This window comes from Pomacea canaliculata, linkage group LG11 (genome assembly GCF_003073045.1).
Source record: "Pomacea canaliculata isolate SZHN2017 linkage group LG11, ASM307304v1, whole genome shotgun sequence".
Classification (NCBI taxonomy): Eukaryota; Metazoa; Mollusca; class Gastropoda; order Architaenioglossa; family Ampullariidae; genus Pomacea; species Pomacea canaliculata.
In genome coordinates this window covers 1,736,070-1,794,477 of record NC_037600.1, presented here as the reverse complement: position 1 = coordinate 1,794,477, position 58,408 = coordinate 1,736,070, and the positions used below count along the sequence as shown (strand labels likewise).

Here is a 58,408-nt window from a genome sequence, read left to right as displayed (position 1 = left end):
AGTGAGTGGTCAGCAGTGCCAAACAGGTTAACAGTGTCAGTGAAGTAGACACAAGTAATACAAATGATGAACACGTCTAACACATGGCAAGATGACGCAGATGTTACAGTTGAATACAAATGTTCTAGAAAACTGAGACAGGTTGTGGAGATACAGAAACAAATGCAGAATCCAAAATAATGATGTCACACTTCCAGAGATGACCAGTCCACACAAACCCTGGCGCCGATAAAAGGATGAAGACAAAATATGATAAAGAGCTGTTAGGCAAACGGACATGTCACACTAATATTTAGAAGACGATTTCTAACCTCTTTGCTATTTATCACACCGTTAACTGTTCACCTGTCAACAGACGTTACACTACACAATACCCACACCTACCTGTAACACCAACACGAAGACTGTGTAGGAAGCTGGCCACGTCACGACCGCACGTCACACACCTAGCTGGAGTGAAATCTGAGTGACCTTCACCTCGGTGATCTACTCGTTTGACTGGCGGGCCGTCTGTGTGGTTGGCCACACCTCGCTCACTGTACGGCAGGACATTACGGTACTCAGTGATCACCTCGTCCTGCTCGACTTCCCTGACGACGGCCGGTGGAGAGCGGAGGGGTCTGGTTAAATATTCCACTGGCCAGCTGGCGAATCCAGGTCTATGGTTACAACTTGCCGCCCACAGATGAAGATGAGGAACTTGTGTCAGCAGCTTGTCACACACAGTGGGGAAGTCTACCCTGTGACAGACATGAGTGTTACCATAGTTACCGTCACACACAAACATCACAAGTGTTCAATTCCTGTCAAAGTATTTTATGAAGTATCAGCAACACAAATATCACTGTAAATCACAATAAACAACAACTGTTTGTCACGTGTTCAGAGTATGTCTGTGTTGTGTGTGACTAGACAGTAATTGTGTAACACGTTGATGTCAAGGGGAGGCTACTTGTATACTAAGCTCACTGACACTGTACATAATAATGTGTGTGAATAGCGGTGAATGCTGTGGTTGTGTGTGTGTAGATGTGTATACATGCAGGAGGGAGGGAGGCAAGAGAGAGTAGATGTCTGTTGTCTGAAGCACAATGTGTAAATATACACATACATGTATCTTGTACAAATAAAATTAAGGAATTAACAAGCATTACCGTTTGTTACTGACAAGAATTGTGTACAGATGTACAGAACTGATGTGTAAGGACTACAGCTCGTCTCATCTTGTTCAACACGTACATGGCCGGCAGATGATAAACAAATTGTAGTGTACATTGAAAAAAAAAATATGTGTATATATCTTACTTTCTGTGTTTATGATATCTATGGGAGAAAGAGGATAGGAGGGTGAATATGATTACCAAGATAAGCAGTAAATATAGTCGTAATAAATATGTCACTTATGAAAGAAATTCTACTTGAAAATATATTCAACATGCAAAGTTCTTAAACAGCCAGATTTGTTTGCCAACTTTAAATAATAAAGTCTTAAATGCACATTCAGTAATATTATCAATGTCTTGGCTATTGACTAAATATTCAATCCATGAACTGGTGTAGTCTTCTGTTCCACATCTTTCCTCACCTTCGTTGTCTTCAACTCAGTGCTAACTGTCGCAATATCTTCAGGACAAATCACAACTTTGTCATCTAATTTTACCAGCTGTCTTGAAGCATATCCATCTCGACATTTCTTACTTTTATACCTAGTGTTTCTTTCAGATGGTCGAGGACAAGGTTTATCACCTTGGTAACCACGTATGGAAGGTCGCGCATGCGTAGAACGTGTCAGTGCAAAAATCGTGCGCGAAAAATTTATAGGCGTACCTGAGCGAAACTTGCGTGAGCAGGGCAGGTGTCCCTTTCAGTAAGAAATCATCACCTGTTAAACACCTTGTGGTGATTTTAAGATCACAGCGAGTGGCATCTACCTGTGTATCATTCATACACACGATGTTCTACTCACCCGCTCACTTCATCAGCGATGACGTACAACGACCCTCCTCTTGCTGCCTGCGACAAGTTGTTGGCGGCTTTCTCCGCGTCGTTATCGTTGAAATTATGATAATACTGCAGGAGGTGTGGCTGACCTGTTGATACACCTGCTGACTGTTGTGTCTTTACTGTCTGCAGCAACAGGTGATACATCATGGTGCTCGCTGCAAGACTTTTAGGACAACTACTAATAATGTAGACAGGGTGACCATCAAGCAGCCATTTTATACCCATCATCAGCAGCACCACAGTTTTACCTGTACCGGGCGGTCCGGTGACAAAGAGTGTGGGAGGCGCCGTGTGTAGCAGGTGAACTTGCTCCGGGAAGAGTGTGATGACAGCAGTATAGCACTCTCCTGTCCACCACACGGCCTGACCCAGGGTCTTGACACTCACACGTGGAGGACTTGTACATGGCACAGTCACTGTTGTCGCCGGACCACAGAACCTGGTACAGTCACATCAATTGAGGTCTTTTACAAACACAATTACTGATTATTTTATAATTAATAATAAGTTAATTGTTAACTGTATTTAATGTTTCCAAAATCAAAATATCTAATGTCTATAAAAACTAAAGAGAAACGTTTTTTCACTCTTTAAGCTATGTTCTGTAAAGAAATCTTCTAAAGCTTACTTCTACAATGGACACAATAATCTGCTCGAAATTAAAGTACTCCAGCACGAAGCAAAGCAGAGTAACAAAAATTTGTAAGGGGAAATATGTTTATCGTTCAATATGTTCACAGCAGGCAGTTAGTGAGCTGGGAGAAAAAAAAAGTACTCAGATAAAACAAGAGAATAATTATAACACTGTGACAATGGTTCGCCTCTTGAAGATTGGACTGCTTACAATATCTTTATTTTATTTATTTATTTATTTATTTTTGTTGTTGTTGAACCTGAAGCTACATCAGTGGATGAATACTGCTTTCATGAGCTACATATCCGCTTCAAACGCGATAGAGTCCTTCTGTGTCGGGGAGGAAGGATTGCAAAGTTCTGTTTGTGTGAATTTGTGAAAACCTTCGAGGAAAAAAAATTAGCCGGTCTTATGTGGGTCACTTTTGACATATATTCTATTAACACTATGAAAATACAAACATTTGAAATGCACTAAAATTTTAATCTAACGAATTTCTACAAGGGCTTTCCAAAAAGTGTTTGTCAACAAATTCCTGTAAATAATGCAATCAGACGGTCATTTTTATTTTAGAGTTACAAGTGACTGCTGATAATGACATGTGTACAATGTAAATGTAATACAACGTGTGTCACTGGGGTCACAGTCGTGAGTCGTGTTTTCGTGACGTCAGCAGGTGCGGCTGTTAGTGTGGTTACAGCGCGTGTCGCCGATTTACAGCGTGTCTGCACGTGAGGATTGTGACTACACATTATTGTCATATTTACCTGGCTACCAGTGTCTTGTACACCCCAGGTGTCATGTGACTGACAGGTCCAGCCCCAGCCACACGTCGCTGCCACCAGTGTCCGAGTTCCCTCAGCACGTGACTACTGACGTCATACGGGGTCTTGGGGTCAGACAGCTGATCACAGCACAGACACAGACCTGGGATGTTGAAGGGATCTGTTGTTCCCAGACACCGACATAGGTCCTGTATAAAAAACTTCTCTTAATTAAAGAGAAATGAGCTAAATATGTCGAGGTTTTTAACTAACAGATATAAAGCACAGTAACATGAAAGTAATTACAACGTTATTATACACTATTTAAAATTTGTAAAATTAAAATAAATAGAGTAGCACACTAATGGCTTGTGAGACACATTTTCAAAGCTATCCGAAATACTTGTAAGTTGGCGAAAACTTAAAATTAAAAATTAAAATTAAATTAAAATTAAAACAAATAAGTCAAAACATCAATCAACTCTTTCTAGCATCAAACATTTCAAAAAAATGTAATTTATTCTTATACAATGTTGACAAATTCAAATTCTTAATTTTTGATAGAAACGTGTTTGTAAACGTGATGATTATAATGTACAAAGAAGAGAGCTGAGACCTGAGTCAGCTGGGGGTCGCCGGATATGGCCTGTTGAACCTCGTCAGCCGTGAGGTTGGGGAAGGCGATGACCTTAGTGACGGGCAGACCGGGAGCGATGTCGGACACCAGGTGAGACAACATGGCCTCCGCCTTGTCCAGCTGTGACACGGCCTCTGTCAGCTTCTTTCTGATGTTTTTGTCTTTATCGTCCTTCGACATATTCAGAGCCTGTGTGTTGTCACCAAAGGCCTTCACCTCGCACGTGACTAAACCGAAATGTCGGTGAATGAGAAGCACATCAAAGTCGCCACGTTTATACTTCCATGGCAGAGCAGAAGGGAGGTTGGCCGCTAGGGGGAGCTGTGCAGCTGCAGCAGCATAACAAGGTTCCCCCAGGTACTCGCCGAACTGAAGCTGAGTCAGTCCAACCAGGATTTCTTTGTTGTCTTCACACAGTTTCTGGAGACACAAGAGCACCCTTTGCATGGCCGCATCGTCTCTGAGGTCACTGTCCTGAACGCGAGGTGGCTGAGGAATGGAAGCAGCAGCTGATGGAATCATCGCCGTCTGACCTGACTGACCCGACTGACCTGACTGACCTGGCTGACTTGACTGACCTGTCTGACCTGTCTGACTTGACTGACCTGACTGACCTGACTGACCTGACTGGCTGACTTGACTGACTTGACTGACCTGACTGACCTGTCTGACTTGACTGACCTGACTGACCTGACTGACCTGTCTGACCTGACTGACCTGACTGACCTGTCTGACCTGACTGACCTGACTGACATGACTGACCTGTCTCTAGCATGAGAACCTCCTGACCAGCAGCTGTCTGTCTAGTCATGGGCACGCGGTTGACGTAGACAGGAGGCAGGAAGTAGGCGCGAGAGTCGAGATCAGGGAACGCGGCCTCAACCCACTGTAGCCAGAATGTCTGGGCCTGGTCTGGTAATGGGTCCTGTGTCAAAATCATTTTGGTAAATATAAATATACATGAACTGTTGTGTTAAGACGTTTTGCATGTTTTACGTTTTGTTCAAACCTGTATCAGACACTGGTTATCGACATCCAATAAGGCTGATGTCCTGTGTTTTTTTGTGTTACACAATATCGTAATATGTTCTTAAAAAACAAACAAACAAACAAACAAACAAACAAACAAACCTTTGAGCCTGTCTTCTGATTGATGAGACTAACTGCTGCTTTGATCTGAGAAGCATTACCGCGGATGGTGAGAAACTTCACACCTGGTACAGGTGAGTGGTTGGGGTCAAAGTCTATGTCAGCACCTGACTTCTTCTTCACCTCTTCCAGGGGACGTGTGTTGGCTAAAATAATATTATCATCTGTAGGTCCTTTGTCATTCACATGGAGTTAGTGATTATGAATGTTATCTACTTTACTCCTGTTTGCTGTTTATCCTACTTACAGCTGTTGTCTTTAGAGAATGAAGTGACTGTAAACATTCCACTCACCTGTGTCAGTCAGTAGCTCAGCCTGTTGGTCAGTCACGGTGTGTAGGTAGACTTCCACCCGGCCACGACCTCTACAATGTTGTTTGCCTCCTCTTCCTTTAGGGCGCTGTCCCTGTGAGAGTTGTTACAGTGAGAAAACATCACGAGGCTAAACACCGCAAACATCACTGATGATGATGATGATGATGATGATGATGACGACGACGACGACGACGACGACGACGACGACGACGATGATGATATTTTAAAAGTGCTCAGATCGAAATTCATCAAACCTTTCAGTGTCTTACCTGTTGTGGAGCAGACGGCTGATGACCAGACATTGTTGACAGTTGTCCAATGTGACGTCACGCTGGAGATCAGTAAACAGGTCTGTAATCATGTCACAGTGGAGTTTAGTATTTAATTCTTGAGGATGTCAGTGTATTTCAGTAAACAGTAATGACTCTATAATGTTAGTGGAGTTCAGTCATTACTGTGTGATGTCGCTATAGACATCAGTAAGCAGACTTGTAATCATTATGTAATGTCGCTGTGATGCTTTGTCAACAATGATTATAATGGATGGTTACTTAAATCAGGGAGGATCATTTGAGAGTTCATAAACTGTATAAGATCATTACTTAGAACTTAACACATCCACATGTAAATCTTGATATGACTGACTTTAGTTCTAGACAAGATCGCCTTTGTCAAATATAGTAACATGCTTGACAAAATATGTAAAAAATGTAAATATGTCTTCACTCTGAAGTTTCCTCAAAGAATAATCCATCAAATTAGTCGGAAACTATACACCACTCACCTTAAGCACAACATGAATTTCTGTCTTGTGACATGACAGTGATCAGACAGTGTCAGTGTGTCTGTCGCTGACACTCACCTCAGTGTGTGAAGTATCAGAGCATGGTGACAGGACACGGAAGGCTGAAGGTAGAGAGAAATGACAGGATTCTGTGGTAGAAACCAGCGCACGACTGTCAATAAAATAGAAGACTATGGATGACGAGGACTGCGAGGACTGAGTCACGTGATATGAGGGCGGCAGACGACTTTAGTCTCAGCCAGCATCGCACATCGTCACCACTGCAGCTCTCGTCAGGATGCTGACATCGTCTGTCCCACTCGGATGTAGGTTCTCCAGCTCTCTAAACTTGTGACAATGTCGCCCTTGTGTCATGTCAGACACGACAACCTTCAGTAGACTCCATACATGGTATCATGTCAGATATGTTCAGACTGTCATCGCACCAGGCAGAAATTGACAGAACATCCCAGAAACAGACTGCTACAGGTATCTTGTGTCAACAAGGATGGTGGAGCGGATGATGGCATCAACAAGGCGAGCATTCTTTCAACAGCCTACATCCCATCTGAACTCCCGAGCATTATCCTTCCGCAGTAAGATCCACATCTTCAACACCAATGTGAAGGCAGTCCTGCTGCATGGTTCTGACACCTGGAGAGTGACAAACATCATCAACAACAAGCTCCAGACCTTTACCAACCGATGCCTACGCCATATTCTGAGAATAAGATGGCCTGACGATCTCCAACAGCACCCTGTGGACAAGAACCAACCAGAATGCCACTAGCCAGGACATCATAAAGCGCATATGGGGCTGGGTAGGACACACCCTGCGCAAACCAGCTGACACCATTGCCAGGCAGGCACGTGACTGGAACCCTCAGGGGAAGAGGGCGACCAAAGCAAACTTGGAAAAGAACAGTAGAGGAGGCAAAGGACATTGGAACCTCACAGGCCCAACTGAGGGGGCTGCGCTATAGCGGGTCCGCTGGCGAAGTGTTGTTGTGGCCCTATGCTCCCCGAGGAGTAACAAGCAATAAACAAAAATAAACTAAGGACCTTGTGTATTGTATTAGCAGCAAAAAGCTAAATACAATTGTGTGTAAAGCAAACAGCTCAGTACAATGTACCCGTAATAAAACGACGAGAACAAGACAAGGACTGTGATGTACACGGATTATTCTTAGCTGTGTAGCCGAGTCTTCAAACATTGTGTGTAGGCGACCACCTCGACATACAGAGAGAAAGATAAACGTGAACAGTAACTGATTGTGTTCTGTAGTTCCTGTAGCCTAATATCCGGTTTCTAAATAAGTTACAGACATTAGTGAGGACGAGTGGTTACGGGCCAGTGATCACGTGACTGTCATGCTAGTGTCTGTGAAGATGTTGGTCCGGTTGTAGTTTCCTCACCACTCGTCCTGTAGACAAAGTGTCGTTGTATCCCACAAGTCTGTAGGGTGAGGGCACGTGCAGCCTTCACACAACGTCCCTGTTGTGGTCATCACTTGTCTCTCCACACTCTAGACGATTCCTGTAGATATTCTCCTGGCTTCTGGTAGAAATAGTTACGGGAGATAAAGTTAGTTGACCAAAGGAACGCTTTTTGTAAACAAGACATTACACAGTACACTCATCACACACAGTACTCACATCACACGCTGTACACACGGTACTCAAAGAACAGCGACAACAATTACACATGATGTGACACAATGAAGTGACCTTATCACTGGTCAACAAGATGGCAGATGACTCCTTGATTAATTGAAGCCCTTAAGTCACTTCTTCTGTGAGCCCTTGCTTCTTATTCGCTCCTCTCTCTCTCATCCAGAGATGTCACAGACTGAGTATCAAAGCTTCAAACTGTCCATGTACTAAGCTGGATGCAAGTGGTCCAGTCGCTGACAAGGCTGCTAGAGCTGGTGCTACAGTTTGATGTTGATGTAGAAGACAAATACTTTAGACGTGTGTTAGGTGAGGTGAGATAAGTCTAGTGTAAAAATATTGACGAGGGGTAAAGAAAAGGTTCGTTTTCTGTGAATGGTGAAAATAAACTGACTTTTCGAGTTTACACTCCGCTTTGTATATAATAATAGTAAAGATTGAGTGAGGTATTTTTATTAGTTGCTCTAGTATAAATTTTTTTCATATATATATATAATTATAAATTTATATATATATATGTATGCAGGCCTACAACAGAGCCAGAGTTATTGTCTGAAGAAAGAAGGCGCAGATGTCCAGGCGTCTACGTGGACAGGAGTGTCGCTGACATCTTTAACTAGAAACTTAGTTAAACTTACTCCCCATGATTATCTCACTTTATAAGGTTTATGACATTGAACAACTACCTTCCCGTGGATAAATGTTGCCAAAATTAGGCTTTGTAAACTTTGTAACACTAATGATGTAAGATATCAATTTAATGACCACTTAATTGTAAAAAATATTGCTGAACAATGTAAAAATAATTGATCACTTTACTATCTCTATATGTGTATATGTAATACCTCAATACGTTTTAGATAGTGACATTAATATAGAATCTTGAATCTGAGTTATCTACCTCGTGTTGTGTTATTTGTTTGACTTACATGACTTCTGTACAAAATATATTCCCGCTGTTCACCTCTGTAATATTGTAAACAATGATCCATTGTGTTATTATTAGCAGCTTACCTGTGTACAATTCATAAAACCGGACTCACACATCTTCCTGTCATTAAGAGATGTCTGTTGGTTATTTGCCGCTGATTGTTCCACTTTGTGACTAAGTATTGAATAGTTTCGGGATTTTCTAATTGTTCCCAATACAATGCAGTAAACAACACAGTGAGTCCATCTCACTAATAACACCATGTGTTGTATCCAACATATTGTACTGACAGTAACGACTCCAGTAAAGTCAGTAACACATTTGGTCTTTTGTCAGTCTAACCTTTATGGTGTCCGGTCACTTAATCCCCAGACACTTCATCCCCGACACTTCATCCCCTAGACTTTTAATCCCCAGACACTTCATCCCCGACACTTCATCCCCTAGACTTTTAATCCCCAGACACTTAATCCCCGACACTTCATCCCCGACACTTAATCCCCAGGCACTTAATCCTTTATAAAGCATTATGTAATGCTTCTGTAAAAGCATTGAATTAGAATACGTCATCCCCACACACTTATTCCTGACAACATTGTAGAGAGATAAGAGTGAATGGATCGTCTTCTGTACCTCCGATCATTAGCTTACCTTTCATATTGATTAACAGCAATTACTTCGCGAACACTCAAGAACAATTTTCATATCATATTATTGAAGAACATTAAATTTACTAACTTATCTGAACTTTAACTAATGTTGTAGATGTTCAAATGACGTTGAAGTTAAAAGCATGATTTGAATTTAAATTATTTGAATTTCAATTAAATTTTTCGCTGACTTCATAATTTTTATAGTTAAGGATTTAGTTTAGGGATTAAGTGTCTGGGGATGAAGTGCTTAGGGATTAAAAGTCTAGGGGATGAAGTGTCTGGGATGAAGTGTCTGGGGATTAAGTGACTGGGAACCAACCTTTATATAGCAATGACACTATACATATAACACACTCCATCTAAAATGTAACACCTGCTACAGTGAGGATTAGCTGCACTGGGTTCAGATGTCGAGTAAGGCACGCTGTCCTTTCTCTGCCAGAGTGTATTGCTGCCTTTAAACAGATGATGTTTTACATCTCTACTTTTAAACAAACTAGATATATATGTTGTAGATCACTATCTAAAGGATTTTTGAAAATCGTGATTATTTGTAAATTCTCACTAAATGTTGTGAATAACAAGATAAACATTCCAGCATTATTTTGACTTTTCATTGCTTGTACCCTTGCTTATTTTACATGTTTCAATGGTGTTACACGTTTGTTTGTATTTGCATTATACAGATACACAAACACAAAGACACACTGTCCTGACTACTTTGAATACTTCAATCCTTACAAAAGTATAATTGTTCTTTATTACTTCACATCCAGTCGTACGGAGGTTAGTTATATTTTCTAGATACACTTCCATTTGCTGTTCCCGTCATCATAGTTTTGTTTTATTAGACGGCGCCCCTGTTCTCTCCCTCTTGCTGCTTCACATTCAACATCACGACATGGGGTCACATGGCAGCTAGGTGAATGGGAAAAGCATCGCTAGTGACTTTGCCTGCTGCATTCAGTCCTCACCCTTGCTATTTCACCACACTGCCTTTAAACGGGTGAAAGCCGTTACTTAGCTCTCACGACTTAAAATATCTTTCAAGCTTTCCCTAGCCCCTGGACCTGTTTTCATGGGATCAGTGCACTTGACATAGTGAACATGTTGACAGAACTTAAACAGTTCCAGAATCACCAGGAATTATTATCCATCGACATCGAGTTTCAATGCTTTGATGAAAATAGAGATTACGATGTTTGCACTTGTTCCTGAAGAAGATCAGTAGAGAGCGAGGCAAAGGCTGCCGGAACCACATGGGCCCAACTGAGGGAGGGTGCCCAAAACCGGGTTCGCTGGCGAGGTGTTGTTGCGGCCCTATGCTCCTCGAGGAGTAGCAAGGAATGATGATGATGATGACTTGTTCCTGAAATAGCAGCAAAACACGTGACAGCATGGGCAGAGCAGGACAGCGAAGAGGATGCTCCTAATGAGTTGTTGCCAGGGACAACAGGAGGCCAGGAGATGACAGAAACTTTGAGCCGCTAGTTCATGCAGGAGGGCAATGGAGGTCCCATGCCTGCCTGAGATGTTTGTGGTGATTGTGTTGTAGTGAAGTCCGTCAACAGAGCGCATCATATCCACTGGATAAGTTCACTAGACTTTGTTAATTTTTTTAATTATGTTGGTCGAAGAATTTGTTGGTACATTTATTTTTCAATGAACAAAGTTCGTAAGCAGCAATAGTTCTTGTTCGTTTGTTTTCCTCATGATCATGATGACATTTTAACATGTTACTTTCTGGGGTCTATAGTGTGTCGGTTGACTCCAGGTTGCACGGTTGACTGAGTAACATATAGAGACAGGTTACGACAAACTGATAGTGTTGTGTTACTTCAATAAGCTATGCTCCGACACACATCTACATCTGCTACATTTCAACAGCAACAACAACAGTGCAGGATGTCAACAATCAAACGCTTCAGTGTTGACATGTTATTTCTAACAAACACTCATTCTAAGGATGTTGATTATTTTTGTTGCTAAACAATCTTGATTCGATATATTCAAGCCGACATTTTAGATGTAACAGTTTACTGGTCAGTCTTGTGGTAACAGGAGGTCATCAACTTCACCCTCTAACCCTGACCTTAAGGTAAAGCAAACAAGACTCAGTGTGTCTGCAGAGTGATAATGATGTCAACACTAGTTGTGTAAACAACACCCATTGTATAGGGTTGATGTTTACACTAGTGTTGTCTGAAGAGAGATACCGACTGCACCTCCTGTTGTAAGTAAATGTGTAGTACACAACATGTGAATGACGTCACAAGGTGATTACGTCACATACTTTTCGGTTTGTTTTAAGAGCAGACAATCACAAGTTGTGACGTACACCGGGACATGGAGTGCAGCCGGACTGCATCATGATACTGCAGACAGACGACGACTTTTCTCTCCAGACCACAAACATGAAATCCACTCGTCACCCACACCACGTCACTGCGGGCCGTGGCCACGTCCTCCATGTCATCGTCCTTCATCACCCGCACTGGGATACCCGCTTCTGTAAGTCCCTTCATCATACCCGAGTCGTCTCTAATGTTTAACAAGTCTAACAACATCATCACGTCTCTCCACTGTAGGCAGGGCGGTGTAGTGGCGCCGTTGGTGGAGGTGACGGTCGTGGCTGTTGTCGTGACATTCTCTGTTAACATTCAAAGTCAGTTTCTACTGTTAGTTAATTGTCGGAGATACAGCGTACACACTGACAGACACATCGATATAAACACGACATAAAATAACAGACTCACGTGGCTGACACAGTGTCTTGATAATGATGAAGAAGAAGAAAAAGGAGATGATGATGATGATGATGATGATGATGATGATGATGATGATGATGATAATAATGGCATCTTGATAGCACACTTTCCAGCTATGATCTTTGAAATCAAACGCACATGGAGCAGGACGACAGACAACCACCAATCCCTGATATCCCACTCATCGTCAGTCACATCGTTGAGAAGAAGAGGACACAAACATCTACTGTACAGACAGTGCAGCCATGAGGCACAGGTCCGCACATCACACAATGGAGAAGTGAGTGGTCAGCAGTGCCAAACAGGTTAAAAGTGTCAGTGAAGTAGACACAAGTAATACAAGTGATGAACAGGTCTAACACATGGCAAGATGGCGCAGATGTTACAGATGAATAAAAATGTTTTAGAAAACTGAGACACGTTGTGACGATACAGAAACCTGATGTCACAGACTCACAGATGACTAATACACGCAAACCCTGGAGATGATAAAATGGCAAATACGAAAAATGTGATGAAGAGCTGTCACCCTGTAGCGAGTTAAGTGAAGAGACATCACATCACTCTCAGAAGACTTTTTCTCATCTGCCTCTTATTTATCACACCGATATCTGTTTGTCTGTCAACAGACGTTACACTACACAATACCCACACCTACCTGTAACACCAACACGGAGACTGTGTAGGAAGCTGGCCACGTCACGACCGCACGTCACACAGTCAGCTGGCCTGTCACCTGAGTGACCTTGACCTCGATGATAAACTCGTCTGACTGGCGGGCCGTCTGTGTGGTCGGGCACACCTCGCTCACTGTACGGCTGAACATGACCGCCATCAAAATGCCTGTCCTTATGCTCGACTTCCCTGACGACGGCCGGTGGAGAGCGGAGGGGTCTGGTTAAATATTCCACTTGCCAGCCAGTGGGTGCGTCTCCATGGAAACAACTTGCCGCCCAAAGATGGAGATGAGGAACTTGTGTCAGCAGCTTGTCCCACACAGTGTCGAAGTATTTTGACCTGTGACAGACATGAGTGTTACCATAGTTACCGTCACACACAAACATCACAAGTTTTCAATTCCTGTCAAAGTATTTTATGAAGTATCAGCAACACAAATATCACTTTAAATCACAATAAACAACAACTGTTTGTCACGTGTTCAGAGTATGTCTGTGTTGTGTGTGACTAGACAGTAATTGTGTAACACGTGGATGTCAAGGGGAGGCTACTTGTATACTAAGCTCACTGACACTGTACATAATAATGTGTGTGAATAGCGGTGAATGCTGTGGTTGTGTGTGTGTAGATGTGTATACATGCAGGAGGGAGGGAGACAAGAGAGAATAGATGTCTGTTGTCTGAAGCACAATGTGTAAATATACACATAAATGTAAAATTATGTAATTAACAAGCATTACCGTTTGTTACTGACAACAATTGTGTACAGATGTACAGAACTGATGTGTAAGGACTACAGCTAGTCTCATCTTGTTCATCATCATACCTTCTGTAATGCGTCATCAATGGGAGAAAGAGGATAGGATGGCGAAGCTGATTTCCAAGATAATAAGTAAATATTGTTGTCATAAATATTCAATATATAAAATAAATTCTACCTGAAAATTCTGCAGTTAAAGCTCTTAACAAGAAACGATTTTTTTTTTTGCCTTCTTTGAAGAAAAAAGTCTTAAATGCACGTTCAGTATTATTATCTGGTGCTTAAAGTAGGACCCATCCGTTGTGGCATCCAGTACAATGTCTTTGCTGCCACCTGCCCTGATTATTTCTCTCAACTGCTCTTCCCTTACATCCCAGCTACACAACTCCGCTCCTCGTCTGATGATCGTCTCCTGACTCTTCCTGTCACCACAACAGCAACATGTGGCCACAGGATGTTTAGTTATTGTGCAGCCAAACAATGGAACTCTCTCCCTTTCCATATCAGCCATCTACCCCTCACTCAGTGCTAGCTGTCGCAATGTGTTCATCAGGACAACTCACAAGTTTCTCATTTAGTTTTACCAGCAGTAAGCACATTCAAGCACATTCATCTCCGCAGGTCTTACTTTTATACCCTTTGTTTGAATGAAAGCTACGGTCAGGCAAGCTCCCGTTTCTTTTCGAAGGTTGAAGTTAGGGTTTGATAACTACGTATGGCAATTTGCGCATGCGTACAAGTCAGTGCAAAAAGCATGTGCGAAAAAAAAAAAGTGGCGCACCAGAGTGAAACTAGGGTGAGCGGGGCAGGTGTCCCTTTCATTGAGGAATTGTCACCTGTTAAACACCTGGTGTATTCTAAGATCAGGTGAGCAGCATCTACCTGTGTGTCTATCATCACATCACACAATGTACTACTCACCCGCTCACTTCATCAGCGATGACGTACAACGACCCTCCTCTTGCTGCTTGTGACAAATCGTTGACGGCCTTCTCCACGTCATAACGGTCATGATGATCAAACCCAAGATCATACAGCAGGAGGTGAGGCTGACCACGTGACACACCTGCTGACTGTTGTGTCTTTACTGTCTGCAGCAACAGGTGATACAGCATCATGCACGCTGCACGACTATATCTCCAAGTACTCACAACGTAGACGTGGTGACCACCAAGCAGCCACTGTATGGCCATCAGCAGCAGCACCACAGTTTTACCTGTACCGGGCGGTCCGGTGACAAAGAGTGTGGGAGGCGCCGTGTGTAGCAGGTGAAGTTGCTCCGGGAAGAGTGTGATGACAGCAGTATAGCACTGTCCTGTCCACCACACGGCCTGACCCAGGGTCTTGACACTCACACGTGGAGGACATGTACATGGCACAGTCACTGTTGTCGCCGGACCACAGAACCTGGCACAGTCACATCAACTGATGTCTTTTACAAAACTAATTACTAGTATTTTACAATTAAAAGCAAGTCAATTGTTTACTGTATTTCATTTTCTCAAATTAAAATATACAATTTCTATTAAAACTAAAGAGACCCTTTTTTCACTCTCTAACATATGTAAACTGAAAAAAACTTTCTAAAGCTTACTTCTATAATGGACACAATGATCTGCTCCAAATTAAAAATTGAAGTACTCCAGTACCATTCAAAATAGCGTAATAAAAATTTTAAGGTAAGATATGTTCATTGTTCAACTTATTTACGCAAGGCAGTTGGTCAGCTGGGAAAAAAAGTATTCAGAAAAACAAGAGAATAATTTTAACACTGTGATCATGGTTCAGCTCTTGCAGTCTGACTTAGACTGCTTAGAACATTTTTATTTGTTTGTTGAACCTGAAACTACATCAATGGATCAATACAGGTTTATGAGCTACATATGCGCTGTAAACATCACACCTAACACCCTTTCCCACCATGCTAGTCCTTTTGTCACACCTACCCTGCTCGTCTTCACTTTGCAATATCATGTGACTCCCATTTCTTGTTATTTGGTTTCTCTGCATTTTCTTTATTCGATTGTATTCATCATTAGTACAGTTGTTTAGTGCGTGTGTTATGCGGTTTTTTTCCTGTCCCCTCGTATACTCTCCATGTTTTGTTCTTGTTCTTAGACGCTAAGAGCTTCGTCTTTAAGAGTGTGAGTATGTGCTTCACAAATTTTGCATTATTATTATTATTATTATTATTATTATTATTATTATTATTATTATGTCAACAGCCTCTTTCTGTGCGTGGGGAGCAGTGTTTGCATATTTTGTTTGTGTAAATGTCGGAAAACGTATGAGGAAAAAATTGGCCGGGCTAAGGAGGGTTTTACAAATATTTATTCACACTACGAAGATTCGAACATTTCATATGCACTAAAACTTTTAATCTGACGAACTTCTACAAGGTCCACACAAATTGTCTATCTCATCATATTCCTGTAAAGAAAAAGTTCTGACGGATATTTTTATTTTAGAGTTACAACTGACTGCTGATAATGACATTTTTACTATTGTAATATATAATATAATGTGTGTCGCCGATTTGCCAGCGTGTCTGCAAGTGAAGACTGTCGTATATACTGTGAATAAAGTGTAGTTGGAAATCTATTTTACTGCAAAAACTCAGTTCCTTGGAGTGGTTCGCACCGAAGATTGAGGAACAGTGGACAAGCCATTGACTAAGACATCGGCGTTAGAGACTTGTGCTTCGTCGCCCATGAACATCATCACATTTCCATATTTTCCCTGTAACATCTGGTAACAGTTACCCACCTCTGTTCAAGATGAAAATCTTACTTTTGAAACATAGTTGACGATTTCTCTGTGTTGTGACTACACATTATTGTCATATTTACCTGGCTACCAGTGTCTTGTACAACTCAGGTGTCATGTGACTGTCAGGTCCAGCCCCAGCCACACGTCGCTGCCACCAGTGTCCGAGTTCCTTCAGCACGTGACTACTGACGTCACACGGGGTCTTGGGGTCAGACAACTGATCACAGCACAGACACAGACCTGGGATGTTGGAGGGATCTGCTGTTCCCAGACACCGACACAGGTCCTGTAAAGGATCCACATCATGGCATGCGATATGAGTTAAATATAGAGATGACAGATGTCAGTAAAATTAGCAAACTCTTCATATTAAAGTATTAAGTACAAATTAAATACCAATTAGTAGCTTAGAATGGCTCTAACAGGATAATAATACTGTTAAAATAGATGGAACAACTGTGTACATCCAATGACTTTGTTGACACAAATCGTGCTGAAGTGGCGTGAAGACATCAATGTGCACCAAACAAGAAAAAAAGAAGTAACACTACACTGTGAATTTGATTTGATAACAACCGCCACTTACACACACACGTGTGGACGCCGCTACTCGCACTGATATTTATACACATACCTTCCTCCAAAAAAATTACTTGCACTTTATAAACAAACATATACACACTAGCACTTCAGTTAATTCACATTCACTCACACGGTACACATTATCGGATCGTCTTCTATTGAGAAACAATAAATTTTACACATCTAAGTACTCTGTAACGTATACTATAGCAGACATGTAAGAGAACAGAAAGGTACTAAAACCTGAATGAGGAGGTTGTCACCGGAGATGGCCTGTTGAAGTTGACGAGCCGTGAGGTTGGGGAAGGCGATGACCTTAGTGACTGGCAGACCGGGAGCGATGTCGGACACCAGGTGAGACAACATGCCTCCGCCTTGTCCAGCTGTGACACGGCGTTACTCAGTTTCTGTCTAATGTTGTTGTCTACATCCCTGCTGTGACATGTTTACAGCTTTTATTGTCACCCACTGCTTCACCTCACAACTACCAGTCCGTACTGTCGATGAATGAGAAGCACATCAAGTCTCCCTGTTTCCAGTTGTGTGGTCAGAGAAGGAGGAAGGTTGGAGGTCGGGTAGGTGGGTAGCGGCGGCAGCGTAACAAGGTCACCCAGGTACTGTCCGAACTGAAGCTGAGTCAGTCCAACCATCACATCTCTGTTCTCTTCACACATTTTCTGAAGACAGACAAAAAATCCGCTGCATGGCCGCATCGTCTCTGACATCACTGTCTGAAGGCGAGGAGGCTGAGGAATGGACAGATGAGCAGCAGAAGATGAACTCGTCGGCACTTGGTTAGACTGACCAGCCTGTCCAGGTGCTGACTGTAGGACGAGAACCTCCTGACCAGCAGCTGACTGTCTAGTCATGGGCACGCGGTTGACGTAGACAGGAGGCAGGAAGTAGGCGCGAGAGTCGAGATCAGGGAACGCGGCCTCCACCCACTGTAGCCAGAATGTCTGGGCCTGGTCTGGTAATGGGTCCTGTGTGAAGAACAGTCTGATCTATTTAATAATAACTGCCTTTTATCCTTAAGGCATTTGAGCATTTCTGTTTAAACTTTACTTGTATTTGCTACTGCTATTTAATACTGGAGATTGCCCTGTCATCCAGTAAGGTATTTTTTTTATCTGCATTATAGTCTTTTATACTCTGTTCTAATACACATTTGATTGTCAACAAACAAACCTTTAAACCAGTCTTCTTGCTGATGAGCCTGACTGCCGCCTCGATTTGAGAAGGAAGACCTCGGATGATAAGAATCTTCATGCCTGATACAGGTGAGGGATTGGGGCCAAACTCTACATCAGCGCCTGTAGTTTTCTTTACTTCTTCCAGGGGGCGTGTCGTCAATGCGCATACACATTTCTCTAAATTATAACAGACAATTGTTTTGGAATTCATCATTTATCATTACGAAAACCTTAATAGCTTAATGCGCTAAAGGTTGTTGTTTTTTTTTTTTTTTTTTTTGTTAAATCTTCACATCGAACACAGAATCATCATTACTGTACTCGTGATCGCAAAGCTGCTCATTATGATTATCATCATTATGATATTATTTCTCTTTCGGTTGTGAGCCTTTTTCAAGACTTTGCTGATTATGATGTTTATATGCAAATTCTATCTCACTACTTCTTCAAGCACTTTTTATCCTACTTTCATCTGTTATCAGTTTTGAAAATGTAAAGCATATTAAAACATACAACCTACCTGTATCTGTAAGTAGTGCCGCCTGTTCATCAGTCACAGCGTGTAGGTAAACTTTAGCCCCGCCACCGCCTCTACAACTTTGTCTACCACCTCCTCCCTTAGGTGGCTGTCCCTGTGATAGTCATTACAGTGAGAGGAGAACATCGTGAGACTGCACACCGGGTACATCACTGAGATGATCATGTACAGGATGACATTCAATATCTACACCAGCATTATACATGCTTAAAAGTGGTTTTACACAACAAAAGTAGGACTATAAAAATAGCTTACGTACTCTAAGATTGAAGTAAAGGAGAGTGGTTCACCTGAGCAGACGACATTGTTGACAGTGGTCTCCCCTGTACAGGACCAAGTTTGTCGGAGGCAGCGTCTGCACAACGAGGTATATATGTAACTTGGTGGTCTTTACTCTCTGTGAGAAACCAGCAAACTGTCATGTGTGTAGGGTCGTAGGGTAATATAGTGTCAGAGGTAGAATGTCAGTGCCATAGTGTCAATCATTAGTGGTGTCATGTTGATATCATAGTGTCAGTGCCATAGTGTAGTTAGCATAGTGTGAGTGGCGTAGTATCGGTAAAATAGTGTTATTTGCATAGTCTAAATGTCATATTGTTAGATGTAACGTGGGAACATTTGACCAATTAAGTTGAGCAAGTTAGTCTTACAAGGCGTAAGAACACCTTCGCGATGTCAACACCATGAAATCAGCCACTTTCAGCACGACAGACCCTACCGTACAAATATTTCCACACCTGACATGTCAGTCCCAGGTGGCCAGCTGAATCAATTCAAAATAAAAGTTTACCTGTCCAGAATACTGAGTGATATGTTCACACTGCTTTCGGTTTTTTTGTCCACAGGTCGTCATCACACGGTCATTCAATCTTTTATACCCGCACAAGTTCTCCGTCTGTTGCGTTCTCTAGACAAGCCGCCATTACGTGCCCCGGGACAGGATGTGTGACAGGACATTTCGCAATGCGGAAGTTCATCGTTGCCCACAGACTCGTCTTATCGCCCTGATAAAGCCTGAGGCCGTCATGATATACACAAGGAACTTTTCTGTCCGGACAGAGTTGAAGGTAGGAGAGCACGCCGTGCAGAGTGGTAGCGGTCAGTCATCTCCCATTACTACTCGGACAATAGGCGGGGTAGATATGACAGTGACTGCCGACTAGTCTCCGTAACCAGCAACTACCACAAAAATGGCGCTTGATAAACTAAAACTTGCTTACTTTCAAACATAGCAAAGTATCTGATTGGTTGACCCCCCCCCAGGCTGTTAAAGGGAAGTAATTCATACTAGAACAAATTCTGGATGTCCCAATAGTTTTCTCTCTTTTGTATTCATACATTTACGCACAGCACAACACTAAACTAGTTGAGGACAGCTTCACACCAAGTGATGTGTAGCGTTCAGTGGGTGAGGTCCTGACTCACTCATCTTGTGGTCACTAAACAGCGGCCATCGTCTTCTTGACAGTGTGACGTAGCGTGATGTGAAGGAAAGCGATGATGAGAGGCAGCATGAAGCGATCTCTCTTTTTTTTTGTTACTCAGGAATGATGGTGGTCTTCATGAAAGTGTAATAATCTCCAGGAAAGCTAAAAAGGAAAGCATTCTCAAAATCAATAAAACTAAATAAGACTAATTATTAGCACTGGTAAAGTAGTCTGTATACATAGCTGTTAATATTGATAAGAAAGTTTGTGATTTTTTTTTAACCAACGGAAAAAAAGAATTTTCGGTTTTTGCACTAAAGACTCCAAAAGCCAGTCGCTGTTGTTTACCAATGACGTCAGCAGCTGCTGGTCATTAGTGTATGACGTCAGCGGGGGAGTCGGAGATTTGTAGAGCGAGAGACGCCTGGGGCTGGTTGCACAACGTGTGCACTTTAATTTCGTTGGCATTAATAAGTGTATAGACAGCATGGCGAATGGGTTTGGACTAGATTTTCTGACCTAGTAGACTATGTCCGCACACAATCTCTCACACACACAAACATTACCAGTGTGTCAAGATGACATGACACTTGACTAGACCCATGAAGACATTTTATTTGAGACTGTTACATACTGAGACGTCAACAAGTGACGCGTCTACAGCTAACCATGAGAGTAAGTAAACAAGACCAATGTATATGATGTTGATGTTGACACTAGTTCTGAGCCAAACTGCACCTCGTGTTATGAAACAATATAATTACGTGACGTGCATTACGTCATGAGGTGATGACGTTAGATGACCATCAGTTTGTCGTCCGCCAGAGACAATTACAACTTGTGACGTACACCGGGACATGAGGTGAAGACGGAAAAAATCATAATCATCATCGAGACAGACGGCGACTTTTCTCTCCAGACCACGGACATGACATCAGTACATCTCTCCACTGCAGGCAGGCTGATGGAGGTGACAGACACTTTCGAGATAAAAGTCATCAGAGTGCCGTGACTGTCAGCTGGAGTAGTGGTCTCCTCCAAACCACCATCGTGGATCCACGAATATGAGAACAGCTTTTAAAACAGAGATAAGTTGCTGCGCGTGTGAGAATGAATGGTCGACTTAGAGAGAGGTAACAGGACTGAATAGTGGAAGTACGCTAAGCACGGATAGCACTGGGACTCCCCTAGATGAGTCTTTTTTAAATTCTATTTGTATGTTTTTATGTCAAATATATTATTTTTATACACCACACGTCGAGTTTTGTGTTCGGAGAAGAGCAGGGGTTGGGGCTCGTGAGCCGCGTGGTAGAAACTGACTGATGGACGTGTGAGTATTGTACGTGTCCCCCTGCAACTCATCTTGTAGCAAGAGTTAAGGTTCACTATCGCTCACGTGCCCGTATCCCCGGGACAAGCATTCACGTTTTGCCTAAAATCTAGAAATACTGCAACAATGACATGAGACTGAACTACACCCATGAAAAATTTTTACTTCAGAATATTATACACTGTGGCGTCGTCAACTCCAGCCTCTAACCCTAAAAAAGACCCACTGTGAATGCCGTATGATATTGATGTTAACACTATGATTGTTGTTGTGTAAACAAGACCCAGTGTGTAGAGTGTTGATGTTGACACTAGTTGTTGTGTAAAGAGAGACACCGACTGCACCTCCTGTTGTGAGCAAATGTGTATAAATGTGTCATGCACAACATGTTTAGATAAATGTGTCATGCACAACATGTTTAGATAAATGTGTCATACACAAAATGTGTATACGTCATGAGGCGAAGACGTCAGAGACATCAGTTTGTTCTAGGCAGGAGACAATAACAAGTTGTGACGTACACCGGGACATGGACTTGAAGTCGGGCTAAATTAACATCCTGACAGACGACGACTTTTCTCTCTATACCCTGAACACGATCTCCATTTGTCACCCACACCACGTCACTGCGGCCGTGGCCACGTCGTGAATGTCATCTTCCTTCATCAACCGCACTGGGATACCCGCTTCTTTAAGCGCTGTCACCATACACGAGTCGTCACTAATGTCATTCCAGCCCAGCATCAGCAAGTCTCTCCACTGCAGGCAGGGCGGTGTTGTGCAGGTGGAGGTGACGGTCGTGGTTGTAGTCGCGACATTCTCTGTAACATTCAAAGTGAGCTTCTACTGTTAGTCACTTGTTGGAGGTACAGCGTACACACTGACAGACACATGGATATAAACAGTGAAGAAGACGTGACACACTGTCTTAATAATAGTAATACAGTGAACCTCGGATAGCGAATATTTCGGATAACGAACAAAAATTTCGCTAAAAATTTGTCTCGGATAGCGAAACAAAATTTTGCGATAAACGAACAGCCACATGAACCACACGTGACCGACCAGCATGTCATCATTCGCCCTAACGACACAGTTACGTTGCTTATCTGTAGGCATCCTTCTTACTTAGTGATTTTTGCGCTTTATTTTAATAAGATAATCCTCAATCATGGCTCCAAAGAAGATTAAGAGCAATTAATAGTACTGACGAAATGACAGTGCGATAGTGCGATAGGCAATAGCAGCTTAAACATGTTCAATGATAATGTGATGTATTACCGAAGAGTTTTACGAAAAAGGCATAAGGAACTGTCACGTGCACAAATCCAAACAGTCATTCCCTCCTTCCTCCCCACACCCTTCATCCGAAAGCGTTTGACGTTAATGAAAATGGAAGTCTCATTAAAACCCCCACATAAGAGTTTTACAATGTCTCTTATGGGAAAAATTGGGATAACGAATTTATAACGGCAGAATTGTTTCGTTAACCGAGGTTCCACTGTAGTAACACTTGGATAGTTCACTTCCCAGCTGGCTGCAAGCTCAATGAGCTATTGACATACAGAATCAGTCAGCAGTAACCATGTAGATTATCAAACACCACAGCACAATTGCACTACAGGCAAACTCTGTAAGACGTACACAAAGTAAACAAGTAAGACAACGCAGTTATGCACAGCAACATTACCGGTCTCAGTTATCGGGGAAACAACATTCGGTATGTCACATATTCGGAGATACACATAGATATACACAGTGACGTTATCAGGTGATGACGTAAAATACAAGACACACGTGACTAACACTGTATTCTTCGCAAGACTGGTTGTCACCTGCTTGTTATTTATCACACCGTGAACTATTCAACTCTTATCAGACGTTACACTACACAACACCCACACCTACCTGCAACACCAACACGGAGACTAAGTAGGAAGCTGGCCACGTCACGACCGCACGTCACACAGTTAGCTGGCTTGTCCCCTGAGTGATCTTGACCGTGATACAGTCGTCTGACTGGCGGGCCGTCTGTGTGGTCGGCCACACCTCGCTCTCTGTACGGCTGGACAGCAAGGTGCTCAGTGATCATCTCGTCCTGCTCGACTTCCCTGACGACGGCCGGTGGAGAGCGGAGTGGTCTGGTTAAATATTCCACTTGCCAGTCGGCGGGTGCGTACCCATGGTAACAACTTGCAGCCCAAAGATGGAGATGAGGAACTTGTGTCAGCAGCTTGTCACATAAAGTCTGGAAGTATTCTCCGCTGTGACAGACATGATTGTTACAGTAATTACAGGCACTCACGCTGGTGGAAAGTCGTTGAGCGCACAGAAATCGCTCGTTTCCACTTGAAACTTTTTTATTAGATATCAGGAACAGAAATATCACTTTTAAATCACAAAAAGAACAACTGTTAGTCAGGTGTTCAGAGTATGTCTTTGGTTTGTGTGACGGGAAGAATAATGTGTATTTTGTGATGATAAATGGTACCCAGCACGACAGTCTGCATTCACGTATTGCTCCACAATCTATCATGACTTAAACAATGGCCTAAACGTATCCACTTTTGTAAAGTTTTTATTTTTCGTAGTTGATACGAGTTCTAACTGGGGTATTTTCTCTTGCACAGTGAAAACCCAATCTCAGAAATGCAATGTGTGTATTTTTAACATCAGTGTGCACATTGTCATCACTTGTGCTGCAACAAACTGACAAGAAACATCGGTGAATGACTAATAACAGCATTTAAAAAAATATAAAGTAGGTAGACTAGACTTGTCAACTGGCAAGGTTTAGCGACATAACTTCTTGCACAGTCACAACTAAAACCAAGAGATGTAAAGTCTCCACCTATGAAAGTATTGTGCGTTTCTTCAAAAGGCGTTGTCCGCTACTAATAATCTTTGAATTTTGATATAAAAAAGGGATAATGCAAAACATTGCACAAGTATGGTCACACTGCAGTTATACCTATGTTGCCACATCTGTAATTTAATAGCAGAAGCTATACTATGGAAATTAGTTGCATTCACTTGCACTACAGTTATATGCAAAATAACAAATGAGTGCAACGGTGTAAATTAAATATAGAGATGAATAAATAGAAGTTAAAAAGTAAATTTCTAAAATAATGAAAATTAAAAACTATACTAAAGTAGTAAATAATGCAATTTCGATAATAAATAGTAATAATGACTAAATATAAATGTGCGTAATACTTCTCCAATATAAACTTAAAGTATACACTTATGGATCATTACTAACATTTTTTTACACTGTTGAGCACATGAAACGAAGGCAGTCTAGGCAGTGAAGAGCCGTAGACGACTGAGAAAGTTCCATATGAAATATTAAATCATATGAAAGAAATTATAAAATCCAAACGAAAATAAACAATTAAATGGTGTGTACAAAGAAGACAAATACGTACCTCCCGGAGAACTTTTAACTTCTTTCAGTATGTAAAAACTATTAAAGAAAGTGCCGTCTGCGATTCTGACCCGTACGGTCATGGCAGCCATCTGCGCACAGGCCGTACCCGAGTGAAACTTGCGCGAGCGCTAGCGTTACGGTGAGCAGGGCAGGTGTCACTTTTATTTAGGAATTATCACCTGCTCAACACCTGGTGGTGATTCTAAGATCACAGCGAGCGGCATCTACCTGTGTGTCTATCATCACATCACAAAATGTACTACTCACCCACCAACTTCATCAGCGATGACGTACAACGACCTTCCGCTCGGCGCCTGTGACAAGTCGTTGACGGCCTTCTCCACGTCTTTACCGCCAAAAAGATTATATTGCAGGAGGTGAGGCTGACCAGGTGATACACCTGCTGACTGTTGTCTCTTTACTGTCTGCAGCAACAGGTGATACAGCATGATGCACGATGCACGACTATCATCACAGGTACTGACAACGTAGACGGGGTGACCATCAAGCAGCCATTTTATACCCATCATCAGCAGCACCACAGTTTTACCTGTACCGGGCGGTCCGGAGACAAAGAGTGTGGGAGGCGCCGTGTGTAGCAGGTGAAGTTGCTCCGGGAAGAGTGTGATGACAGCAGTATAGCACTCTCCTGTCCACCACACGGCCTGACCCAGTGTCTTGACACTCACACGAGGAGGACTTGTACATGGCACAGTCACTGTTGTCGCCGGACCACAGAACCTGTACAGTCATATCTATAATATATTTAATTGATATGTTTTACAAAGGCAATAAGAACTACAGTAGAGAGTGAATTAAAAGTTGTCAGCTAGTTTGCATCTCATAGTAAATATCTCGTTTTTCCTTAATATATACTATTTCAGTTAAAACTAAAGAGAAAATATTTTTCACTTACTGAGGAATTTTAAGGGAAAACATGTTATAGTTCAACAAGTTTATAGCATGCAATGAGTGAGCTAGGGGAGAACAAAAACAAAATACTCAAAAAGATAAAAGGAGACTGACAATCCACGAACGACACAGTACCGGTGTTGCTGTTGTTTGAAATCTCTTCTACTGCAAAGAGTCAGTTTCTTGGAGAGGTGGACATCGTAAATTTAAGACCCACAACAACTTCGTTCGTCGCCAGTTTACATCACATTGCCACATTTTCACAATAACATCTCCTCAAGATGAAAATCTTAGTTTTGAAATACAGTAACGACGATTTCTCTGATGAGAACAATGGGGTGAGCACTGATCTAACATCTAAATAGAGACTTTGTCGAACACGACAGGGCTTAGAATGTGACAGTGTTGTGACTACACATTATTTATATTTACCTGGCTACCAGTGTCTTGTACACCCCAGGTGTCATGTGACTGACATGTCCAGCCCCAGCCACACGTCGCTGCCACCAGTGTCCGAGTTCACTCAGCACGTGACTACTGACGTCACACGGGGTCTTGGGGTCAGACAACTGATCACAGCACAGACACAGACCTGGGATGTTGGAGGGATCTACTTGTTCCCAGACACCGACACAGGTCCTGTAAAAAATCCAGATCAGGTCATGCGAAATGACATAAATATAGAGATGACAGATGTAAAAGTCCAATGAACAAAATGCGCTGAACATTAAAGTATTAAGTACAATTTAAATACGAATCAGTAGCTTAGACTAGGCTATTACAGGACAGAAATGAGGATAAAAGGGAGAAAGCAATAGTCTACTTGCAATGACTTTATTAAAACAAATCATTTATCTCGCACAAGCCTTGCTGAGATGGCGTGAGGACAATAATGTGCACTAAAAAAGAAAAAGAAGAATGAGTTCACTTGCCAAGTGACATGACACTAGGAATTTGATTTGACGATGGCTGCTACTTATTTGACAAAACACACAAGCATACACACACTTGCAGACGCCACCCCTCGCACTGCTATATATACACCAACCTCGATTAAAAGAAAAAAATATTTCTCCATATACAAACGCAGATACACACTGTCACTACCTTTCTTTCACACAAATATAGACTGCCCAGTGACTAGATACATTATCCACATATGCACTGCCCACAGTGGCTAGACATTACCCACACATACACTTCCCACAATGATGAGACATTTTTCACACATGCACTGTCCGCATTCACTAAACATTACCCACGCATACACTGCCATATTGACTAGAGTCACTAGACATTACACATTTCACAGTCCCCACAACGAAACACATATGCAAGCAGCACACGTGGATACTATTTCCCACTTACAGTATACATGAGCCTCACAGGCTGCAAAAAGATACATTCAATTTTCAGCAAAGAAGCTGTTTGTGAAAAAGGAAGTTTTAGCCTGGACAAATCTATAGCTGACCCCAAAAGGCATGATACAGATCAGGCCATTGGCAGGGTAGTAGACATCTGCCACAATCTTGCGTACCCTGCACAGACTGTGTTGGCGGTAGATTGTGCCCACAGGGATTCACAGCCATTACATCGGTTAGCTGCACGTACCACTCGGTAGAGTAGGACTTTCTCTTTCTGAGTGCCATTCCAGTGACAATGTCTGTGCACTCTCGACCATCTACCCGTAAAATTGCACAAGAATAACCTGTCTTACAACTAGTTTTTCAGCTGGCGTAAAATGAAAAAGCGTTGTCGTGCCTTCTTGATAATCGACATCACATTGTTGTCCCATCTCAGATAATTTGAGACATTGGATCCCAGAAACATAAAACAGCTGACCTACTCAATGGCCTCACCGTTGATAACGAGAGGTTCAAGAGGTCTTTTTTCTGCGGAACTCAACTATCATCTCTTTGGTTTTAGTAACATTGAGCAGCAGACCATTATCACTGCACAAAGCCATCAGATGATCCATTTCATTGTGGTACGCAGAATTATTGTTGTTCCTATGGTGTCATCGGCAAACTTAATCATCCAGTGAGCTGAAACACAGTGGTTGGTGAAAAGGCAAAACAGGAATGGAGAAACGGTGCAACCTTGTGGTGTGCCTGTGCTGAGCGCTATGACTTTGGAAGGCGATCGTTGACTCTTGCCTCTAGGGTCGGTGCAAGAGAAAGTCAAAGATCCAACATTAAAAGCAGAATGGCTTGGAGAGACTAAACTCTGACAGCTTATCAAAGAATTTCTGCGGAATGATCAGTACTGGTGTTGGTGGATGAAATGAAGAAGTAACATCGTCCACCACCTGACTGACCTGAATTGACATGCGAGCTGGAGTGGCCAGATCTCTCGTGACCACTTGAAGGCCTGCACATGGGCTTCTAATCTAAATAAGAAAGAATCCATATCATCCATTTCTTCCTGGAACATAGGAAGTTTATGAATAAGTTCTCTTGCCGGTGAATCTCCACTAGTCCTTTCAGTAATTAAACCATTTCCTTTCTCATGGCTTAATTTCTCTAGTTGATAGGTTCACGTTGCTTCTTTTTCACTTTCTCTTTATAACCTCTCATCATATCTGCTCTGTCTTTTCAATGCACTGTAACACGTACTTTGAAAAGGGCTTCATCCTTCACTTCAATCAGTTGTCTCTCTTACATTGGCTACATCCTATAGTGGATTTAGCCATACCTAATACTTATTCAAAAAACAATTGGACCCCTGAGTTCACAAATGTCAACAACTCTACTATGCAAAATTTGCAAAAAAAACAAAAAGTGCACTACTAAAACTGCAAAAGATATTTTCCAGAAAGGAAATCTGGTTACAAAATAAGATCAGTAATAAAATTAACTTTCCCTAAACCACTCACTCAAGATTACTATTTATTATCATTTCAAAAGTATAGCATACACCACATAACAAGAGCTATCAACTTATTCAAACACCAGAAGACTTCATATAAAAGTAAATGTTATGCATGCAAAGCCTAAATATACAAGAAGCTTTAAGCCATTCTTTACCACCACAATTTCTTGTCACAAACAATAAAACAAAGGGATACTTATATTAAAGAGTGAAACCCATTTTCTTAATAAAATAATTTAAAAAACCAAGACACATAACTATAGCATAGACAACATCCACTCTTTCTTACCATTACTGCCTTACTATTGCATAGCCTTTCACATGCAGAATAATGAGCTGAGAAATAAAGTTGAGACAAAAAGTTGAACCGAGGTTAATTCCTTACTACAGGTAGAACGTTCCACACCTGTAGACCTGGGAAGCTCGAGACAGGGATTACACAATATTCACAGATAAATACAATGTAAATATACTAATCAATGAATCACACTCCTATAAAACAATCTCTAAAATACCTAAACACAAAGTACTTAAGTAATACCAATGCAAGAAACCTACAGTTTAAAGTCTATTAACACAATAATAAGTATAAGATAGTATACCCAAGACCAAGATAATGTTTTGCAACAATCCACAAATAGGACAGACCCACAAAAGTTCACATCTGGGGTCACCAAATTGTCAGGACTCAGCACACTGCGTCAACGTACACAGACTTAGATACAGGCACTGTCACCTATTCTTTCATTCCATAGATAATATTTGCCAATGGGTATTCCATAGATATATTGAAGTTGTGGTAGTCTAATACTGATTTAATACTTTTTTTAGTTTCCTTATTCCCTTTATTGCTTATTAAATTGTTACTGCAAATGTTCCAAACAAGAAGATGCTTTTAACCACATATAACATTGATATATATATGTACAAACTGTCCCACAAGTGTACAAATAGTATTTAAACACAAATATTCTCACTAAAATTCAAACTTTTTATGTCTCAGGCTCTTGGCCCAGACCAAAGTCTCAACCAAATTGTCCTTTTCACTTAACGTTCCTACAACCTTGTCCTATTTTGCAGTCAGAACTTGGTCCGTAGGTTATTGCATTTGGTAAAGTGATTCAGATTCTGTTGTTCAACGTGCGGAGGAAAATCAACAAACAAGGGTTACGTCCCCTCACGTCGGGTTTGCATCCGCGGAGTATCCTTCCGCCCTAACTCTCGGTCTCTCTATCGCCGAAGGTAGTCCGCTGGGAAAACATCCTTGGCTACTGATACTTAGAGATTCCACATGAATCTTCCGATGAGACTACGACTGACCACTTGTGTCGTCTCCGCTGACGGCAGCTGGGGGCCGGCTGATTGACTGACCGAGGAGAAAATCTTTGTGATGTCTTGATCCACCGTTAACCAGAATACAGTTCCTCTCGCCAACGTCCTGCAGGCCTGGGTTTGCAGCAACTCCTCATTTGTTCCCCTAAATATTTCTAAGAAATTTATCTATATTAATTTCTCTATACATACTATTTCCTTCTCGTTCGCGCTACACTCAACTGCATCGATCTCACGCACCAGTTAACCAACCACCTCTGATCGCTTCACAGATTTCTTCACACATGAAATCGTTACCAAAGCCAAAAATAATCCTTGGAGTAGAATAAAATAAATAACGAACAGGTTCACGAATGTTACCTGAACTAGGCAAGGAATTACTGACCTCTGAATCACTGACTTCTGAACTTCATCACACACGCCAGCCTCCTTCAGTTGTCATGTCAGCCAGTGTCGTCTGCTTTTTTAAATTTTGCTAGAGTGAACTCCCCTTGATGATTATTTCTACAGCGATTTTTCCCACTATTACAGGGGACCCAAAGCGCTCTACTAAAATGATAAAAGCAAAAAACACACACAAGCATAATAAGAATCGTCTCTTGTTTACTGAGTGGTGGGTAGGGTATGGGTGACTTGCTGGTGGACAATGAGACAGTTGACATTTGGAATGTCAATGCTTTGTTAACAATGCTTTGTTACTGATTTGTCTGACATGACTTTTGTCTGTCTTTAGCCTCTTGTCACTCTTGAATCTATGAACTTTACCATCTACTAGTTTTAAGAAAGACATTAGTACAACAGTGAGGTCAAAGGCCTCAAAAACCAGTTGGACTTGTTCAGTGTCAACATCAGTCCGATTATTGTGAGCGGCATATTTCACTGAGGTCCCTGGAGATACATGATGTCAATCACTGCAGACTGGCCTGTACTCCACACACAGCTTGCCGTGACAGCTCGACATTGTGAAGCAGGTAGAGGAAGGCCATCAGTTTGAAGTCGACACTGCCATGTGTAGATCTAACATCTAAGTAATGACAAGATGGCGAAGATGTGACTGTAGAAATAAAATGGCTCAGGAAAAGATGAAAAGTGGCACAGATACAGAAATCCATTCCCCAATGTTCATTTCTACTTTCACTTAAGCTGAGTTCCTGACGCCATCGAGGTCCATCTGCTGCTGTCCTGCAGCTGTGTCGCCGCAGTGGCTTCTGCACCTCGTGATCGCTTGTAGTCAAAGAAGCTGGTAGTTGGGCTGCAGAGGCTGCGGTTGTCACTGGTGTGGTGTTGTGTACTTGTAACAACTGATGCAACGTCTTACCGTCCGAACTGCTTTACTCACAACATTCATCTTTCAAAAACAGTATTATAACCGAAAAATGGACATGCCGTTTCGTCTTATATTGATTACAAATAAATTGTTACTATGTGACGTACAGTATAGAAAACATAAAAGGTAAAACAAAGGTAATGAAACCTGAATGAGGAGGCTGTCACCGGAGATGGCCTGTTGAAGTTGACGAACAGTGAGGTTGGGGAAGGCGATGACCTTAGTGACGGGCAGACCGGGAGCGATGTCGGACACCAGGTGAGACAACATGGCCTCCGCCTTGTCCAGCTGTGACACGGCGTCCTTCAGTTTCTGTCTAATGTTCTTGTCTATAACCTGCTGTGACATGTTTACATCTTTTACGTTGTCACCAAATGCCTTCACCTCACAGACTACCAGTCCGTACTGTCGATGAATCAGAAGCACATCAAAGTCTCCATCTTTCAAGTTGTGTGGTAGAGAAGGAGGAAGGTTGGAGGGTCGAGGTAGGTGGGTAGCGGCGGCAGCGTAACAAGGTTCACCCAGGTACTGTCCGAACTGAAGCTGAGTCAGTCCAACCATCACATCTCTGTTCTCCTCACACATTTTCTGAAGACAGACAAAAATCCGCTGCATGGCAGCATCGTCTCTGACGTCACTATTTAAAACGCAGGGAGGCTGAGGAATGGACGGAGGAACAGGAGAAGATGAACTCTTCGGCAGTTGGTTAGACTGACCGGCCTTTCCAGGTGCTGACTGTAGGACGAGAACCTCCTGACCAGCAGCTGCCTGTCTAGTCATGGGCACGCGGTTGACGTAGACAGGAGGCAGGAAGTAGGCGCGAGAGTCGAGATCAGGGAACGCGGCCTCCACCCACTGTAGCCAGAATGTCTGGGCCTGGTCTGGTAATGGGTCCTGTGTGAAGACCAGTCTGGTCTATTTAATAATAACTGCCTATTATCCTTAAGGCATTTGGTTTATTTTAGACTTTATAGTATTTTTGTTTAAACATTACTTGTATTAGCTCCTGCTATTTAATACTAAAGATTGCCTTTGTATAGTTTTATCATCCAGTAAGGTAATTATCTGACCTCATGAGCTATATTCTGTAACACACTGTTGTAGTGTAATTTGATTGTCAACAAACAAACCTCTGAACCAGTCTTTTGGCTGATGAGCCTGACTGCCTCCTCGATCTGAGATGGAAGACCACTGATGTTGAGAATCTTCATACCTGGTACAGGTGAGGGGCTGGGATCAAACTCTACATCAGCGCCTGTCTTTTTCTCTACTTCTTCCAGCGGACATGTGTTCACTATAAAAAAAATTATTAGAGATTGTTAATGTGGAGACAAACGATTGCTTTCGAATTGATCATTTATCATTATGAAGAACTGTAATGGCTTATTGTGCTAACGGTAATTTTTTTTTTAATCTTCACATCCTACACAGATTATCATTAGTAAACTCGTGATATTAAATCTAAATTAATTAATTAGATATCACGTTACTATCAACAGTATTACTATTGTTTCTCTTTTGGACATACGCTATTCTCATGGATTTACTGATTATGATGTTTTCATCTGAATGCTATCTCGCTACTTTACTCTTGTCTGCTTTTTATCCTGATTTGACCTGTTGTTCTCCTAAGAAAATCTTTAAAAATACAAACCAGCTGTAACTGTAAGTAGTGACGCCTGTTCATCAGTCACGGCGTGTAGGTAAACTTTGACCTGTTCACCTCTTGTAGAGCTAGGTCTTCCACCTCCTCCCTTAGGTCGCTGTCCCTGTGATAGTTATTACAGTGAGAGGAGAACAACAGATAAATCCCTCAGATGATAATACACAGGATATGACATTAAATATGTGCACCAGCATTATACTAAACTAGGGGAAACTGAGTTGTAATGTGATTTTTTATTCTTGTAAAGCTAAGTGTTTTAACCGTAAATGATTCTCCACTGTATCAAAAGTTTAACACATACACGCATGTACGCACACTCACACAGATATAGTAGAATTAGGGGTTTTTTTTTTCTTTTGCAGAAAACATAAGTTACCAGCTGTTTCTGTTTTGTTAGGTAATGTGTTTTCCTGTAGTATCGCTACTCTATCGTAATCAAAAGTGTTTTCATACAGCAAAAGTAAGGTTACAAAAACAGTTTATGACTGGTTTAAATCTGTTGCTGTTATCACTAATGCATTCCCCTCAACAGTGCGAGTACAATAAGCGTGCAGGGAGTGAGTGGCTCACCTGAGCAGAGGACGAATGACCAGACATTGTTGACAGTTGTCTCCCCTGTACAGGACCAAGTGTGTCGGAGGCAGCGTCTGCACCACGGAGGTATGTATGTTACTTGGTGGTCTGCACTCTTTGTTAGAAACCAGCAAACTGTCATGTGTGTAGGTTCGTAGGGTAATATAGTGTCAGTGGCATAGTATCGTGGGTATTACCGCGGATAACCAGGAGCTTGAAACATGGACTAAATAATAAAAAAAACATTTATTTCACCGGGGATGACTTGGCACAAAGATCTGCTGATAGAGAGGTAAAGGACGCGATCAAAAGAGCAAAAATGGAAAATAAAGACAAGATAGAGTCACGTGACTGTGGCGGCGACCTTTGCATGCCTGGCAGGGGATCATATGTATGGTGTCATATGTATGTGTTATACTGTTTTTCGTGGTTAGTTTATATTCCCTTTGTATATTGTTGTACATATTTACCAAGCACAACAGCGTTAAAAATCGCAGTCTATAAGATTGTAACACAAAGTACAAAGATAACAAGTCACAACTGACATGTCTGATGGAGTCGTTAGAGACCATCGGGTGCGGCTGCTTGAAAGGAAATGCTTGTTTTAAAGTTTTATTGTGAGCGAATTCACACAGCTTCCCTTCACACAATAAAGTTGGTCAGTGAAAGCCTTTATGTACTCATTTGTTGTCCATTCCATTATCGCTAGTTTTTTTATTAGTATTTTACAAAAGGTTTACAAAGTATTTTAAAGTATTTTACAACCAAGACATTCAGTATGGCGAGGCTGTTCAGTTTTGTAAAAATGCAATCTCCTTTAACTCGTTTCACGCATGTACATCCCGCGCCTTGTTCACAAGAGTTTAATCAGTCGCTTTCAGCACGAAAGACCCTGACATGCAAATACTTTGACAGCTGACTACTCGCGATGTCGAAGAACTAAGTGACTAGATGAATCAATCAAAAATAAAAGATTACCTGTCCAGAAGACTCAAAGTAAGATGTTCACACCGCTCGGAGACTGAATCATTAACAAGAAACAATGGCGTATGTAGAACTTGTGTCTTAACTCAATCATTTAATGTTTCATATCCACACAGGTCGAACAAACTAGCGATAAAAACATGTTCTCCATCTAGTGATATGTTTATCGCCCTGATAAAGACTGAGGACTGTCATGGATGTACACAGATATCTGCCTCTTCTCCTATAGTCATACATCTCATGTAGGTCGTGTTTGGAGCGAAGCTAAAGATGTGGTATGTATATCTACAATGGTAAATCAACACACAACACGTGTGGTTCCATATTTTAGCGTGAAGTTTAATATAGGAGTACATCTTCTCAGCAGGACTTTACAGAAAACCATTTAGGTGAAGAAAAATGTGTTTTTACAGCCAAAACACCACCAATGCAGGGCAACTCTGTCTACTCTTTGCGTTCCCAGAATCTTTGGCACAGAGCAGTGAGACCATTTGTCATTTCTTTCCCACAGTGCTTGGGAAGCTAACGGTTTTCAGTTGAGTCCTTGTTGGCTATCTAGAGGCTAAGGCCCCAATGAGTCGATTGAAACACTTTATGAGTCGTCTGTAAGTGTCCTGTGTGTCTTAGCAAAGTAATGTAGATTAGGATGTGCAAAATCGGATAACAACCTGTCGTCTGTAGTCAGCCTTGGGGGTCCCAACATCTCGACCCTTTCTCTACTAGAGACCACGGAACTACCACTGTTTGAATTTATATTTAAAGCACGAGGCTCGTAAGGTTTGATGTCAGCGAGAGTGCCTTGCCCTTACTTACATTAAACAAAGACAATTGAGACTAAGCTACTCAGTGTGAGGCAGTATCGTATTCTTGAGAATTTAAAAGCTGTTTTCACAAGATTTGTTCGGTTAAAATACATAGTCCATATTCTGTGGAACAATTAACATCAACTGACGGAGTTTTGCAGGCAAATAAATGGACAAAACATACTGAGAGTCACTATACTGTTATGATTACATTGTGCTTGCATCTCAGTAGTAATACTGATTGGCAATTGTTCTTACTCAAAGAATACAGTCTCAATGACTTCAAGACTTTCTCTTTATATGTATGTTAGTCCAAATATTGCACATACATCAGCTGTATGTGTCTGTCATATATTAGCAACAACAGCTGAATACAAAAATCTCACTCCATGAACATTTTAATTAATGGAAATCTTTTAATTTGTCTAGTTTATTGAAAACAGAAATAGAAAATTAAAACAAAAGAAACTAATCACATTGTGCATCATGCAGTACATACAATTTAATAATTTTACTGGCTGTAAGGTTAGTACACAACTGGCAATGTAACAATGTAACAATGTAACATGCCAATTTATCAGTTTCAGCGTGTTTGAGATATTCCCCTCATTAACATTACTTATCTAGAATTACAAAAACCAGAATTTATCCTGAAAGTCATCAGATTTTTTTCTTTTATTTCTTTTTTTTATACTCTCACTCACTCACTGTGTTTGTAGGATGAGCAGATGAATGCGCGACGGAAGGTTACAGTACTGAAGTCCCGCAAGCTGCTTGCAAGATGGCGAATGTCTCTATCGCAAGATTTGTCTGTTCGGTTGTCTGTCTGTCTGGCTGGTTAATTCCACATTCGTTCTATTCTTCAGGTTGTAAAGCTCTGAAGGCGATTCTCATTTGTTGCCGTTGATGTAAGTCTTGATGTTCTCGTTGCTCTCTATATTCTCTACCAATGTCTTGATTTCCGGGAAGCTGGTGCTGGCGTCGTAGTTGAAGGTGTCGCGGGTTTGTTTCACAATGTCATACACTGTCAGGTCTGCCAGTGACAGCTGAAACAAATAGACATTACACAAGGAAATCTTTATCTTTGTGTGCAGGTGTATATGTAAAATATTATATACCTTCCTGTTAATTTTGGGAAGTCTTTTATCCCAGGATGTCGGATGAACGTCTGCCCCAACTTTCTAACACATAAAACTGCTCCTATTGGAACATCTGTCAACACATACAAATATGCGCTCACTTCATTGTTATGAATGACATTTTAATTTAGACAATAACACAAGTTCACGAACAAAACACGGGAACCATACACTCTGGCTCCTCTGTCTGGCCTACAAAAGATTTCGCCTCACCTGGTCACCTACAAACTCTTACTCACCTTATCACCTACAAAATACCCAGATCCATTTTCCTGCAGAAGTTTCTGGAAGAAACCAAAAAACCTGGGGGCGTCGTCCTTCACCAAGGCAGCCCAGAGTTCTTCCTAAAAAAAAAAAGAAAACCACTGTTGTCAGTAAATACCCGTATGATGGGCCGGACATTGTCCAGAACGTCAGAGTTTCAAACTGTGTCTGAGGAGTTGATATAGTCCGACACAGTCATGCCACAGGCAATAGTTCGCCATTTTGTGTGCAGTGCATAGAAACAGGAACTACATCACAACAATGATGTTGGCGATTAAAAACATAACAGGATGAATAATGATAAATGAGACATGAGGTATAGTGAAAGAAGTTTATGGTATTATTACAGGCTATGGTATTAGAAACAGAACCAAAAGCAAAAATACAATCGTCTAGAAAAGATAATAGCGATATGTTATTATGAGAGATAGAATCAAAACATAATATTAAGGGCTATAATAAGGTTTATAACACCAAACGATAGCAAGACATTATCGCGAGAGATTCTTTCAGCAAAGACTATGACCACTGCCACCAGCCCTTCACTCCGACCACGACACTCATGAACTATAAATTTAAGACCACCTTCGACCCCCTGACCCCCACAAGGTTTGTTAGCTAAACGTTGAATGAGGTATCTATGGATATAAGGTGAGCTCTAGGATGTGGTCATGTGGAATACCTTTTTGGCAGGGTCCTTCTGGACAAAGGCTCTGATGAAAACACGAATGAAGTCCTGCACGAGACCCACCACCTCGTCAATGCGGAGTGCCTGCAGGTTGTTATCGCCATAGAGACCTGGTCAATCGTAGACATCAGGTTTACTTACAGTCTGTCAGAGTCTAAGCCCGGATATAAAGACTGACTTTCCTTATTCTGGAAAATTCTCCTTTTTTTTAATTTTACACAGTTTAGTTACAAATAAAGCATTCATAATAAATAGACAAAGTAATAACGATAAATAATCTTTGGATGATGACATATTTGCGTTACGCTTTTCTTTTTGTACTGTACTCTCTGTGTAAAGGGCTTAATCTACCCCGGGTACATACCGTTCTCCTGTGCAAAGAAAGTGGCTATGGCGACGCTCTGTCCATATTTCTTTCCCTTGTATTCTACATAGGGTACCTGGCCGAAAGGTGCCTCTGTGTGAGATAGTATTACACACTGAGTGTGTTGACCTCAGCTGCTGCACATAATACATATATATATATCTTGATAATACTATTTTTGAACAAACAGTCATAATCATACATTTATGGGCGTCTGTGCTTGCTTTCCAACCTTGGTTGCTACACGACACCCAGAGGGCAGTAAACAGGTGAGGAGGTGAGCATGTGTTTTTACCTGTGAGTGTTTAGAGTGGCATGAACGCATCTTAATCTCCAGGGGCCGTCGTCATGAAATAAGAGACAGTTGTTTCTCGTGGACAAAATGGGGAACTCAAGTAAAAGTGTCTCGTTTTCGTAATAACGATGTCATGACCAGACACCGTGGATACTACCGTGGATACTACATGTTTCTTTAACCCGGGTATCTTGTGTACGGTCTGTAGAGGTGAGACAACATCTATGGGGGTCTGGGTATCGCTCTATAACTTCGGGAACAATGTGCTTGCTCTTGAGTTCCTTATTTTGTCCCAGAGAAAAGACTTGAACCCTCTTCATAATTCCGCTCCAGGTAGGGATTGAACTCCAAAATCAACTTTCTCTCACATATATATATATTACTTCATATTAGTGCATACTAGTCTTAATAGTGTTAATCAACTAGTGTCATTCATTCATTTTCATAAAGGACGATTGACCAAGTACCCGTATCATCTTTGTAAAATGTAACTGAGCAAGTCGTCAGTAAAATTGTTGACGTCTGTGAAGTGCAAAGGCAATTCGATAACAGTCTTCATCAGTAATGAGCAATCGCCATTTCCTCTACATCTTTGGCTTTGTTTTGTTTTTTATTTTATTATTTCGCCTTTTGACCCGATTTCGCTAAGACATTAGGAATGATGAGGCGAAGATCTTTCACCTAATGTTGGTTTGCACTGTCGGGGTCGGAAGGAGGGGTGCGGAAGAAAAAGATATGGAGGTCAGAGTCGAAAGGTTAAAGGTGAACAGATCCGAGTTGCCTCGATCGCTATATCTACAATGTCATTGAATCACCTCGTCGTTATGGATACGCCCATTCTGTTGCATCATAGTCGTGGGACTCGATTGCAAAATGTTCCTCTCTGTCGTGTAGCCTACCCTTGTACAGATATCAGATGCCACAGTTAAACAGAGAAGGTGTGCTGGGAGGCGAGAGAAATAAAAACACAGAGTCAGCAGTACTTCTTACCTGGCTTGTACCTGGCAGCCCAGTCGGCGCCCGAAAACCTCACATCGTCGAACTCGACCCCTGCTACAGCTAGCACCAGGCGCACCAGCTCGCCCCGGCCAGGAAAATCGAAATAAAACAGCCTAACGGACGACATTGTTTGGTCACTGCTGAGTGTCAGGGTCTTACTCTGTGTCACGTGTCACTTGTCCGCTGTACCCAGTGGCTGACACGCAGGCTGGGGTCGCTTGACTTCCCCGTATTTTTGTAACATACATATACCGACCTTTACACCGCGTGGAATGTTCCTGTATTGTGACAAAGGCGCTCAACGACAAGAGGCAAAGAGCGGCAACACCCGGCCTAGAAAATGACGGTTGACCCAGTTTGGTGCCGGGTGGGTGTGAGTGGAGGCGGGGGAGGAGGGCTTGGGGTGCATGGGTGGCAGTGTGTTATCTTCAGTTTCATCATACAGAGCACGAGTGTCAGTGCACAGCCGCCACAGATAACAACTGAAATTCGAAAGCTGAGTGCACGGTGCTCACACAAACAACAACAGGTAAGCAACAGTCGGCAGGTTTCACACAGGTCATAACGACAAAGGAAGGACTAAGGTGAAATAAAAGAGTTAAAGGACTAAGTGAATGAAAGAGTTGCTAAAGGTGATAGGTAATAAAGGTGTGAGTGTGCAAGATGTTGTGATTTTACTATCATATAGTTGATTTCTAGGAACGGACTGTAAGATCTGCAGGCAAACAGTCAAATCGGGGGGAGAAAGGTTCTTTGTGCCTGAATGCAGGTCTTGCCAAGATTTTTTTTATCCATATGCCATGTCATGTCAGTGAAATAACATAATCAAGTGTTATATTACCGAGGTAAAAACGGTGTCGTATATGCGGTGATGTGACAACCTGAAATGGTGACTGATGGGATCAGAGGAGGATAAAAGTGAAAGGTCTAGAGAAAATGTATAATGATCCAGCTGCAATTTCACACTTGACAACACATTTTGTCCACAATTGTCTCTCACAATTTACACACGGACCATCAATACACAACTAAATTAACAAATTTTGTACTGCTTTATTAATATAAACACCAATACAACTCATATCAATAAAAAATAGTAAAAACAATAACTGATTCCACAAGTTGAGCAAAGCTTGATGTTAAATTAGCAGAATGTGTTTATTCCACATTTCCCGAAGTGGATGATCAGTGACTATTTGCCCTCGCAGCTAATGATTTTAAATGTTACTTCAAACATCAGACTGCGGTTAAGATATTGAGATCAAAGCAAAGAGTTTTCTCACTGGATAAAAAGCGGACTTTCTGCATCGACAGGTCATGGACACAAAAAGAAACAACAATTCGTGATAGAGGCAAAAAGCTGCGGATTGTGGATTGTCTACAGCTTATTGTGACAAACAGAACTGATGACAAATGCCTTGTGTCTGCAGCAGCTCTCATCGTGTCCACACCTCTATAGCAAAAAACTTGTACTGTCACTGTGGTCACTCAGGCACACCGCAATCTTGTCAGCAAATAAAATAGCTATTCACATTGATCCCTTCAAAACTTATATGGTCACCCTCGCTTGAGGTACAGATGGTACAATCTGGACCCCAACATAATTTTCAGGACTCGAAAGATCGAAGTGATCTGCTAATAGTTCTTTTGTTCGTCCTTTGAGAGTAACTATTTCTGTTTTCAGTGTTAAACATTCTCTGATGTACAGGCAAGTCTCCGTCTTCAAACATACCAAAGATGTGGACTGGACGAGTGGTTGACCTTGCGCCCTTTTGTTTATTTGCTATTAACTCAATCTGAAACTGTTCTTTCAAGAGAAAGGATGCATTCCAACGGGCCACAATGTCACAACTGCGTTGTTTCCCCTTAAAATGTAGTTACCTTGCGGCTGGCCAGGTAAGGCTTGAGCTTTTCATTGCTCTCCACTTTGTCGACGAGGGTCTGAATCTCGGGAAATTTGGCTGCTGCGTCGTAGTTGAAGTTCTGCTGGACACTGGTGGCCTGGTCATACACGACGATGTCGGCTAGAGACAACTGTGACACACAAAGGGACACAATCCCACTTGAGTTTTTCACTGGCTACCTGCGCATGCGTGTAAATGCGTGTCTGTATGACTTCGCGCACGTGGTAAGCTGAATGTGCGTTTGTAAGTGAGCATTTGTGTAGGTATGTGTGTTTGGGCATGAATGTGAGTGTGTGCAAGCGCTAATAAACCTAATTTTTTTGTAACCTAAAGAGGTTGTGTACTGGATTTTTAGAATTTCAAATCTAGGTAGAAACTATGGTAACGCTACACATCACAGATGCTGCAGGTGAATTTGAAAATAGATGATTATTCAAAGCTAGCAAAAACGAAAAAAAAGAGAGAAAGGAATGGTTATAAAGAAGGTTTACCTTGTTTCCTACGAAGTATCCGGTACCATTCTCCCGAAGCAACTTTTGGAAGAATCCAAAAAATTTGGGTAGGTCTTCCTCTGCTATCTTCTTCTTAAGCTCTTCCTGAAAGAAATAAATGTTCAAATACAGACTAACAGTGATCGATGTTATGGAGACTATCAGTGGAAAAATACTCGACTTCTGGCTTCTAAACAGGTGGCTGAGGGATTTTTATTCAGTTTCTCGAAAACCTTCAAATGAAATTTTTGAGCGGATGCTTTTGAATTCGTTTTGGTCTTTAACAATGTTTAATATCAAATAGAATTCCAGGTTATTAAGAATGAAAAAAAAGTAGATTTCCAGATGACTAACACTAACTTGCCAGTAAATTTTCTAATCGTGACACATGACATTTTTTCATTCTCGTAGGGAAAAAATTTGAACATTAAAGAGCACATCGGATAAAGATTAAAGTGATACGAGTCGGGGTTACCTTCCCCCCACTACAACACCTTCATCAAAATCTTAAAACTGCGAAATGCACACACACACACCTTTTTAGCTGGGTCCTCTTCTCTGAAGATTCGAACCATGCTCTGCACGGCATCTTGCACAAGGCCAATTACCTCCCCAATACGAAGACCGTCCAGTTCGTTGTCACCAACAGTCTGAGAAAAGACAGGTGATGGTCATATAACTCTGAAAGCATTGTCAAGAATCCATACCAGGTATACACAATTCAATCACAGCTACAGCAGTTACGAGCCTAGCAGCTACCTTCTCCGACATTTGCTTCATGAACCCTGACCTTAAGATGAGTAGCGGATGCGGTGCAAGGTTTTCAGTGTGAGGGAGGGGTAGCAGGACGTTTAGATCGAGTACCTACCCCTTACACGGATACCCGGGTATGTGTATAACCTACGATCACTTTGGAAGGCCTCACATAGAAGCGGGTATATTTCGGGTGCATGTTTTTGTTTGGGGTTTTTTTCTTTTCACGTGACTGCCTGATTTTGGGGGTGAGGGCGAAATTGATGTTTTACGCCGAGGCAACAGCTAAGATTATTTCAAGCCAAATCTACCAGCCATGTCACATGCTGAGAAAACGCAGCGTGCCCGAGACGAGATCTGAACCCAGAACAGCCAATCCTCATTGGATTGATGACAGACGCTAACAGCTGCACCACAGAACCGCCTGTGATCTTGGGTGGGGACTGTAGGTGACAGACACAGCACAGTGCAGACAACTCATGACACATACAGTGAACAACACCTGTGCTAACATTTACAAGGCTACGAAACGCTGTTCGTGCATGTTCAAAGCCTACAAAAAGGTAAGCTGCTCCTGCACATCCTCTCAGGTAATCGATGCAGCATGGAAGTAGGTCGACCAATACCCGTGGCACGCCCGTTAGGTAAACATTCAGTAGTCGTGAAGGGTAAGAGCTGTCGTAGGAAGTTGGAGGGGGGAGGTGCGGAAAGAAAAGATCGATTCTGCCAGGTAGTTTCAGGTGAAAACCAAACCTGCAAGGTCTGCAACAGCAAACGTCTTAACTCCAGGGTGCGCAGACCTGTGCGCAGTGGGAAAGAGGGGGTGGGGAGGGAACTCCTGCATAGCAACACAGACGGAGCTCCCAAGCCCAGGTAAATAACACCGTCCACACACACCAGCGGTATCGACAACCTCGATGTAACCAAGGAACTTGTCAGACTTTGAATGTGAAGCCTATCGGGTGTATTGTCAGTAGGGCTACAGTTCGTGGCGTTCGATTGCCACGCGCCCTACAAAACTAAATACAAACGGGTAGGGGTGGCGGGTGTATGGAGGTCTTTATAAGGACATCGACCACAGCCGGTACAACTGGCTTTGTGTCTGTCAGCAGATTTCTCAGGCAGTAAGTTCTGCGTGTTGTAGCATAACCGGTGAAAAGAGATGTAGGAGGGGGAAGAAAATTGCAAAATAAACTTCAACTGTTGGTTAACTGTACTTGTATAAATTAGTGACCTACAATATTTCCCTACTCTTGAAATATTGCACATAAGACACATCAAAACAAGATTTACTACCAAAAAGATCAGTTAAATTTTATACCTGAAACCTGATATCCATTGTGAAAAATGTAGACCAGGTAAGTATTAGTAAGTTTACTTTATTCAACTCTTCGCTTATCAATAAATATAGGTGTGTGTGTGGGCGCGCGCGCGTGCTCACGATCTGTCTTTTCAAAAATTGTTTCGTTAAATCTGAGACCTTGGTGACAACCTCATTTAGCAACATGCACAGCTGTCACATACCTATTTATATGATCGATTACTGAATGGTTCTTTATCGATTTGTATACTTACTATTTACGCGTGCAAAATACGTTGCTATGGCGACACTCTGTCCATACTTTTTGCCATTGAGTTCGATAAAAGGTACTTGGCCAAATGGTGCCTCTGAAAAATGTTATAAACATTACTGTCACAGAAAGTATTCGGAAAATTAAAAACACAAGTAACGAAAGTGAAAAAAAAAAGAAAATATTAGTGGCTGATATGTTGTAATCACGATAACACACAATATCTACCTCAGCAGTTGAAAAAGGAGAAGAAATTAAGTTATGAAACCGACATTTTCGCAGGCAGCGACAGGGTCGAAGGGCAAACACAAGTGTCGTCTGCTTGCAGCAAAGACCTGCAATCAGTGATTCACAAGAGACCCCACCCTCACCCTGTCTTACCTGGCTTGTACTTGGACACCCATTCCTCGCGCGCAAATCTGACATCTTCGAACTTTGCCCGGCAGCTGCCAGGGTCAGACGAATGATCTCAGCTCGCCCTCGAGCGTCGAAGTAGTACAGCTTGGTGGCCATGTTGGATCTGTGGCGGGTGTTGTTGCAAGACAAGGCTTCTGTCGCCGAGTAGTGCCAACCGAGGTGAGCAAGCGGCTTTTAAACGCTCGCAAGCGGGTATCCATGCTGAACCTATGTGCCAGGTAAGCGCACCTGTCGAGCTTCAGCTACTACCTTCGCGCAATTTCTTCTCGTGCAGCCAGCGGGACTTGCTGCCGCTGACACTGAGGTTACGAGGGCAAAGGTCGCGTGATTAATGCGCAGAGGTGAAGGTCACTGAGCCGTAGAATTGCTGAGTCATCTATCTCTCTCACACGCACACACATGATAACTTGTCGACACGACAATCGCTATCTTTGAACTTCCACGAAATAATTAGCATGGAGGTATAAAATGTGTGCAGATGATGTTATTGAGAGCGGTGGTGTGCTGAGTGCGTGCCGACACTACACCCGTCACCCCACTCACGTTCAGAGTCAAGGCTAGACTGTGTTTAGAGACTTCACAATTAACAGGCCAGATTAGATTGTGATTTTACCTTGAATTTTTTTTTTTTTTTGTCCGAGCTTCATGAGTCACAGCCTTGCGATTAGCAAACTTGTCCAAGGCTGCACGCTGTGTGAAAGAGGAAGGGAAGATAACGCAGGTAGCTGTACCATTAATTCAGCATCTCATTTTATTTACTCCCACTGTGAAAAAAATGTGTGTGAAATAAAACCTGCCCTGACCACAAAGTTAAATAAAATTAAACAGTTTTATTGTCATCCACAGACTGTTCTCTGCTCTTTCTCCCCTCATCCCCTCGCGAAACACTTATCTCCCCGTCATCAAGTCCCGACCCTGTGGGGGTCATCTGCTGGCAGGAAAGGTCGCAAGTACCGAGGATATCAGTTACAGGTACACGTGTACCGGGTAGAGCGCGTGTCACGCCATGACTTGGCGAATTTTTTTAAAAGTATTTTTGTCCTGAGGCCGGGGTCAGGATGTGGACCGACTTTTTTTTTTTTCTCGACTAAATGAGAACAACGTGAATACACCGATGTAAAACGCAATGTCTCTCTCACACACACTGACACACATGAAGTCGATTATTATCTAGAAGTCTACAGTTTTACGGATCATTACTATAAATATGGAGTGATTATGTTTTCGTTTTGGGGTTGCTTTTTTTTTTTTTTTTTTTTTTGAAGAGGCAATGACCTTCATCCCTCCACCTTTACCAACAGTCACTGGGTTTGAGGAAATTATGGACACGACATTCCCTGGAGCAAGGCAGAAACACTGCGTTGACTCGAAGAATAATTCATTAATTGTTGTTAATTGGGGCGATAGGTAAAGTTCGACCCCTTACCTTTTTAGGTTTATGTGGAGTACGTGTTACAGATCAGACCCTCTTTCCTCTCTGCCTCACCTCCAACCCTCTATTTGATCAGATATCAATTTTCGACACGAAGGTCGACCGAGATGAATTTTTAGTTTGCTGAGCTTCACGGGTATCGAACAGCGCTCTTCTCAGTTGGGACGCCAGCTGTAACCACTCCGCTACCCAGGGCAAGAGTGAGTACATAAAATCACTTACGAGCTCTGACTATCTGGTGCAAGCACCGCCCGGTGACCTGTTTTCGCTCTTAAAAATTGTAGTTGTTGGGTTTGTCCCCTTCTCTTGTCACTGAGCTTCTGTACCTCGCTTGCAAGCAGGTCAGCGGGTATAAAGGATCTGCCCTCGGTGACAGGCTGTCCTTGTTCTTTGTGACTTGTAATGGCAAGGTGTGTTTAACCAAACTCACACCAACTGTTGCAGTACAGTCAAAAAGTAGACATCAGGTGTGAGTGGTCTGCACGGCCAAGATACGGTGGAGTGAAAGAAGCTGAGACTCCTTCGCTGTTTGCTGTACATTAAAAAAAATTGTTTTGTCTGCTGGCGATCGCTTGTTTCATCAAACATCTTGGAATAAAAGAGAAAAGCAAGTGTTGTGGATAAAAAACACTGAAGTGAAGAATCCTTGATCATTGTCACATACCAGGAGGACATTACCATGGCTGACATCAAACTTTACTATTTCGATGCCAGAGGAGTGGCAGAAGTCTCACGCTTGGTGCTAGCGTTCGCTAAACAACCGTACGAGGACATCAGATGGTCTATGGATGACTGGCCAAAATATAAGAAAGGTAAGAAGAGAGAATGAATGAGTTTTATTGTGGAGGGCTGACAGAGAATGGGAGAGTTTCAAAGTGGATGGCTAAGAGAGGCTGGATGAGTTTTACTGTGGATGGCTGACGGAAAGAACAGAAGAGTTTTATCGTGGATAGCTGTCTGTGTTTGTTTAACATAGAGTTTAAATGTCAAAACTAATGTTTGTAAATTTTATATATTTTTTAAGAATCACCTTTCGGCCAGTCGCCGTGGATCGAGTACAAGGGAGAGAAACGCAGCCAAAGTATTGGCATATCAATTTTCCTGGCACAGAAATTTGGTAATCACCTGACTTATAGTATTTGCTGTCTGTCTTTGCGTTAGCCCTGAGTTCACTCTTGTCAGTTCTGGTCTCCATCACACCTGCACTATAAGTCTCTTCGTGAGTTCACGAAGATCATTGGTACTGACGCCGAGGTCAGTGTTGTAAGTTGTAAATGGATATACTTCCCAACCTTGTCGAAAAATATCCGTTGTTTTATTTTTATTTTTGTACTTCCAGCACGCAATCAACAACGATTCTAGAATGGAGGACTCTTGTATCAGCAAAGTAAGCAAGCTCTAGAATGTAGCCAGCATCCACTTGGACACATAGGAATGCTCCATGCTCTTCACCTCCAGCAGGAGAGGATTCTTGCCCCTCCTTAATGTGGCTGACATTTACCACTTGACCTCACGAGTTCATTTAAAGCTGCTTGTCACGAACCGAGTGTTTGTGTCTCCAGTGGCTTTTAACATAGGCACGTGCGACCTGTTTATGTAGAGACTTTATTTGTGTGAAGTGGCTCTATGTACGCTACTAGATAGAAAACCTTGATGACTTTATCGAGGTAAACTATGAAATTACAGAGACAATATTAAAAAAAATTATATTCGGCCACACGGCTCATGTATTCTGACCTAATTGCTATCACCACTTTGTTCTTTGATGTGACATTGATATCACCAAGTCTGTGATCTGATATTTGTGGCACCACTTCTCAACCCTGATCTGACATTTTTATTGCCACGTATGGCCCTTCTGACATTTTGTTACAATTTCTGTGACTTCCTCTGAAATTTCTGTTACCAGGTCTGTTTCCCAATCTGACATTTCTGTATCAAGGTGTGTATTCTGACCTGATATCTCTGTCATCAGGTTGGTACCTTGAACTTGTAATTCTGGAACGAAATTGTCTACTCCTGATATGTATTCTGATCTCACATTGCTGTCACTAGGTCTGTTATTGAACTGATGTCCCTGTCACTAGGTCTGTACGGCAAGACCCACCTGGAGGCGCTGCGTATCGACGAGGTCGTCTACCTGGTGCGCGATGTTCGTCTCGTCTGGGCGCAGGTGGACCAAGAGAAGAACCCCACGAAGAAGGTGATCCTCGGTCGTTGTTACGACCCCTGTTTATATTACACCTGGTTCTTGTCTATTCGCATCACCTTTTTCCTTGATACCCCTGCCCTTTATAATACCTTTCTCACCCTTTGCGGTAACACAAAACATATTTATTTTAACAGCTCGAGTAAAACTTTTTTTATGATCAGGTTAAGTTAATGAAAAATGAACCGGCTGATTTTGGAATACATCCATACACTTTATTTAGAAGTTTCGACTGAAGTTAAAAAAAATAAAAAATCCAAAGTGAATTCGTTTGACAGAGTGGTAAGTAATTCTTAGTGATCAAGAAATGTGTATAATACTATTCAGTACTTTAAAAATATAAAACTATTCAGAGACTTAGAGATAGATGCAGTATGTGATTGGTCACTACCAGCAGAGTCAGCAGCCAGTGAATACTGGTGTCAATTAATTGCAGGCTGAACTGGAGACAAAGTTCGAGGAGCAGGACTTGCCAAAATTTCTGGACACTTTGTTAAATTGTTGGAAGAAAACGCAACAGCGTTTTTATAGGAAATGAAGTAAGTATATATGTGTATGTATATGTATATGCGGATGTTTGTATCTACCTGTGCTTGTGCTCGAACAGTCGACCACACATTGTTCGATGATTATAGTAGGATGTCCCCTATTTTCAGTTGACCCTGGCGGACATTTACGTCTACGACCTGGTGTATCAACTGAAGAAGGTCAGGAACTATGATGCACTTACCAAGTTTCCTACCCTGGGGTCACTCAAGTCAAAGGTCGAGGGCAATCCTGACATTGCCAAGTACCTTTCAACACGCAAGGATACCCCTAGATAGGCTAACAAGTCTTTCTTAGCTTATCACACTGCCAGAGCTTCATAGTTAGAAATAATTGGCTGGATGGTCAATTTGATTATAATTTTTCCATGTAGTGGTGATTTTACACTGTAAGAAGAAGGCGGGCTTAAAAAGGGGAAGGAAAACAGATCCCTCCCATCACCATTTATATTTAGACATTTTAGAATCTTGTGTATAATATTACATATATTTTAGTTTTATTGTTATGGAAAATCTTTTTTTTTGTTGTTCAAAATTTATTTACGCCAATGAGTTTATTCAAAATACTTTTCTTAAATATTTAACCGAAGTTTTTTTTAAAAAAATGTGCTTTACAGTCATTAAAAGATTTTGTTTACAGAATCATGATTTCAACTGGAAAATAAACATTTAGTACAGTTTTCTTGCTGGCAGCTTACATGCTTTATGAAAATGTGTTTCTTAGGATGTGTTTGCAAATGTTTTATAAATGAAGATAAGTTTACAGTATGCATACAAAGATGTAACATGCTATCACGTGTGTTTCACAACCATCTTTTTAATTCTTACAAAACTTGTCTGTAAAAATTCGGCTCCAAATGTTGTTTGTTTACGGCAACACTCGTTTGACCGAACTGAATACTGTGTTTATGTCAGGTGACACGGACAGGTCAACTAGGTGAATGCCGCAGCATCTAGTTAACTAATCTGGATGACTCATAAATATATGTAAGAAAATAACAGAGATAATTATATCAATCATATTTGAAATAAAGACATAATGTATTTGCATGCGATTACATATCTTAAAAGCTGTGTTTTACAATTTTGAAGACAAGAGTATGCTATTATAATAAACATTCTATTAGTTCAGTGTCTCGGGAGAATTTTTCTTTGAAATGTTGAACTACAATTCAAGGAAAATAACTGCCAGTACCTTTTTCCCCCTATGCAAAGTCTTGAGTATACGTTAGCGACAGACGCCATCTAGTGGCATAACTTCTCAGACAGAGATGTCACTTGGAATAAATTCCACCTTTAATATCACAATTTGTGTGCTGACATATATAAAGGCAAACCACAGGTGAGCTTTCGTCCAGAGGATTCCCTGAAGCGTAGTACTCACCGGCGTCCCGTAGCATCTTTCTGTTTCCTCTGTCGACGCCTTTGTCTGTCTGATCATCTTCAAGATCATTCGATAATGGGATAAGTTAAATGACATCTTTACTCGATGCTGAAGCAACATATTATAGTTTTCGTAAAGGCTGGGAGCTGATGACAGTTCAGACAGGCGATGAGAGATCCCCCAGCGTAGAGTTTCTCGAAGAAAGGTCACGGTCATGGCACGCTCCTCTGTGAAGCAAGCCAACGAGTCTCCGGCGAAAACGACGACTGAAGACGAGAGAGACGACGAGGAGCGATGGCTGCGTGACATAAGCAATTATGTCTGCCAGGTGACTCACGAGTATCATCAGACTGCGATATTTCGAGTGGAAGCTGTACTCGGGGTAGAAGTTCTCCATCGTCATGTTGACCGTTCGGGGTAGCGCCAACAGCAAGAACACGAAGGTCAGCAAGAGAACAAGCCGTATAGTCTTCACGAAGGATCGGTTCTGAGGATTCGGTTCCTGCTTCCTTGAGGCCGAACCTCGCCTGGTTACCGGGGCTACATCCTGGCTGGTTCTCTTTGAGGCCACTGCACCGTGATGTGGAGACACATACAGGCTAAGTGCACAAGCTAGAGCCACGTTGACAGCAAGAGAAAAGATCACGGGGATGTAGAAGAAAGTGATTCGGACCACGTTTCTTAATATAAGGAACAATTGCTCATATTCCTTCACAAAAGAACTGGGATACAAACTCCATATTTCGTACTCCTCAAGGATGTCGAACTCAAACAACAAAGGAAATGTGTCCAAGGATGTCACCACAAAGACGGAGATGGCGACAGCACGGGGATGGGATCGCAGACCTCTGCTGGACATCTTGAACGGGAAGACGATTAGAAGAAACCGTTCGGTGGATGCAAGGGCGTTGAAGATCAAAGCTGCCCGCCGACAAGCGGTGCCTGACACAGACAGGTGCCAGGAGGACAGATTGTAGTAAAATGATGAGGGGGAGGATCAAAGTGGCGAAATCGCGCTGTCCATAGCAGAGCAGAACAAGGTGTCGCACGCGCTCATACCCAGCAGGTAGTGGGTGTAGGCGTCCCTCCGCTGTGCAGCAGTCACGAGAATGTTGAGGATGCTGCACAGCAGACCTACGACGGCAAGAACCAGCCCAACGATGCTAGCCACCTCCTTGAACTCTGTCCAGCTGTCGTCTATGATTATCACTCGATGATTGACAAACACTTTGTCAAAATTAATGGCTGACGTGTAGCCACTGACTGAATTTTCTGACTGAGATGAAACATCTGCACTAAACTTTGTTGTCTCTTGGCTGGAATCGTTAGGTGCATAGAGAAAGCTATCATGGTCTTCACAGTAACCATCATATCTAAATAATCATTATTGGCTTGAGTCCGAATCGACATTTTTGTTAAACGGATCGGTACAGCAGACCGGCAGGAGAACGCGAAGATGAAGGGTGGAAGGGTTTCTGAAGCTGTTAGGGTGGTATATATATATATCTTTAGATAAGCTGGTGTGTACACTGTGGTCTGCTAATTATCTATGATCATGAAGATGAACACAACTGTCTCCAGATTATTTGAAAACTCTCAAATGCGAGGAAAGAAATTGTTTTCCCCATGAAGCTTGGAAATAAACTTTAATTAAAGATTCAGTCGAAACAGGACCTTAACAAGGGGAGATAAACACATAAGTAGAACACCAAACTTAACGTAACTGTAATCACCTTGTCATTCAACATAAGGGAGACAACAATTTTCTTGTTCTCAAGTATGCTTCTCTCACCAAGACTATTTACAGGTGACAGCACATTCTTAAAAAAGTTTCAGGTGTCAGGTAACACATTCACTTGATAAAATTTGTTTTATGTTAGTCAGGAAATAATAGAAGGGGGAACTTTGGGAATGTAAAATCCAATTGAAAGTGCCAACGTAGTATTCAGATGATATTTAACCCATAGTTTTTTTTAAATGTGTATGAACTTAATAGGCTTAGAAGAAGGATTCAGCGGAAGAACTGGGTTGGACTAAGCCTTGTACATGCCACACCCTAAACACGATGTGCCACTCACAATTTCACTGCGGCCTTTACGTTGCATTTTACAAATCATTTAAGTGAATAGGCACAAAAGAGCAAAGAAAGAACAGATAATTTCATTATCTTACATGAAAGATTTCGGCGCTAAACAAACATATTATTATCAGCTAATTAATCCTTAATTAATTAAGATACAAGATGCAATAAAAAAAGAATCATATTTAATGCGAAAGGATTAGAACGCAAATCTGATCGGTTTTCACCAGTAATAGCAAACCATAAAAAACGAAAAACTCAGTTTTTGTTAGAATGTTATAATGTAAAATGATCACATCTTTCTGCGTTTAGTAAATATTTAACACATTCTCTATGCTAGCGTTTGAAAGTTTATCTGGCTTATTACTTCAGATTATAAAATTATTTAAACATCTCTCCTGGTTGTAAGCAGCAGAGTGGACAAAAAAAAAAGACGAATAAAAGAAAGATTTTCTGTAAGATTTTAAGCAAAATGTTGTTCTGTGTGACAACGGTTAGAACACCTTCTGGTGTATAATTCTATAGATTGTTTTAAAAACTAATTGTCAAGCTGATTTATTCAATGGTTATTGCGCGTGATTACAAAATACATAATCAGCAATTAAGATGCCCAGTCAGTCCTGACAAGCAGGTTGACCACAAACTCTTTTAAAGGATGGAAGTGTAATGTATTTGTTTAGCGGCTTTCACTGTTTTACTGTATGGCATTAATTTATACCCATCCACTCTCTGATAACTTTCTTAAACCTTAAATTTTTTTGTTTAATTTCTTTAATTTCTAGTTCTTACTTTTTAAAAAAGAAAATCATTCTCTTTTCTTACTTAACCACAGAAGAAGGCGTTGTTTTATTTACACCATGTAAGATAAATCAGTTTGCTGATGCTCCACATTCGCGCAAAGTGCTCCCCCCTGAAGGTTTCAATGAACTACAGTGTATGGACTTTAAGGGACTGTTTTCCACAGAAAAGCAGGCAATATAAGCTGGAATTCAACATGTCACATGACATGGTGCTCTAAAAAAGTCATTAAGATGCACCACATGCTTCATCATTCATTGACGGACATTTTATCTGCCACGTAAGGCAAACGACAACGACAACGACAACGAGAAAAATGATGAAAAAATTGATGTTTATTTCAGTAAAAAGCAGCTCGAACAAAATGAGATTGAATATTGGAGGTCCAAGACAAGTTTCTGTCGGAAGTCGAGATCAGTTGACGAAAGCATATATTTCACTCTTCGCCACTTCGAAAACGACCCCTGGCCCCCCATCTTACCTCTAAGTATAATCCGTAAAAGGTATGAGAGAAGAAAATACGACGAAGAGAAAGAGACGGGGAGGAGGAGGATCGTTTCACTATAATGATATCTGGGAGAGCCTTTTTAAAGGGACGTAACTTGATAGCAGAAAAGTCAGGGATTAGTGTTTCTCACAGGACTACCTCCCTTTGTTCAGAAGCCCGGCAGACTCTGAGTATAGGGTCCTCGAGAGAACTTATTTTTCCTTTCTGGAAAACAGAGTACATCTGGTGGCGATTTCTCTGATGTAATGCTGTATTGTTTACCATTTCTCTCAATATTTTTGCAACAAGACAGCAAAATATTTGACACTCGCGAAGCTCATTTTAACTTTAGCTCCTATTAATTATTTATCGCTTGTGAGTTTGGCCAGATTTTCGTTCTTATTTCTTTCTTCTGGATACTTGCCGTCCTTTCATTGTAGCAACTGTAACAATATTAGCAAGCTCTTTAGTTGACAATTCACAAAACACACACACACACCTCCACTTGCAAGTCTTTTTATCAAGAATAACACTGTAAAATTGTGCAAATGCAGCTGAAAAAAAATCAGAATGATTTTTGGTTATCATTACTGAAGTCCAGTTGACCTGTGGTTCTCAAAGTATTTCAGACCGCGGACTACTTTACTGAAGTAAAAAATACACACGATGAACCGCCAAGGCCTAAAATTACTGTGTACGATGAATTTTTAATTGGAATGGCCGATTTGTTTCATTACAGTTCATAAACTAAATGTACTTTTGTGACAGCAGTATAGTAATAAGTTGACATCAAATTACATACTTCGTAAAGTTCGTTATTAGTTAAAATGTTAATGAGATGACTGTAGTTGTTTTTGACGAGATGTTCAGGTGATAAACATCTCTTTGCTGACATGATGACTGTCAGTCCACACTTTCACAACCACTGCAGTAGACCACTGACACCATTACAGACGATGCTTCTTTATATTGATGCTTAACTATTTCTCTCTGTAGTTGAGTTTTTGTCTGTCTCCTTCTGACACATCACTGCAATTTTATATATAAAGAAAATGCTGTTGTGGAAAGGGAACTTGTTAGATTGTAGTTACTTTAAATTTCTGTTAAACTGTTATCGCACTGCCTTTTGCAATGACCAGCAGTAATATTAGCATCAATATAAAATTAATAAAAATGAACCACAGAACGCGAAACATAATCATTTATTGAAAGAGTAAGGGAAACCTTTGGACACCATCGGACTCAATATGAAAGCTTTTTAAAAAACTGTACCTCAATAGAATATCAAAACAAAAATAATATGAGTGACTTCAACAGGGGCGTAATAATTATAAGAAACAAAAATTATTTAGAAAGACGAATAGTTATCTCGGTTAGAAACTTCGTACAAACATAAAACCTCATTATGGTTGGAAATTGCTTCAAGCAGTTATCACATTATTATATTAATAGTGATCATTAGAGATCACTTAGGTTTAAACTAGAATAGCTTCCTCCAGCAGAATTTACTTAATCAATTACACAAATAATTATTACTAGTATTATTGGTTTTCACGTCATCAATTATTACTGTTCCATGGTAATCGGTAAAAGAATTTTGGTCCCTGAATACATGGATGGACCGAGGGGTAGATGGACAGAGGAGGTATTCAAAGTGAAGACCTTCTTGAAAGTAAGTAGTCCTTAGAGAACAGACCTGATTCAGTCTAAATAATGTTGGATATTTGTACAAGTACACCACTGGCTTGTTTATGTAGCAGTACAACAACAGGGATGAAGTCCAGTAAGTAGACCAGTGCTTTACGGAACTGACCGCTATGAAGAATATACACCAACAGGAGAGCCGCCTCGGTGGGATATGAAAGAAGTTCTGTGACAGCAGATATTACATAGTACAGGTTATTATATTGTTTCAAAAACCCGTATTGAGGGCTGAAACTACTCACTGTTACATTTACTGTAGCGGGCAAGGCCAGGAATGTGAAGGTGAAGGTGAGGACCAGGACAAGTCTCACAGACGACAAGAGTTTTGTCTGGCTGCTTGATTTGCTGGACTTGCTGACAAAATTGTTTCCTATCGTACTTCGGATTAGTTTTTGCTGAGACGAATGTAGTTTCAGTGCGATTGCCAACCCAATATTTATGATGAGTGACAATGAGATCGGCAAATAAACAAAAATAAACCTTGCCCCGTTTTTTAAGGCAAGGAAGAGGTCACGATTCTCTTCCAGCAAAACGGAATTTTTGACAACCCACGTGCTCTTCTCAGTCTGAACGAAGTTGTATTCTAGCATGAGAGTGGTGTGACCGAGTGTTGTCAGTATGAACGTACAGACCACAAGAGTCGAGAATATTTACTTTGGTCACTCGCTTCTCCTTTGAACGGAAACACCAAGGCCCTGAATCTCTCTATGGACGCTAAAGTGTTCAAAGTTATCGCCCCTCGGCGAAATATCGTTCCGAAAATCGTGTTAATATAAAGAGCTGAGATGAGGAAAGGCTAAAGATGATGATGACATCGTCTTGTCTGCGATAACAAACTGAAGATAGGCTAACAGGGAGACGCCATCGCCGATGTTGATGCCCAGAAGATACACAGTGTAGGCTTCCAGTCGCCTCGCGAGTTCATGATGATGTTTACGACACTGCCCAGGAAGCCTGCACGAGTCCTGCTTTGTAAAAATACTGAAGAAGACTGGCCAGTTCTTCGTTCGTAATTACATCTTGTCCATACAAACCTGAGCGAAGCACTGCTTGGAGGGTCTGGTCACATGGCTGGACGGCTGGCTTTCCGTTGGTTGATTCGTTCGCCGACCCCAGTAAAGTTTGTCAAGACAAAGGACGGTTTCATTCAGTTTGGAGGCGTTAGAGAACATTGTACTCGACTTTTCAAGTGTGTTTGGGTGTTAACAGCAAGCTGATCGGTCCACCCGGCATGGGCGGAGGGTCGGAGGCTGACATTCATCAAACATCTGCAGCAGCTGTAGGAACATCACCGTCAATGGTGGATTATAACAGTCAGGATGTGATCGTAATAAGACATAATTATAGGGAAAAGCTTTAGAATTTTAGACTTTTTATCTTTTACTTTTATATGTTCACTTTTTTAATGTTGCGAATGTAGGAAAAATTATTGAATATATTTACTGACGTATTTACTGACGCTCTTTAAAGAAAAGGGAATCATTTAAGCTACAGGTGTACAGTTGATGACAAGAAAATTTTACCTCATTAACAGAATATTTTTTAAAAATGTAATATTAGATAAAAATGTTTTATCCTTCTCTTATATGGGAAAATGTGAAATACAGATAAATGATAGCAAACGATGAAAGCAAACAGCACTATGAAACAAGTACCCTATCATCTTCATCATTTTTTTCCTAATTTTTATTTGCAGAAGATATTGTAAGAATCAATCATATAATTTCTTGGCCATGTTTCTTTGCACTCATAGATTTTCCTAGTTTTACCCTATTTTTAGTTTGTTTTTCACTCGGGAGTTTCTACTGACAAAATTCATTAAATATTTTTAAATCCACTTTTGTGGAGGATTTTTAATGCAGCTGAAGCGATGTCTGTTTATCGACATTACAAAATAACATCTTTTTTTATTAACACACGCACTGAGAAAACAGTTGTAATATTTTGAAGTCCAATTAGAGACTCTCTTTGTCCTCAGGCAATTATTTCGAAGAACAAATGAGTAAACTGTATATTATAAATCTTTGAAAACTTTCTATAAAAAAGAAAAAGGTAAACATGTACAAGACAACAGATTTACCGTCTTGCTGGTTGTAGCCTCAGTGAACTAAAAATCGTTCACCCTTACAGGAAGATGTGACAACGGATTCCAAGAATCTTTTTTCGCCACATTTTACTTTATATGAGTAGAAAATTGTCCATCTCTTGGATAAGCAGAAAAAACTTCTAGTCACAAATTTTCTGCTGCAACTAGCCACTGACGGCCACTGACTTCAACACCTCCCTGCACCAGACGTGTGAGGCTGTGTCTGTCTTCGCATCTCCTGTCATCATCAGGTCATTGCTGTTCTCGTTAGCCAGTGGCCACAATGTGAGTGGTCACGGACATGGAATGTGGACGGTGGATCCAAAGTTCTGCTGTCATTATACCCCCACCTCCCCTTGCTGAATAAGCAGACCTTGAACTTTCAACCTTCTGCCTCACAGAGGAGAGCTGTGACCGCCTCCATGACCTCAGTCGTAGCACGGGTCAGTCTATAGTCTATACCATTTCTAGGAGATATACCTCCTTTTGTAATCCTTATTTGCTCATTTAATTCTTTCATTTAACCTTCAACAAAATTTGTAAAACTCAGTAAATATTGAATAGAGCGGCTTAAGAATAGGAGAACATTCAGCACTTATTTTTTGCCTTATTGTCACAAACCTGCTGAGATGTATTTTTTTTTTACATGTTTTTTTTTTAATTAGTAAAAGTAATTGTTCGGGTGAGGTGGTAAAGACAGCTATCACTGGGGCTGTTAGTGTCAACAGTCTGAGGCGTGCCGCGCCATACGGGGATGGCCGGCCGGTCTTTGTGTAATTAAGTTTTGTTGATAGGTTGTTTGGTGGTTACTTTGAACAAAGGAAAGAGTGTGATAGTGTGTTGGATGTGTGTGGTTTGATTGGGGTTTTTCCTTGACGGGAGCGGGAAGAAGGGACAGTCTTCTTGGTGTTGTCAGTGCGTCCGGAGCGGACGGCTATTGCTTTGTAACCAGTCTTGACGGACTTGGTGTTGTAGACCTGTGTGTACAAGTCCTGACCAGACTTGGATTGTGTGTACAAGTCCTGAACCGACTTGAAGTACCATACTTGTTTGTGTTTTGTTAACATTGAACCTGTTGAAGTTTTCTTGTGAAGTTTTCTTGTGGATTTTTAATTTTGGATTTACTTTTGGATTTTCTTGTAAATTTTCTTATGGATTTACCTTTTGGAGTTACCTTTGGATTTACTGTTGAGGTTTACTTTTGGATTTTCTTTTGGATATAACTACAAGACGAAGTGGAAACTTTGTGTACTTTTTCACGTGGATATATAGTACATGTTAGAAGTGAAAACATTGTGCCGTTTCAAGTGG

General features: G+C 41.5%; 5 protein-coding genes and 1 long non-coding RNA gene across 6 annotated transcripts in view; 1 reads left to right on the top strand and 5 right to left on the bottom strand.

The window, feature by feature from the left end:
- The window catches only part of LOC112575641, a 6,530-nt gene extending 1,836 nt beyond the window's left edge, over nt 1–4,694 (bottom strand). Inside the window, exons 1-5 of the mRNA XM_025257616.1 lie at nt 4,019–4,694; nt 3,556–3,611; nt 3,130–3,173; nt 1,967–2,351; nt 385–740 (exon numbers count right to left, since the gene is read on the bottom strand). Of these exons, the coding sequence (XP_025113401.1) occupies nt 385–740; nt 1,967–2,351; nt 3,130–3,173; nt 3,556–3,611; nt 4,019–4,561 (1,384 nt within the window). The 5' untranslated portion in view covers nt 4,562–4,694. The remainder of the gene's footprint in view (nt 1–384; nt 741–1,966; nt 2,352–3,129; nt 3,174–3,555; nt 3,612–4,018) is intronic.
- A 5,584-nt stretch (nt 4,695–10,278) lies between these two features.
- Nucleotides 10,279–14,906, bottom strand: LOC112575973. Its single transcript, XM_025258164.1, has 3 exons — nt 14,669–14,906; nt 12,968–13,326; nt 10,279–12,191 (listed from the first exon to the last, which is right to left on the bottom strand). The coding sequence occupies exons 1-3, from the start codon at nt 14,863–14,865 to the stop codon at nt 11,848–11,850; spliced, it is 900 nt and encodes a 299-aa protein (XP_025113949.1). The 5' UTR covers nt 14,866–14,906; the 3' UTR covers nt 10,279–11,847.
- Nucleotides 14,907–18,020: 3,114 nt separating this feature from the next.
- On the bottom strand, nt 18,021–19,758 carry LOC112575984. The gene is made up of 5 exons (XR_003101717.1): nt 19,620–19,758; nt 19,089–19,184; nt 18,812–18,923; nt 18,287–18,468; nt 18,021–18,081 (listed from the first exon to the last, which is right to left on the bottom strand). It is a non-coding gene; the product is annotated as an uncharacterized LOC112575984 (long non-coding RNA).
- A 16,121-nt stretch (nt 19,759–35,879) lies between these two features.
- LOC112575977 (probable glutathione S-transferase 7) lies at nt 35,880–39,557 on the bottom strand. Its single transcript, XM_025258169.1, has 5 exons — nt 39,228–39,557; nt 37,943–38,035; nt 37,573–37,688; nt 36,866–36,970; nt 35,880–36,533 (listed from the first exon to the last, which is right to left on the bottom strand). Exons 1-5 carry the CDS (start codon nt 39,361–39,363, stop codon nt 36,378–36,380), a joined length of 606 nt encoding a protein of 201 aa, XP_025113954.1. The 5' UTR covers nt 39,364–39,557; the 3' UTR covers nt 35,880–36,377.
- A 717-nt stretch (nt 39,558–40,274) lies between these two features.
- On the bottom strand, nt 40,275–44,503 carry LOC112575640 (glutathione S-transferase 1-like). Its single transcript, XM_025257615.1, is given in 6 exon segments — nt 40,275–41,270; nt 41,632–41,736; nt 42,168–42,301; nt 43,960–44,052; nt 44,337–44,390; nt 44,393–44,503. Coding segments are annotated over 6 exon segments (630 nt in total). The 5' UTR covers nt 44,469–44,503; the 3' UTR covers nt 40,275–41,102.
- LOC112575980 (glutathione S-transferase 4-like) lies at nt 44,402–49,709 on the top strand. Its single transcript, XM_025258172.1, has 6 exons — nt 44,402–44,531; nt 46,472–46,616; nt 46,829–46,921; nt 47,892–48,007; nt 48,450–48,552; nt 48,670–49,709. The coding sequence occupies exons 2-5, from the start codon at nt 46,484–46,486 to the stop codon at nt 48,549–48,551; spliced, it is 444 nt and encodes a 147-aa protein (XP_025113957.1). The 5' UTR covers nt 44,402–44,531; nt 46,472–46,483; the 3' UTR covers nt 48,552; nt 48,670–49,709.
- Nucleotides 49,710–58,408: the final 8,699 nt, after the last annotated feature.

Excerpts from the sequence above, each read along its gene's own strand:
- LOC112575973 (XM_025258164.1), bottom strand. The coding sequence starts at position 14,865 with ATGATGCTGTATCACCTGTTGCTGCAGACAGTAAAGACACAACAGTCA. Across the intron at positions 13,327-14,668 it reads ATCGCTGATGAAGTGAGCGG|GTCAAAATACTTCGACACTG; the intron begins GTGAGTAGTACA and ends TGTCTGTCACAG. Across the intron at positions 12,192-12,967 it reads TCTCCGTGTTGGTGTTACAG|AGAATGTCACGACAACAGCC; the intron begins GTAGGTGTGGGT and ends GAATGTTAACAG.
- LOC112575977 (XM_025258169.1), bottom strand. The coding sequence starts at position 39,363 with ATGTCGTCCGTTAGGCTGTTTTATTTCGATTTTCCTGGCCGGGGCGAG. Across the intron at positions 38,036-39,227 it reads GGCTGCCAGGTACAAGCCAG|AGGCACCTTTCGGCCAGGTA; the intron begins GTAAGAAGTACT and ends TATCTCACACAG. Across the intron at positions 37,689-37,942 it reads TTTCTTTGCACAGGAGAACG|GTCTCTATGGCGATAACAAC; the intron begins GTATGTACCCGG and ends ACGATTGACCAG.
- LOC112575980 (XM_025258172.1), top strand. The coding sequence starts at position 46,484 with ATGGCTGACATCAAACTTTACTATTTCGATGCCAGAGGAGTGGCAGAA. Across the intron at positions 46,617-46,828 it reads CTGGCCAAAATATAAGAAAG|AATCACCTTTCGGCCAGTCG; the intron begins GTAAGAAGAGAG and ends ATATTTTTTAAG. Across the intron at positions 46,922-47,891 it reads TTTCCTGGCACAGAAATTTG|GTCTGTACGGCAAGACCCAC; the intron begins GTAATCACCTGA and ends CCCTGTCACTAG.